The sequence below is a fragment of the Heptranchias perlo genome, chromosome 30 (assembly GCF_035084215.1).
Source record: "Heptranchias perlo isolate sHepPer1 chromosome 30, sHepPer1.hap1, whole genome shotgun sequence".
NCBI classification, from domain to species: Eukaryota; Metazoa; Chordata; class Chondrichthyes; order Hexanchiformes; family Hexanchidae; genus Heptranchias; species Heptranchias perlo.
The window spans coordinates 15,501,302-15,573,390 of NC_090354.1; the positions used below are offsets into that span (position 1 = coordinate 15,501,302).

At 40.6% G+C, this 72,089-nt stretch overlaps 2 protein-coding genes across 3 annotated transcripts in view; one reads left to right on the forward strand and one right to left on the reverse strand.

The window, feature by feature from the left end:
- The first annotated feature begins 17,957 nt into the window (after window positions 1-17,957).
- On the forward strand, window positions 17,958-54,665 carry nags (N-acetylglutamate synthase). Of its 2 annotated transcripts, XR_010958013.1 has the most exons (8): window positions 17,958-18,415; window positions 23,100-23,374; window positions 24,956-25,169; window positions 35,530-35,710; window positions 48,006-48,177; window positions 49,190-49,372; window positions 50,791-50,872; window positions 51,828-51,910. XR_010958013.1 is itself a non-coding variant. In XM_067968961.1 (7 exons), the coding sequence occupies exons 1-7, from the start codon at window positions 18,050-18,052 to the stop codon at window positions 52,003-52,005; spliced, it is 1,569 nt and encodes a 522-aa protein (XP_067825062.1). In that variant the 5' UTR covers window positions 17,958-18,049; the 3' UTR covers window positions 52,006-54,665. The 2 variants fall into 2 exon arrangements, 1 of the variants encoding a protein (XP_067825062.1); XM_067968961.1 differs by lacking the exon at window positions 50,791-50,872 and having other exon boundaries at window positions 51,828-54,665.
- A 10,942-nt stretch (window positions 54,666-65,607) lies between these two features.
- The window catches only part of tmem101 (transmembrane protein 101), a 13,582-nt gene continuing 7,100 nt past the window's right edge, over window positions 65,608-72,089 (reverse strand). Inside the window, exon 4 of the mRNA XM_067968962.1 lies at window positions 65,608-72,061. Within this exon, the coding sequence (XP_067825063.1) occupies window positions 71,753-72,061 (309 nt within the window). The 3' untranslated portion in view covers window positions 65,608-71,752. The remainder of the gene's footprint in view (window positions 72,062-72,089) is intronic.

A 72,089-nucleotide genomic window follows, 5' to 3' on the forward strand; every position in this document is an offset into this window, starting at 1 on the left:
AGGAGGCAGAAGAAGATGACAGTGATGATTCAGATACACCATCACTCGATCTTACACTCGCAGCCACCAGCTCAGATACTGACACGGCACATATTTTAGAGGCTAGGAGAGAAGAGGGATCTACATGTGGCGAGACACTGGGCACAAGTGCACAGGAGCCGGGGCAAGGGAACGGATACTGCAGGTGCCAGCTTGCCGGAGGGCAAGGTCGAACACTAGTTCTGCTGCAGAAGAGTCAGATGATGACTTTGATGGGCCGGACTACAGAAGAAGGATGATGGGCGTACACAACCAAATGCTTGGGGCACTGGAAAGCCTGCCAGAAAGCCTGCGCACAATGTCAAGTAGCATGGAGGAGTCCAACTCCAACTTGGCACAGGGCTTTGTGCAGAGCTTGGAGCCCATCCTTTCCCACATGGAAGGGACGGTCTCCACCATTAGCACACCATAATGCAGCATCTGATGAGCGATGTTACAGCTTCCATTACAGCACAAACAGCTACCATCCAAGGTCTGACTGCCGCATTTGGAGCTCAGACTGTTGCTACGGTGGAAAGGGGCTTCCAGGGCGTCACAGCAGTTCAGCAATTTGTTCTCCAGCAGATCACCAGGATTGCTGAGGCGCCGCCCTGGGAGAGTGGCAGTGGCTCCATGGAAGAAGAACCTGCTGTCTGCTCACAGGATAACAGCATTCCTGCTCCCACCCCTGCCACTCCGCCAGTGACCTTGCTGTTGCCTGTCAGCCAGCCAGGCCAGACTGCTGCAGCCCAAGCCGAGATGTTGCAGTCTGAAGCCGGGCCCTCCCGGCCCAGTGCTGCTCGAGGTTGTCCTCCAAGGCCATCTGCACGCTCCTCAATTGAAGGTCAGCAGCCTTCCACCACCCATGCTCCAGCCACTGGGGATGCACCACGTAGGAGCACTAGGATAGGTAAAGGCACACGCACAACAGGCACTAGGGCAATGCACAAGGGTGAATAGTATCAGTTTGTTTGAACCATTTAATGTGTAAATCTATAAGAGTGGTTTTGAATTTGCATTTGGTGGTAGTTTTCATTTCTGTGATGGGCTTAGGGAGGAAGCAATATGTAATCATAAGGAGGACAGTTTGATGGTCATGTGGGAGAGGAAAGGTAAGGAGTGTGGGACTGTTGGTGAATGGTATCGCTCATTAATAATCTGATCACGCAGAGCCCTGGCAGACAGGCCATGTCTACTTTGTTGCCTCCCTGCCTCTTCCTCCACCTCCTTCCCCGTCTCCTCCTCCTCCATCTCTGCCTCCTCCTCTGCCTGTTGCTTGGGTTCTTGCCTGATCGGCACTGGCAAGGGCTGTTCCCTCATAAAGGCGAGGTTGTGCAACAGGCAGCATACAATGACAAATTGTGATACTCGCTCTGCTGAGTGCTGCAGGGCTCCTCCAGAGCAGAAGCGTTGCTTGAGGACACCTATGGTGTGCTCTATGATGGTCTGTGTGGCAGCATGGCTCTTGTTGTAGACCTGCTGTGCACGTGTGTGTAGGTGCCTGACCGGAGTCATAAGCCATTTCATGAGGGGATAGCCCTTGTCGCCCAGTAGCCAGCCTTTGACTTTCCATGCTGGTTGGACTGCCACAGAATGAAGAATCATGACTGCTGCCAGGGTAGCGGGCATTGACCTGCATGATGCGCTGCCCATGGTCGAACACCAGCTGAACATCGAGGGAGTGGAATCCCTTTCCGTTCATGAATACGGTCGAGTTCAGATGTGGAGCACGCATGGCAATATGCGTGCAGTCAATGGCACCCTGCACCATGGGGAAGCCTGCAATGCAAGCAAACCCTCATGCTCGCTCCCGCTGCTTGTCTCGGGCCAGAGGGAATGATGTGAATCTGTTTTGGAGTGAGTACGGAGCCTCAGTGACCTCCCTTATACTGCAGTGAACTGCAAACTGCGAGATGTTGCTTATATAGCCAGCAGCAGCCTGAAAGGGGCCAGAGCCGTAAATATTAAACGCCACGGTTACCTGAACAACCACAGGCAGTGCTGTCCTTGCCCTGCTCTGAGGCTGTAGTTGTGGCTGCAGCAGTTGACAACTTTCAGTCACGACCTCTTTAGTGAACCTCAGCCATCGAATGCGCTGGTCGTCGCTGAAGTTGAGGTATAAGAATTAGTCCCTGAAGACCCTCGTTGGATATGGCCTCCTGCTGAGTGCCCTGCGCTGTCGGCTCCTCTTCCTCCCTCTTCTGGCAGCTTGTCCTACTCTGCATGGCCTCTCTGCGTGCTCCCAGTCATGTTCAATTCACAGAGGAAGCCCTAGAAGGCCACCCATCTCTGGCAGCAACTTTGTTCAGCATGTTATTTTAAACGCCACTAACAGCACTGCAAGACCAGCCAGACCACTCCCTTATAGAATATTGCAACTTTGTTCAAGCATAGGAAATTTCCAGAAACACGTACAATTGTACCAGCAGCCAGAATAACTAATCCAGCAACTAACCTGTAACTCCTGCATGATCCCTTTAAAAAGCGCTACTGGGCTGCCCTCATGCCGTTTTAGTCCTGTTCAGCTGTACGAGGTTAAGGCAGGGCGTTGGCTGGAGCGTGGAGGTCCAAAATGTCGCCGGCTGCTTCAAATCAGCGCTGCTCACTAATTCACGTCATAATCTCCTAGTCTACATGCTGCCGGCGTTCTTTAAGTGCACGTGCACAAACGCCTTTACCAAGATGGCTACCTCAGCACTTCACATTGGAAGTGTGCGCACGCATCTCAGACGCCATTTTCGGGGCTTAGGTGTCTGCGTAGCGCCTACAAAACGGGCGCTACATGGCCCAATTTCGCCCCCCTATGTATTGTATCTGTACCCTGGGGGTTATAAGAATTAACCCAAGATAAATCAGCAGTCACATATGGAATTCTTTTCATTTTATCATAATTCGATACTGGGCTAAAATTATGTCAGACATTTTTCACTATGAAGAATATGGTAGATTGGAACCATATTCTTCTACTGTTTTATAACTCAATAGTATTTGCATTTTGAAACTCCAGCCTCATCTGCTTCCTGCCTCGCACCTCTTCAAACCCAAGTACCTGCCTTCAAGGCACTCAAGAGTTAATGTGTACTGAAATGTATTGAACCTAGTAATCTACTCAGAAACAAACGCATACAGTTTATAGACCTATCGTATGATGCCAATCTTCTGCAATTCCCTTGGTAGCACATCCCATTACCTCAAACTTGTAACGACACTCAATATAGCCACCACAGTGATAGTACAAACCTTATTTCAAATATTTTAACTATTATATGCTACATTATACAAAATGTAAAAAATAGCTGAGAGTAAGACTGCAATTGAATCCTGGGTTCTGCTGATAGTCATACACTTTTGCCTTATAATACATTTATTTCACTCGCATGCACTTATTGTTCTACATGTAATCCAAACAGCTGTTGTATTTCAAGTATGCGGTCTCCATGGAAACACTATACTGTAGGAAGGAAACCAAATTTTAATGCCATGATACAGGTCTGATGGATATGCAAACAAAGCTTTATTCAAGACTTGATATTGTACAGTTGACAGTTCTATGTAGGACCTAACCTTAAAGAAGTACAGGCTTCATGGAAAAGTTTTTGGGATTTTAATCTGAATTGCATATTTCACAGAACTGTAGGCTTTTTGGTGCAGCCACAACTAAGGTTTCAGAGCAATAAAGAACAACCCATTTACACTACTGCATTCTAGGTCACAGTTCACAACATCCAATGATGCTGCAATAATAGAATTCTACTTACTCAGAAAATGCTCAGATCTCACTCTGGCCATTTCTGATGTCAGCTGAAAACTTTAACTGTGTTATTATCTTGCTAATGCTTCAGGCGATCTATTTGATAATAACAATGAGGTGGTGTACTGTCCAAACTGGTTATGAAATAGACCCCATCTTCCCAGAAAGAGCAGCTTTAATCACACCTCACCACTGATTGCTGTCACTTCAAAGACGTCTAAGCTATTACTCACTGAATGACGCAAACTTATTACATGCACAAGCCTACATCAAGTTACAATGACGGTCGATCCTTAAAATCTTTATGGTTCAAACAGAGTTTTAATTTTGTGGTTGACTGAATTCATCACATTCTTCGAGGATTCCAAGAGGAATCTTTAGATTGAATTTATATTGACTACACATAGCTGAATTTATTTTATTTGGATGCTAAAAGTTTATGTTTGACTTCCATTTTATATGTTTTGGCCCTTTTACATTTTTTTTTGCCCCCCCTCACCACCGCCGCCTTTGCTCCAAACAAACCGCAGCAAAGATAGTTGTCGAGCTGCCACTCCCCAATTCTCTATCAGTGCTTCTTTTAAGGTGCTGCCAAGAATTGCAGGAAAGAAACCCAGGAATGTTCACCTACCTGTTTCCTCTTTCTGCAAAGAAGCACCTGCCTCTGCTTGGTGATTTTCCCAATAGCAAAACCAAGATTGGAACTCCATGAATCCATATCCTACCGTCAAAGCAACCGGACAGCCATTCAGATGCTACATAAAGAAAATGACCAGTGACCAGTGCATAAAAACAAACTTATTACCATTCAGTTCAAAGATTATTGGCCAATTTTGAAGACAGCCTACATTTCTATAAGCACTCCTCGGATAAAGAGAATGTCACAGCACTTGATAAGGCTTGGACACCAAGTAAGAGAAAAGCAAAAAATTAAATTGGCCAGAAATGGGGAATGAGCAAACAGTCTCACATCGGACGAGTAGAGAATGCCTGTGAGGATGTATGGCTGGAGAAGATTGCACATAGAAGGTCCATTAAGGGTGTGGAGGGATTTGAAAATGAGGTCAAAAATGTTGAAGTCCATTTCCTTGGGCAAAGAGAGCCAGTGGACCAAGAAGACAGGTGATGGAGGTACAAGACTTTGTGTGGGAAAGGAGAAACGCCAAGGAGTTCTGAATAAGTTGGGAGACTATCAATTTTCATTAGGATGTAGTCCATGCCGAATTCATAATATATATTTCTGCGATCTGAAATTTGTTGCATAATAGTGGGAGAGGTTTATGCTTTTTGTTTCAAAATTATTTTTAAGTGTTAGCAGATTTCTTGTGGTGCTGCTCATGGTAGGTTGGAGAATATGTTATTTTATAAAAACAAGAGCATTATACCATGTAGTGTACAGTGTGTTATTCTGCTAAAATGCAGATGTGTATAACTTACTGTGCTTATTTAAGGCCACAAGATGTAATTGCTGTGCCTTTCTGGGTCAATTAAAGGCTAATTAGTTAGGCAGATGCTAAGGTCAATTCGAAGTCAGACTAGCTTACTTCTCTTTACATTTTTTTTTGAAGTGTGACTCCTAGAGTCAATTAGAAGGTATTTCTGTTGGTGGGGTGTTTTCTGTATATATCACTTTTCTTTTTCTACGTGTGACAAAGAAATCTGCCCATCTCAGCCCCTCCCTCAGTTCATCTGCTGCTGAAACCCTCATCAATGCCTTTGTTATCTCGAGACTTGACTATTCCAATGCTCTCCTGGCCGGCCTCCCATCTTCCACCCTCCATAAACTTGAGCTCATCCAAAACTCTACTGCCCGTATCCTAACTCACACCAAGTCCAAAGGTTAACACACACAATAGAACAAAGCAAATATGAATACTTAACCATTATTGCTTGAACTCAGATTTAAGTTTGTACTTTGAGAATGGTACAATTTGGGCAGAGGAGTGAGATCAAAGTCTCTGCAGCTTGGGGATTGAAATGTGGCATATATATCACTTTTTACCCCTCCAAACACACACACTACAGTGGTTTTATTCGATTTTGGAACAATAGAAAGTCAAGCCATATTCAAGGCAGGTCTTGAAAAAAACATTTCACAGGCACCAGAGGGCAGGCAGGTTAGTGCATCACAATTTTGCCTTTATGGCCTTCTCCTTGCTGTTGGTGAAACAACTGTTACAGCTGGTTTCATTAACAGGGCCATACACCCAAGTATGGCTTTGAGCATAAATTAGGTATTAAGCCCTTCTTTAAGTGGTTCTGGAACATTCTATGCTGCTGTTAACCAGCAAAAATGTTAGGTCACACCCAGCAATATTTGCCTTGTGAGCAGTTAATTCCAGTCACAGATTAAAGACAACTTGCTTTTAAAACATCAGCCATAATTAGCCTCCTTCTGGTCTATTTATGGTATTCTAACATCTCTAGCTTCTTTAGAATATTTCTTTTCACTTCATAAATCAACAATGCTTTTCTTAGGCCACAATGTCTGCAAAATGACAGATCATGCAAAGAAAACCGAGGAACTTGTGCATTCAAACTCTTTAGTCTGAGTGCCATCTTGTGGCAATGTTTTGTTGGAGGAACATTCCTGTCTGACTAGATTACAGAGGCATAAATATTGAAAAATCAAAGGATGATATTTCACACTTACCCAGTTTCAATAATAATTACATATAAAAAATCTTATTTTTTTCTGTTATAAAGTTGGTTCTTTCATAGGAAGAAAATACCTCTCCTCCCCATAAAACATCAGAAGTTTCTGCTCAGACAATTTGCACAGTAACTAAGTTTGAGAGAATTTTACATGTTGTATTTTGGCAGCCCAGAGATGTTGCATGATGGCATTCCAATTGTGGCAGGATGAGGTATGGCATGGGGTGGCATCACTACCAATTTCCCAATCTCAGCCTTACCAGCAGACCCTGAAATTGGGTCATTGATATGGGAAGAGATAGAGGTGAAATTCAGGGGGTGGCAAGTTGAAGCCAAGAACTACCCACAGTAAGTGGAAGGGGGGTCGGTGGGAAGAGGAAAACATGACTCATAAATTGGCAAGTCATCCCAAGGTTCTCCTGTTTCGTCCTACTAGTCAACTTAAGAGCAGTATTGGGAGAGACCTAATGCAGGCTGCCTGCTTTCAACGTTGGTGTAGAAATGGAGGATGGTGCAGTAGAATCTAAGAGATGGGAGAGAAATGAGTACATCATAGGGAAAGAAGAGACTGTAAACGGATCCAAGCTGTACTGAGCAAAAAAATGGCTTGTTATATTTTCCTTTGAAGAGGTCTTTACCACCTCTGTTTTGATTTCTGCCACTTCACTTTTCCAAATCACTATCTTGTAAAAAGCTCATATATATATATATATATATATATATATACACACACTGTTTCCGTAGTTTACTCAAAAGGTACTGGTGCAGAAACCTACATTGTGTAACATGACCACAATGTAAAAGCAATCTTGACTCTGAGCACTGCCATTTAATCCAAACAGAAACAATATGAGACCAGTGAGAAATCTGTATATTTATCAAAGTTATAAAAGAACATAATAATTAATTGAAGGAATGAACTTTATTGTGTTCATAAACATGTCTCCCAACTATATGAGTGAAAGTAATTCAATTCTAGTCAATCTTTTACAACAAAATCCTGTATTTTCATTACTTTTTTAATATTTCGGTTACAGCCTATTTTTCCCTTCCAATTTGGACCCTCTGCACCATTCAACAGGCACTATTGGCCCCAGGGCCACCAGGCAGATTCAGCCAATGTTTCTAAAGTGACAACAGGAGGTGTACAAAAAATATGACTCACCAACAAATTTTGCTCTCTTTATAATTTTAATAAAATGATCAAGAAATGCTGTAACTCTGCATTGGGTCTCAGTTTTTATTAAAATGTAATGCCTGTTGAGCCTCAGTTTTTCAGTGACTGGCTCATTGATTTACCATTCATAAAGCAACTTTTAATAATCCAAAACTTGCAACAACTTTTGACTTTATTAAACATGATTAAATAACAAAATACATGCAGGCTGATCAATGCGAAACATTCAACTATTATTGAGCAAATGATTGAGTGGCTTTTCTTTGATGTTGTTGAATGGGTGGAGGGTAAATTCAAAACTAATCTGTGGAAACTATATTTCAGCAAGTTTATCTTTTAAGAGCTGGACTGGGGTGTTTAAGCCTCCAAAGACCCATTGAGCAAAGGTCGGGGGGGGTTTCAGTTGCTGAGGGACCTGACCAGGTGACAGGTTATAACTTCTCGAGACACTTTGGATATTTAAATACAAATGAATAATTCCAGCTATCTGTAACCCTGCAGGTTTTTAATGTTAATAATTCATTCCCTTCCCCCACCACATTTCTATGTAAACATTTCAAGCTCATTATGGAAGCACTGAGGGCTTTGAGTAAACTACGAAAACAACAGTTGCTGAAAATGGACATCTCTCCCGATTTTTTAAATTTTTTGTCCTGTGTACAGTTTGCACATTTTACAGTATTAGCTGCAACGGGATGCATTATAGAGATGTCATCCTTCATCGGGTTTACGCTACTTCTGCGAGCAATGGGGAAAAAGTCCAATCCGTTATAATACAACTTGCTACAATTCAGATGTTAATATCACATCTCCACAGTGAAACAGATTAAACATTGGATTATTTCCTTTTTGAATGACCTCATTTGATTTTTTTATGTGATTCAAAACTTGAGAAGCAATGCTATGTTGAAACAAATTATACCGTCACATTGATTTCCTAATTAAATATCATGGGTACTAGCATCCAAAAAGAAACTAATCTATTTTTAATCATTAACTTCTGCCCATAGGTGGTATTGGAGTGAAGATTAAATCGATGATTAGCATCGAGTGATGATTCAGTTTTGATATTGTGCAAACCTTACATGGACCGTTTGGGTATTGCTCTTCACTCTGATGATTGGGGGTGGGGTTGTAGCATAGAAGGGAGAGAAAAAAGGAAAGGGAGCGGGAAGTAGTGTTACCCCTGCCAAAGGTTAATCAAACTTTGTTACAAACTTATGACGAGCATTGCAGCTTATCTTAGGCCTCAGTTTTTAAAGACATAGCTGGCTGGGAACACTGGCTGATTTTTTCCCCTCCTTCCTTGACCCAGGGGAGCTGAGGCAAAGGGTAGCGCTTCCAATGCCATCCTGGTTGAGATGAGTTAACTCAGCACGTAGCAGGGATCAAACTTTTGACCTTTCTGGTCTGCCTGGCTCCATTTGTTTGCATATTGACGCTGATTGTCTCCTGTTTTGAGTTCACAGGAATTGAATTAAACCTTTACCTTCAACAGGATGGCCCTAGAGGTGGCCGCATGGTCAAATGTCACATGTTCAGCTGTCATGTGATTAAGCGATCGAACCTCCAGGAATATGTCCAGAGTTGGTTACCCTTATTGTAAGCCTTAAGGACATGGGGCTAGGAATTGGATTCCATGCCGTTTTTTGGGCGCTAAACAGGTGCCTAAGCCTCCAATGTCATGGGCAGAAAGTGCACGCTAATTATGAGCCTAAAGTGCGTTGCCCGTCATGTTGGCGTAGGCAAAAAAAAAGGCATCCAGGGCCCACACCTGAAACAGGCATTAGGCCCCTAGTATATTCAAATAAGGGGTCTAACGTCTGTTTGAGGCCCCCACTACAATATTGGGTTGCCCTGAACACAGCAGGCACTGGAAAAACCAGGTATACATGTGGCCTAACAGGCAGCCCTTAAAGGAGCCGCTGCAGGATGCAACCAACAAGGTAAGTGTTCAAAACACACTTACCTGAATGTACAGCCGGGAGAAGCAAGAGTGCTCACTGCCGCCACCCTCCCCGGTCACTGCTGCTACCCTCGCGATCCCGGCCGGTAGTCTCCTAGATCCTCACCGACCTCTACCCACCATTCCCAATTGCCGCCGACCGTTACCCACCCTTCCTGATCTTGGCCACTGCTACCCTCCCATCCAGTCATCCCCCCTCCCGATGGCCCCTCTCTCCCCATGGTCCCCCTTTCCTGGTCACCCTCCTTCTCAGTTGCCTCCCTTCCCGCTCCCCTTTAAGGACTTACCAGAAAGCTGCTGCTGGTGTCGTAGCGGCCCAATCTTCGAGTCCTCTTCTCCGCAAGCTGCCTCGAGACACCCAGTGAGTGTCTACAGCTTTCCAGCTCGATGACATTGCGGCCGAGGCCCAATATTACTTGCACCTCGGGCCCAGCCAGGCACGGGGGTTGATCCCTGCACCCATTTTTCCACGCGTTTGAATTTCTAGGCCATGGCTTCCTTTCACTGCCCTGTGCTGCATTTGTTCTGCTACTTAAAAGAAAAAGCACACATCTAAAGAAGCTTTTTCTGAAATTAATTTGGTAATTCTCTGGGTGCAGCTTGGAAATTACCTTCAGGAAGGAGGGAACAGTGTGCTCAATGAAAGATTTATGGATCATTTTAGCAAAGGAAGTTGGCAAGCTACAAGAAGTATAACAGGCAACCAATCCGAAATTGACTGTTTCACCCCCCCACCCCTCAGAAGCTGAAATTTCCAGCCTATGGCTCAGATAGCCAGTAGTTTAATGGGCCAATCTATTAGGGGGAGCCAGCAAAATGTTGACAAATTTCAGCAAATATTGCTGAAATTTGTCAGTGTGTCAGAAAACCATCCTTGCAACAATATTGAAATGCAGCTCTTCTACTGTCTTCCCAACTTGTTATGCAGACAATAATATCTTTTTAAGAAACCATTAACAGATTTTCAGTTAAACTTGATACATAGGTTTCTCTCTTAGGCAAGTTAATTATTGTACTCAATGTGATGACACCATCATAACATTCCACTGTGATCCAAACAGAGTCTTGCACTCAAATATACATCAGACTAAGTGCCTACAAAATTCCATTGGCTTAACTCTAAAAAGATTAAATGCTCACAAGCCATCTAGAATTTTATATGTTTAGCATTTTCTGGCACCCTAAGATGTCTAGTCAGCAGAGAGATTCGTTGGTCTCAGTCTCTCCAGCTTGGCCAGCAACGTCAGAAGATTCCATCTGTCTTGGCAAGAATTTATAGTGTTAATTATGTCTTAAGTTTATCTGTGCAAGCGTTTCTTTAATTCCTTATTTATAATCAGGCAGATTTTGCACTGAATCAAGCCCATGTTGCAAGAAGGCAATGGTGTTCTGATTAGTCATCGCATGGTGTGACAGTACACATGGTTATGAAATATGGTAAGCTGGAAATTAATCAAGTGTCATAAAAATAGACTGCGTGAAGAAGCAACACCACTTATAGTTAATGTTAAGATGATAGTTTCCAACCACATGTCACATAAATTATGAAGATTTTCTTTATTTTAAAACTAAGGTAAGACTTTTTAGAAATAGAAAAAAAAGCCTATAAACCCAACAAGTTTGTCCTTTCTGATAGATCAGCCTTGCCTACTCAAAATATGACTCAAAATTTTCCACACCCAATAAATATGTTTTACATCCTCTTGAATCTATTTTCACTGTCCACCACAATAGTCTTGCCTGCTAATATTTTCCATAAGTCTATTATCTATTTGGATAAAAAAATTCACCGGACATCCCTGCTCATTCCTATCTTCTTAGTTTGACCTGGCTTCCCACTTTGTCAGTAACCTTCTTAAATTTATGTTTTAAACGTGTGCAATTATTTAAGGGTGGATGTTCACGTAAATTTAGACTGAGGTTGGGATTCAATTATAGAGGCTGTGCCACTTTCACCCATTCCCTAGCAGTTAATCTTCAATTTATATTTTTTACTACTTCACTTCCATTCTTGAGACTGGCTCCTTACTTGTCCACAGCCAACAACAATCTGAACTTATGTCACGCCATGAACAAAATGCAATGGTCACCATTTTATAATAAGGCAGATCAGACCTTATCCAAAGTAAGGCCCATCTCAGTGGGTGCTATTTACATTCATTCTCACTTGCAAAATGATTTTAAAAAGTCTGTTTATATCATGTATGAACGTAGTTGATATACATGTAAATATATTCAAAATTCCTACATGTCCCATCATGTAATGAATCATAGCCATGACACCATGCATGTCATTTGCTATCTGTAATGAAGTTTTTCACTAGTATTAAGCAAAGTGGCATAAAGATTTTTTTTAAAGTTTGTTAAGAAACAGCACAGCTTGTCAGTGGAAGGGGATCAACTGTACCAGAAATTATGGAATGGATGAGATAAGGATTAGAGAATTATGCAAGTTATTCATTCCGCCAGACTCATGTAATTTCATCATCTGCATCCCACCAATTCCCACCAAGATCTCTCTATCTTGGCTCACTCTCTTTCCTTCTCTCAATCTACTCTCCTTTCCCAGTCTCAGTCTTGCTTTACTTATCCTTTTTCTTGTTCCCTTCTTCTAACAGTCTATTTTTCATTGTTTTGCAACCTTGCTTTCACTTTTTTGCTTTAGACTTCACGTTCTCTGTCTCTCTTTAACAGCTTTTTATTTTCCACCAACCATCCTGCTCACTTTTTCTTATTCTTTCGTTTTTCTGTGTCCGTTACTGCCTTTTTTTTTAAGCTTTTGTGAATCCCTAATTTTGTTTTTAAAAGCTTTATTCCAGAAATTCAACACAACCATGTACATGTTTGAACACAAGTTTTACTGAATAAGTATGAATGTAATAACAATCTTGGAAAATCTCTGTCTACAAATTTTGATTAATTAAAATTTCAGTGGAATAATTCCTTTAATGTCAGGTTGTTTTATCACAACATGAACTATGCATTTGCTTTAATGGTACATGTGTGAACAGGTCATGTAGTGAGTGGTAGGATGGATAAGATTCTCAACATAAAAAGCTGGAATCAGTGGTTAGAGGTAATGGCAAGAAAAAGGCTAAGCATTTTGGCTCAGGGAGGATGAGAAAGAAATAGGTGGAGGAATAACTAATCTATTCTCACACTCTTGCAAGCAGCATTTTAGAAATATTGGCAAAGGCCTAGTAGCAGTTTACCTGACCAGGAAATGGGGCATGGCATGAAAAAAGGGAAGAAAACTTCCTCTATAAAAATAGGGCAAAAAAAAGACACCAACTTGTCTATAAAGCAGAATCCCAGTCCGTGCTGTACATGTATATCAACAACACTAATAATACAGCCTGAGAGTCATTTGTGACCCAGATCCCCTTCATTTGCGACTGTCAGTAAACATGGTGTCCAAACATTTCTCGCCCTCGATTGATGACTGGCTGTGGACTGAGCTGCGATTTAATGCTGGTGTTTCTCCTTTTCTTGCTCTACACCAAAAGAAAGCGAGGGAAGGCTGTTCGAACGCAGCCTTATTCCAGCTTCCTTACAAGTGAAAGAACCCAAAAGTACAAAACTATTGTTTCATTTCCGCTTCCTGTCGGGAGGATCTTAGTAACTGAAATAACTCAAATCAGGAACTTTCTGTGTGGTGATTTGTAGCAGCGGATCCATGTTCCATCACTTTATGGTGCAAAAGGTTGTAGCATTGCTAAAACAAGGCCCTCATGCAACACATTGGTTGAGATTGTGTCTACGTTTCTTGTTATAATTAATGAACGGAGGAAAATATAACTCATACAGTACAAAAACATTAAGGGTCTGTAAATCCACAGAGTTCTGCCAGTCTCCCACCATAACTCTTGTGGGAGACTGGTAGAGTTATGGTGGGAGACCATGGGCCCGATATTAGGAGCGAGGCGGGTTGGCAACGGGAGGGTCGACTGGGCACGTGGGTAACACGCCCAGTGAAATTGGTGGGTTTGGCACGCAATCATAAGTAAATTGAAGCCACTTACCTTGGCTTCCAGGTTTCGCGCTGGAAAGCTGCGCAGCGGGCGGACTGCGCACCCACATCATAGGCTATCAGCTGGAGGAGCCCTATTCAAAGGGGCAGTCCTCCACTGACTGATGCTGCAGAAAATAGGCAAAATTACAGCAAGGAGCAGCCCAGGGGGGAAGGCTGCTCTCAGGTTTAATGATGCCTCACTCCAGGTCTTACTGGATGGGGTGAGGAGGAGGAGGAGGAAGAGGAGGAGGAGGAGGGAGATCTTCCACCCGGTAGACGGGAGGAAGTGGTCCTGCCTCTGCCACCACGAAGGCCTGGCTCGAGGTGCAGAGGAGGTCACCAGCACCACCAACATATCACGCACCTGCATACAGTGCAGGAGGCGCTTCAATGACCTAACCAGGTCAGCCGAAGTGAGTATTCTTACTTATTCCCCTACACTCCGTCTGCCACATCACTGCAAACGTGTCGTGAGCATGAAGGGGATGCACAAGGGTGTTTGAGGATTCGTCATGGTTTTTACTGATTTCTGATCAACTCACATTACATATTATATTGTCACCACTACTGCCACATCTTGGACTTTCTTGACTGGCTTGTGCAATAACGCCCTTTCATGAGGTTCTCCATGAACACCTTTGATGCCACCCATTGGGTCACCCTACAGTGAGTGTATGTGTAGTTGCATGACTACTTTGTGCAGGTGCCTGTTGCGCAGCACTGTGTTGTGTAGCTCCACGTGGCGGAAGTGGACGGCATGCCTGCGAGGCTGGTGATGTTACTCATCCTCCAATGGAGTGATGAATGCAACTATGGAACACCCCCCCGCCCCCACATCCTGATGGTATGAGTGTGAGGGGGTCCGCAAAGTAGGTAAATATGTTTGGACAGCAGAGTTTAGGGTATGATGTAATAATTTTGTCTGAGGTGACAGTGCCCTGCTGCAATGAATGAGGTATTCCTCCCAACTGTCAAGGAATCCTCTGCATCTCCCAATGGCTGCGGACTGAAACACGTCTGCAACAACAGGGAGTGTTTCCCACAGCATGGAAACACACTGAGGAGAGTCCAAAATCACATCCCTGCTAAACTCTCTTCCCAATGAGGTCTGTCAACAACCTCAAGGACCTCCCTAACTATCTAAACTGTCATCCCGCCGGCTTTAATTGCCGGTAGGAGTCCCGCATTCAGGGGCTGCACATGCACTGATTCGCGTCACTGGGGAACCCAGAAGTGGGCGGGTTGGAGCCGGGCTCCAGACCCACTCCAGGATTCCCCAAATTTAGGAACCCCCCCCACCACGAACGCACCCGCTCGGCCATCCAAAAATTGACCCCCATAACTCCCACTATAGTAGGAAACCACTGGAAAACGACAGGTTCCACCATCTCTAGCCTGCTCTGTAAGGGGCGGAACCGCCATATCACCTTTTCAAGGCAAATGTTGTCAGGGAGCCATAGCCAGGATGGGGACTCCCTACACTGCGAATTGCTACTTCCCCAGTTCATTCAGGACCTGCATAGTAGGTTGGTACATCCAGTGAAATGAGGTGTACCAACCTCTAGATGGACATGAATCCATACATCTCTTCCAATGGCTTCTCTGATGTGCACACAAGATCATCTCCAATGTATACCCTATGGCTCCAGTTTTGATCCCTCTCTACTCACAATTACATCCTACACCAACTACATGACTTCAGTGGAGAGTAAAATCAGGTGCAATATAAAATGGTGGGCACGTTAGGTTAAAATTACCCCCATTGAATCAGCTTCTACATGTATGTTGATAATATCCAGCCTCACTCCACTATCACCCCCAAATGAAGAGCTATTGCTATACTATCAGACTGGCCCATCCTACTTCAAGTCCTGGTTAATTTAAAATTTCCGACAACTCAATGTTGACAAGACTGTGCAACTCTTGCCAACACCTACACACCTCTGATGCCATCCATCAATCTCAGGCTGTATCTTCAAGCTGAACCTGGTGATATATAACCTTGCCATTCTGTTTGACTCTGAGTTGAATTTTAAAACAACAGTCAGCCCAAGCCTGTCTTCTTCCACCTCTTGAATATTTTCCCTCCTATGGCTCCATCACTTTGAAGATCAATTTCTCAAATGCTCGATTCATCAGTCACCACCTCCACCCTTCACAAATTTGTACCCCCATTCCAGAACTCTGAATTTCTAGTCCTCTTCCGCACACTCATCACCTTGTCCTCATAAAGTTCCATAGGGCCCCTACACCCCAGAAAATGAATTTGATCTCTGTCCTCAAAGTCCTCCCTTCCTTGCTCCACTCTATCTGGGAAATCTTCTCCAGCCCAACCTCCCAGTCCACACCCTTCATTCCTCTAACTCTGGATTATTGCTTATTTCCTGAACCTTTTATTCCACCATCACAGGCCAATCTTTAATCACTATGCTCCTTCCTTCTGGAATTCTCTTCCACAACCTCTTTTCTTTGTCATCATTTTCCTTCCTTTCAAAAACCCCTCTAACAAAACAACATTTTCAATCGTGCTATCAGTCTACTCCTAAAAAATCCTTCACTTCTTGCTTGGCGCCCATCTCTCCCCCTTGAAAGGCACGATGTCCACCTACATGAAAACCACTATATAGATGTAAGTTGTTGTTGAGGAACCCTCTAAAACTAGAGTTGCATTTTGAAATCATAAAATAGAGAAAAAGAAACACACAAAAACAGAGTACATAAAGACAAAGATCATACCTCTGAATGAAAGAAACTGCATTTATGTATGTGCAGGTACTATAGACAGCAACTTTAAATGTTTCCTTCACAGTGACCAGGTGTGGTACAACCCAACTTATGGAAAGTAAGCATGGAGTTTATGCAATAGCACAAGGTGCAATTTCCCAATGCACTGAGTTCCTGATGTCTCTGGCACTGAGGATAAGCACCTTCAGGGTCCCAGGGGGTGGGGGGGGGGGGAAGAAATTAGTGAGAATCATCACTGGAAGATTTTCATATAGAAAGAATTGCATTTATATAGCGCTTTTCAGGGCATCCCAAAGCAATTTTGAAATGTAGTTACTGTTGTAATGTAGGAAACGTGCACAGCAAGATCCCACAAACAGCAATGAGATAATGACCAGATAATCTGTTTTTTTTTTAAATGATGTTGGTTGAGGGATAAATATTGGTGACACCAGGGAAAACTCCTCTTCTTCAAAATAGTGCCATTCAATATATTCGCCCAAGCAATCTTTTACATCCACCCGAGATGGCAGACAGGGCCTCAATTTAACATCTCATCCGAAAGACAGCACATCCAACTGAGGTAGTGCTGCACTGGAGTATCAGCCTTGATTTTGTGCTCAAGTCCAGGGGACTTGAACCCACAACTCTCTAACTCAGAGACTAGAGTCTCTGCTACCACTGAGCCATGGCTGATGTGACTCTCATGCCAGGGGATGTCTCAGACTGCCATCCTTTTGGCCACAGTGTAAAACCCTGGGCAGAAAAAAAATCACAAAAAACTTTAAGAATACCAATTCCGCGTATACTTTTGATTAAAGATTTAAATGTAAGGAAAACATCTCGTAAATGCACCACATGAGCGAATGCGGTTGCTAAGATATTTAGTTTGCTCCATGATGACCTCATCTGTTCACCGTGGCCTAGGATTTGAATTACTTAGCATTTTAACTCTTCTAACTTCTTATTATTTGTAAAGCTGCTCCTTCTTGTGGTTTTCCCATTCAATGCATTCACCCAACCAATTTTCCTCAAAGGTTGCATTGAAATGAAGGAAATGACATAGACAGCAACATTATAAGTTTCATCTGTTTAATGGGGGGAGGATCTGTTTCATGTATTGCAATCCTTCTACAATCCACCAGTGTTTTCCGCCTATAATTTGCAATAGTGTGGCGAATTAGGCAACCATTTAGAGCCTTCCCGCCATTGTATACCGAGGGACTGCAATCAGGGAAAAAAAACCAGGGCGGAATGTAAAATTCAAATTGATGTAATGTACCTGTAATGAATCTGTAATCAATAATCTGTATTGAGTATAATGCAATGAGACACCCCAGAGTGTTGTGAACTGTAATTATGTACAATGTGTTCATTGAACTGTACTTGATGTAACCTGCAAATTGTATAATCTGTATTGTGCACGTTTGGAATGTGATGTGACAACTGCGTTGTATGTTTTGCTGCAAATTTTATGAATAAAGTATATTTTAAGAGAAAGAAATTAGGAAACTACCCCTGGGTCTGGGATAGGTGGCTTGGGGTGTCCTGCCCCCTAACGCCAGGTGTTTTTGAAGCCGCTGACTGGGCGTGCAGCTGCTGAAATCTGGGTGATTGACAGCGCGGTGTGCGCTCGTCAATTTCATCAGCCGCCTTTCGGACTCGTCAGTTTCAGCTGCAAGATCCGAGCTCCGCATCGATCAGGCACCCAATCAATCAGATCAGATCAGATCAGACAGACAGTCAATGGCTACAGCGAGTTCGGCATCTGCCGGCTCAAGGGCCGTGGCCAGAGCCGGCCAGTTCCTCTCTTCGAAACACGTTTTGATCGCCGCCGCCTCCTCCTCCTCCTGCACTCCGGTGCCGGGGCTCCGCCAGCTCAGCGCCGTGAAAGCCAGCGGGCACAGCAAACTGCGAAACGCTCCGCTGCAGGAGCTGGACCGGTCGGTGCCGCTGGTGAATCATCACCGGGCCACCCGCTCCCTTGTTTACAGGGATGTGAAAATGTTCCTGAACGAGATCGGCGGGGATCCCAGGGAAGCCCGGTACTGGCTCACCCAGTTCCAGAACGCCACCACCGGCGGCAGCAACAAACTCTTCGCCGTAGTGGAGGTAAGAGCGACAACCAACAGTGCGCAATAACAACATCGGTCGGGGCTGACGGAAACTTGTGAATAATCTCTGGGGCTCAATGTATTTATCGGAGTTTGTTTATTTAACTGTTTGGGGTTTGGTGTTCAGTTTGCAAAATGCAATTGGAGAGTTGTGACAATCTCATTTTGGCCTCTTTTTTTTCTAAATATGGAGCTCTAGTTTGCGTGTATCAAGCCCAAATTATTTTTAATCTCTTGTGGCCGAAATAAAGTGCTCTAAAATTGTGAAACTAGGCAAGGGAAAAGAGAAATTTGATTGTATTCGCTATATTTTATTTTTAAATCTTGAGTAACACTAATGGACCCGCAACCTAGTCAGCTTTGACCAAGAGATAGGATGGACGGGAACAAAAGTACAGTTGCGTACGTCGATAGAGATTCTAATTGTAGGCCCATTGCTTCACATCTAGAAAGCTGCCAGGCTGGAATCAGATAAGATCACGCAGCTGGAGCCCCTTCACCCAACCCGGATTAAAATGGCATACTCTTGTGGGGCAGCAAGAGTACTTCTCCTCTGTACTTTACTATTCGCCTGATAATTTTTTGCTAACACATTTGACAGGTTGTTGGTAGAATCATAGATCCAGCTCTACCATCAAAGTGCCACGCCTCTTTAAAAAAAATTGTAGGGCTTGCAAGACCAGGTCAGGAGACTGTACAGTGATGTAGTTAAGAGCAGAGTTATACCACCACTGTGTTTGTGAATGGAGCCTAGCACCATAAGTGTTTTAATATGTAATTCCAAACTAACAAAGAGAAAATGCATAACAAAAGCTGGTGTTGGAATGGGTACTAGAACTTAACTCCATTTTAGGAGGTGTTTGGCAGAGTTTCTGTAGCAGGCTACTCCTCAATGTAGGGATACCATCTTTCAAAGCTCACCTGCATGATACCTATGTAAACACAAGGAAGCAATTTTATTTCTTGGTTTCCCCCTCTCTCAATCCAGTAATTAATTTAGCACAGATACAATAGTTTAAGTTAATCAGTAACTGCATCTACAAGTAACTTATTTTAAATAGTTTTGATCATGTTGTATTTGACACCATTTTCCCTTTTTTTAAAAAACCTGACTGTTTTGAAACTGTCCTGTAAAACATGGCAACAGCTTTTGAAGGATTGAGTGGTAAAGTGAGTTAGTGGGCTGTCCTTTTATTTCTGGGAACTGGTTCAACCTCACTGCAGACTGGTGAAATGAAGGTGACTGCAAAGGTCCAGTGTGAAATTAATATGGGCAAGGGGTTACAGTACAAAATTGTCTCTAATTTAACAGCCAAATTGCAGTAACATCTGAAGAGACCATAGGATGGCTGATTTGCAACATGAAAATGTTAGGGATGTGCTTCAGAGTTTGGTATTAAGACACATTGTCGGGGCAGACTGGAAAGATCTGGGAATTATACTGACAGTGGCTGCAAAAAGTGGGAAGATGGGTTCAATTCACAGCAACAATATCCCTCATTTTGAGGAGAACAAAATTTGCCAGTATATACAGAAGTATACAGTTTTAAAAAAGTAAAATAATAATGGTATTAAGGGCATTGTATGTTGGTATGATGTGGAGATGCCGGTGATGGACTGGGGTGGACAAATGTAAGGAGTCGCACAACACCAGGTTATAGTCCAACAGCTTTATTTGAAATCACAAGCTTTCGGAGCTTTGCTCCTTCGTCGGGTGAGTGAAGAGTTGCATAAAGGCACAGCATATATAGTCAGAGAATGTTCTCTGACTATATTCATTGATTCCCCTCACCTTCTGCTTGACGGACTTTAGACCCACCTGAATAATGCACACAAGTTATGGCCATTCACATTCATAAAGTGAAGGAAGTAATTCACCTTTTGTTAGTATGGAAATAACCAAAATTTTACACCCATGTGCTCAAATTCCTAATATGTGCATCTAGTTGATGAAATGGAAGGGAGGGGGGCACCCGAATTCCCAATATGCATTCCCATTGGGTGAGGCTCTGCACTGGAAGCACAAACTCATAAAATTACTCCTATAGTGTACAACCAAGTTAAAACCTGGTAAAACTACACTAATTGTCACTTGATGCACCATGCAACCACACTAATTTAACCTACCTAAGAATGGAAGTAAATAAACTTTTAAAAAATCAACTTGCATACAATAATGTGTCTAAGTTTAAGGTTATGCATAGGATAATACATATTATGCAACATCCTACAAGGCAATTGTAAGATTAGGAAGGATTAAGATGATATTGGAAACAGTGAGGTTGAAGTTTATCAACATCATCTCAATACCAAGGTGATTTGCTCTCTTGGAGCTCACTCTAGAATATGTTATTCTGCATAACTTTTAACTTTCAACTTTCTGCACTTCTTGTCATCCTTTCTTACAATCATAGACAAAGTTAATGGTCTCTTACCACTTTGTTTTTTTTGCTGGTGTGGACCAGTAACAGATGACACCCACCTCCTGTGATAGAATCTTGTGATTTCACAAGCAATGACACTGCACCACGTGATGTGACAAGAAGGGAATACGTTGACCTCTACACATTGAATTTCTGGATTCTGCAAGGGATTCATAAAGCAGATATCATCCAAACTCCTCAGTATTACATTACAGTTTTGCTAAACAATGCCATGTTTTGTTGAAGACCATAAGCAGTTGCACAAACAAGATGTCCTCAGAAGTCATACACTGAATCTCACCTTGCAGAAGGGCTTGCTGACTTTAAACTAGGTCATAAGCTTGTTGAACAGGCATTTGTGCTGCAATAACTGATGGACTTGTATTGAGAATAGACAATAAATTCCAAACTGACTTCTTCAACTATGAGAAAGTGTTTAATCAAATCCGGCACAGATTTTTAAAAGAAAGTTATAGCATTACTATATCCAATGAACATCTTATCAACACCAATCATAAAAATAAGTGATCAAGCCAAGACTGTAGTAATGGTCAATGGTGAACTAACAGGTTGGTGTGCCAGAGTTCTCTTGTCACCTGATACTTTCAGTTTGTTCCGGATTGCTTTGTGTGAAATAACAGCAGAGCCCCTAAGCTTCAATGGTCGGCTGCTGATAAACTTAAAATATGGTGACGTAGTGCTTACAGTTGAATCAGACGAAGAATGCCAAAACCTGTTGAAGCCCACCTAGTCAGGAAGCTGTTTGAGTGTGGAAATGAGTATTGAATTAACTAAATATATGTTTGCCTCCATTCTGCAACAGCTTAGCAAGATCAAATTGGAAAACATTACTAAGTAGCGTGTTCAAAGGAGCCTAATTAATTAATCACAACAGACAACTTGATTTAAAGGATATACAGACTAGAACTGCACAGGCCTTGAATGCTGATGGAAACTGAAGTATATGTAGGCATTCGGCAAAGGCAGACTACATGTCGATGAGAAACTCTCAAAGTATGTTCCTCCTTGTCATCCATGCAAGACACAGTCGCCTATTTTTGGATGCTGACTGAAGGTGGTGCAGAGCTTTTGAGTTCAAGGTGCAGAAAAAACTGCCAAACATCTGGGAAGACTGTGTGCAATGCTAATGTAGCTATAGCATTAATCTACAGAGAAATCTGGGCAGTAACATCCATTGACAACAAAGGCAATGGCCAGACTACAATCTTCAATTAGATGGAGGAAAGCTACCCAAGCACGTGTTTAAAAAGTACAGTTGTGGGTCCATAATGGCATGTCAGTTCATGGGTGCAGTCGCAACAAGCAGCTGTTCAGGGCATTGGTTTGACACTTGACTAAATATCCAAAAGATCCATAATATCGAGAGATGGAGAGAAGATTTGCCAGCATGGTTGGAGTTTATGTCCAAGAAGAAGAAGAAGAAGAAACAATTACAAGCTGTCCATATTAAATCATTATATATAGATTCTTAAAACACACAAAACTAATCAAAAGTGGTACTATGCTGGAAATGTCATTCCAGGAATTAGTTTGAAAATTGTTGTGTTTTACTGAATTTATATTTTAACATAAATGCTGACAGGAGGGGTAGGAGAAGCAAGAACATTGAGACTACCAAATACAACTGGATGCTACAATTGGCGAGTGAAGGTATTAGAAAGATGAACTTTGATGGCCCAAATGGCCTTTTTGTCATCCCTGATTTTTCTTATTTTCTTGTGCTTTATAACACAAACTAGAAGTTAAACCTCCAATTTTAGTCAGCTCTCTGACTCTTATTCTAGCATAAAACACTAGAATGTTCTTCCAATGCATCCCCTCTTGTGCTTCTACTAATTAAAACGAGCATGAGAGAGCAGGAAAAGCGCATCCTTTAAAAAAGGATGACATTGCATTGTGACTCTTCCATTGCTTTCAGTAAGTGGGCAACATGGTGATATGATAGAATCTCTGCAACAAATTAGAGTTCTGTGTCTCAGTCTGTTTTAAAATTTAGTTGAACTAAAATAACCAGGAAATATTTTTTTAAATGACTGATATGGATTTTTCAGGCCATGAGCAGGTTGCACAAGGACAATCTGAACCTGACCCATCCATGGATTTAAAAAAAACTACCAACAGCCAGTGGCAAGAGGAAGCTAAATATGTAATATGTTGATTGTCTGAAAATAGAAACATTGCAGTCACTACCCATGAACTAATTTGTGGTATTAGCTAATCTATCCTTCTGTCTGCCAGGTGGATGAAGAGATCTTTTGCTCGAAAGAGATGGTATCCAGTCTGGCATTCGGCCTGGCATTCCTGCAACGTATGGACATGAAACCTGTGGTTGTGATGGGAATATCGTGTCAGGATGCTGAAGAGACATCAGATTCATTCACTGAAACCAAATCCTTATTACTCAGGAACTGCAGGTCTCTAACTGACGCACTGCACAAGAATTCAGCTGTCACTATGCCATTTTTTAATGGAGGATCCTTGCTGCGAGCAGAGGCGTCGTCTTCTCACAATAGGTACAGCTATTTTTAAGCATAACAGGCAGTTATTAAATACTAAAGTAGGACTAAGCATCAAGAAACAAGTTGATCGTCAGTGTTCTACAGTAAAGAAGAAATAATTCTGTTATCAAATCATTTTTAGAGCGTTAGCACTTCACACATGTTCTTGGTTCACTTGGTTCTTGGTGCTTAACATATAACACTAACTTGAAAAATGCTAAACTTCAAGAGACATAGATTTCATTTCCCATGCTCTAATATTTATCATACTGGAAGAGGAGGCACTGGAAGGAATCATTGGCCTTTTCACTGTACTGCTGACACACATGAACATGTGTGTTGCTGAGTGCCTCTCAATGATTGAATGATGCTCCATTCGTAGCAGTAAGCAGCGACAGGTACTGAGCTGTTACAACTAAGCTCCAAAATATTGGATTCCTCTTTTAAACAGGAGAATCCCTGTTTTTCTCTGTTAAGTAACAATTCAGCAATAGAATTGTATTCTTAGAAATTTCAGCTTTGAATCATGCAAATTTATCTGATTTTGTTAGGGCATTCATTATGGAGAAAAACGGGCATTCTCCATTTTTTAAATTTAAAAAATGAATTTAGTCCCCACTATTTCATAATGCTTCAACCTCTGAAATGGAATAGATATGGCTCCTCTATTCGAGTCCAGCTGTCCAGAAATTAATTTATTGAATCAATTTTCAACCTACCATAAGTTCTAGAATGAATTTGGAAAAAAAAGAGGCATATCCTTATACAGTCTATAAGGATTTTTAATTCATAGTCAATGGGTGGAACATCTAGCCCAAAAGGACTATTGTAGGACCTAATCATGGAGTATTTCTTTAATGTTCTTACTTAAGTATTAGGAACAGGAGTAGGCCATTCAGTCCCTCGAGCCTGTTCTGCCATTCAATTGAATCATGGCTGAGCTGTATCTTAACTTCATTTACCCACCTTGGTTCCATATCCCTTGGTACCCTTGCCTAACAAAAACCTATCTATCTCTGTTTTCACATTTTCAATTGAATTAGCCCCAACAGCTTTTTGAGAGGAGAGTTCCAGATTTCCACTACCCTTTGTGTGAAGTAGTCCTTCTGGACTTCACCCCTGAACGGCATAGGTCGAATTTTAAGGTTATGCCCCCTTGTTCTGGATTTACCCCACCAGAGGAAATGGTTTCCCTCTATCTACCCTATCAAATTTTTAAATCATTTTAAACATCTTAATTAATCTTCATTTAATTTTAATAATTTACAAGCACGTTACATTGATGTGCTTGTTTTTTTTTAAATGGATTTTCTGAGACCTCGTCACATGTGAGGAGTGAAATAAAATGTACCCTGTAAGTTTGTGGCTTTGGCAGATCATTTTAAAGTCTATTTGCCCTTTGAGCAAGAAAACTCTTTAGTTCACATATCAGTTATATTTTTCCTGTCAGAACAAGTGTGATCCTCAAATGTCTGTGCTATTGTGGTCTTTTTATGAAATAAGAGATCAGAGTGAATATTCTTGATGCTTTGACTGCCAAATTATGCACAAAGGACAGTAGTGGCAATTGGATTGATTGTGATTTCTATTGTATAGTTTTGGGAGTGTAGTTTCAGTGGAGGAAGATCTGTTAAATTGGAGCCTGGAGTCGGGTCACATTCCTATCATCTGCTCTGTGGGAGAGACGTCCGATGGACAATTAGTGCTTTTAAATTCCTTGGGTGTCACAGCGTCTATTGCCAAGATAATGCAGCCCCTGAAAGTGATGTTTCTGAACAATTCAGGAGGTATTCAGGACAGTGACAAAAAGGTTAGTAAAATAATTTATCTTTGCTCAATCTATAAATTTGTTATGTCAGGATATCGTATAAAGGACAGTTAATTAGGATGCTGTTTCACACAGTAGAGTGTGAAAACTTATCAATTGGTCCTAAGGAGTGCTGTCAATTTTTTTTTTAAACTATTTAGAAAATGGCAAGGACTTGATCAGACGTGGTATCTCTTCTACCCTTTGGCCTTGTCCCATTTCTCTGAGTCCACCTGATATCAACTTGACCCCCTCTCTCTACCAGTTCTCTAAATTGGTAATCGTTCTGTCACCCCTAGGTCGCTGCAGAAATCCTTTTCAGTCCTTAGTGCCTGCCTAGCTGTAATAATGTTCCTCCCACACTCAGGTGTTCAATGGAGTGCTGCATAGGCATTATTTCCAGACCTTGAGAAGGCATGCTACAGTATTTCCCACCTCCCCCCACCCGACCCCAAACCCAACATTGGGAAATCTTACTGGGGGAAGCAGGAGCCAACATTACAGGTAAGAAGGGAAGGACGAACTGAAAGCACAAGTGAAGGTAATGGGTGTTGGAGAGGTTTCTGTGATGCATGGAATGCAGGCACACATCATGTGGGTAGGAGATTCAAATCCAATAGTGAGTATCTGGGTGTCTGATCAGGATTTGGTTTTTAAATACCAGAAATTGCCCTTGAAAGTAGCTGGTGACTTTGGTGCATACTTGAACCAAAAATTAAACAGGTATTCATCCATGACAAACATTACATAATATAAATAATTGTACCACGGAAACTTGGGTCTTTTGTTCTCTAAACTCTAATCTTCCTAGCTTGCGCATGAGTGTTAGAAGATAATGAATGAATGTTCTAGCATGATTTATGCTGATATAGTGGAAATGGAGTTGATTTAAAGTATTTGGCTGAGGGGTCTGAATGCAGAATGGATTTGAACATGACCCTTTCAACTCCAGGTCCTGGCTTTCAATCAGCTTTCCACAGGGTTGACCTCACATCAGTTTCAGATAATAATCTGGGACTATAATAACTTGATATTTGTTTGTAATAGGAATCATTGTAACATTACATTCCACATTTAAGAACAGAAATTCCTAACAATTCTTCATGTCCTAATTGTGAAAGAACAGCCCTGTGGATTTCTATCTCTGCTGTGGCCCTGTTTTCATTAATGCAGAAGGAAAGTGTGGGTGGGCTACTTTCAATATAGAGTATTCCTTCAAATCAACATTAAGGCACTGAAATTATACCATGAGATGTTAAAATATGAACGTTTGATGCTTTATCTGAATTTCCTTTCTCCACTATTTTAGTAGAAAAGTTAAGCCATTTATTTTAAATTAAAACAGGAATGGGAATATTAGACAAATGCCATCAAACTTTTGTATGCTAGCATCCACAGTGTCATATCAGCTTCTAAGTAATATTAAAAACTATTACTTCTTGGGAGATATCTCTTTTTTGTATTTTTCAGCCATCTATTTGGGGTCTTTCTGCAAGGGATCCAGACAACAGCATTTAGCTATAGAACCAGGTCACCAACATAACAAAGCATGGAATGAGAAAAACCCTTCCATAGCTTTGATTAAAGTGTCTCCATACAGAATTAAAAGGATGGCAAACAGGCTAATTTATGTAAATACATAAAAGTTACAACACAGAACGAGGCCATTTAGCCCAACCAGTCAATGTCTGTGTTTACCTTCCATGTGAACAAATAGTTCTAATCCCAGTTACCCAACTTGTCCCCATATCCCTTCACCTATCCAATATAATCTTGTATGTTGACATAGTGGTTGAGTCAGAAACTACCCTGGAAATGAATTCCACATCCTCACAACTTTCTGCATAAAGAAGTTTCTCCTGTCCTCTGTTCTAAATTTCTACAATTTAATCTTGTATCTGTGGCCACTCATTCTTTACCCCTCAACTACTGGAAATGGTCTGCTTCTCTCTACCCTGTCCCATCATTTCATAATTTTAAACACAGTCATATTGCCCCATAATCTATGATGTTCTAACAAAAAAGACCCAATTTTTCGAGTCTTTCTTCGTATTTGTATTCCCACATACCAGGCAGCATCCTAGTGAATCTGTGTCATACCCCCTCTAAAGCCTTAATATCCTTCCTAAAGCGTGGACTCCAGTGCTGCACACAGTACTCTAACTGAGGCCTTATTAAAGATTTATATAGGCTCACCATTATCTCGGTTTTTATATTCTATACCTCTTGAGATAGAACCTAGAGTTGCATAATTTTTTTATAGCCTTATCAACCTGAGGTGCTGCCTTTACTGTCTTGTGAACATGTACCCCCAAGTCCTTCTGCTCTTCCACAGTACTGAACCTACTTCATTCGGTATGAGTGGATCACCTCATACTTACTGACCATTAATTCTATCTGCCACGTTTTAGTCCATTTCACCTTCTTATCAATATCCCTTTGCAGCTTCCTTTAGAAGACCAAAGAATCAACTATACTTCCTATTTTGGTATTATCTGCAAATTTCAACATCACTCCTTCCAGGCCTGTATCCAAATCATTGATGTATACAGTAAATAGAAATGGCTACAGAATTGAACCCTTTGGGGCCCCAGTACTCAATCCCAACTACTCTGAAATACTGCCCTTAAACTCAGACTCTGTTTTATGCCTTCTGGCCAATTTTTAATTCAGTTTTCTGTCCTCCCTCAAATTCCATATTGCTTAATATTCTCCAGTAATATCTACAACAGCATCAGTGAAGCAACCAGATCGAACTAAGATATGATTTTCAGCCAGTGGCAGCACAAAGCTGCCTGTGCACACAGGAGTTGTGGTAGTGCAGTAAGCTGTAAGCTATTGGAATAGGCATTTGTGGAAACACTGCTTAGATGAGGATCTTGTATGTATTGAAAGTACTCCCTAACACTTTCTTTCTGCTTTAGTTAACAATGGTGCATAGATTTATTTTGTTTAAAGATTTGGGTAGCACACTTCAGCGACTTGGGTTTCAATCAGCTCTGATGAAAGTTTTCTCTCTCTGTATGGCTGTAAAGGCCCCACATGCCAATTTCTGGTTGAGGTGAGCCTACACCACAAATTACCCATCCTTTAGCACAATTTGGCACTAAATTTGCAAACTCATTCAGAGACCATAAATATGGCTGGTGTGGGAAATGAAGCTGGCACATTGTTCAGGAAGAGTAGAGGGAGCTTTACTCTGCACCTGGCCATACTATATCTGACCTTGGAGTGCATGATGCTGACATCAGGTGCAACAAGTCAGAAAGGTGTTGCATTCCCCAATTTCATCAGCACCAATATCCCTCATTTTGACAAGCACAAAAATTCACTAAAAACATAAATTTAATAATTCAGTTTTGCCTGGTTTCAGTACCAATTCGAACAGATATCTTGTTTCGTTCCACACCCAGCATATCATGTGCCACTAGGAGTAAGTCCAGGTCACTAATAAGGAGAATGGCATCAGCCATCCCTTCCAGCATCATATATATGCCTCCCCTGGCATTGCCAGTTTCAGAGACTCTTCTGCAGCTGGCCTGCATTAGACAAGACCACCTCATTGTAATTGTTTTTCAGTTTCGTCGTTGTCAAAGCGCTACTTCAAGTGCCAATGGGCGTTTTCAGCGTCGAACAATCTCTCTTGGTGCCAGCTGTGGAGAGAGCCTTCAGGTACGTGGGAGGAGTCGATTTTGGCACCGGCCCATTAAGAAGATGTACTCCACTTCTTCCCTGGTGAATGAGCCTCTATTGTCAACAATAGAGGTTGGCAGAAGTGGACTTACCCCTTTATGGAATACCAAGTACAATTATTTTAATATGTGCTCTGGTTTTGAGCCCTACGCAGCAGAGGATGGCCTTTGAAGTCAGCCCCTCAAACATTTTTTTGACCAATTCAGTGTCATGCTGGCCAAGGTTTTAATAGTACAGATCCCCGAAGTCTTTTATTTTAAAAACTTATTTGTGTATTTATTTCCAAATCCATGAGATCCGAAAAGACAGTACATTGGAGCACCAAATCTCAGTTGTACCATTGAGGTGAGGCACCAAGTCAAAGTCTCCCTGCCAAAAGGGAGGGAAAATTAGAAGGATAGTAGTTAGTACAGAACAGGATTGGCAGATGTCCAATGAGGTTGCCTCCTTGTTGTCTTGCCCACATTTGCATGGCCTGGGAAGAAAGAAAATTTACCTTCGTGCTACACAAATTAAATCCACAGATCAAATTCAATTTCATTCAGCGCTTTTAAAATACTTTACTGGTGTCTGTGTAAGTTATTGCAGCAATCTCCCGGACACTGAAAATATCATACATTCCACCATAAGAGGGATAATAGAAATAGAAGGTTCGAGCTGACAAATGCATATTTGAACAGAAAATTATTATATAGAATGGAAGATGATTGAAAGCAAGTAACAAATCAGCTATATATTTCAAAGCAAAATACTATGGATGCTGGAAATCTGACATAAAAACAGAAAATGCTGGAAATACTGAGCAAATCCAGCAGCATCGTTAACATTTTAGGTCGATGACCTTTCGTTAGAACTGGAAGGAGTTGAAGATTTAACAGTTTTTAACCAAGTACAGAGCCAGGCAAAAGGGGAGGGGAGGAAAGAACAAAAGGGTGGAGGACAGGAGTGATTAAATGACAAAAGGGATGATGGTGCAAGGCAAGGAGGTTGGTGATGGGAGAAGTAAAGAAAGAAAAGATGGGTCGAGAGGAGCTGTAAATGGCAACAGCAGAACCATTACCAGCACCTGCAGTCTGGAAAAAATGGGAGCAGTGGTTATGATCTGAAGTTATTGAAATCAGTGTTGAGGCCGGAAGGTTGTGAAGTGCCTAATCGAAAGATGAGGTGCTTTTCCTCCCGCTTCCGATGAGCTTCATTGGAACAGTGTAGAATTAAAATGGCAAGCGACCAGGAGATAAGGGTCACACTTGCAGACTGAGCAGAAGTGATCAGCAAAGCTATATCTACTATAAGCCCACCGATTCCCACAGCTACCTTGATTACACTTCCTCCCACCCCGCTTCCTGTAAGGATTCTATTCCTTCCAGTTTCTCCATCTCATCTGTTCTGACGATGCCACCTTCCACACCTGTGCTTCAGATATATCTTTTTTCCCTCAACCAAGGATTCCCCTCCGCTGTAGTTGGCAGGGCCCTTGACCGTGTCCGACCCACTTCCTGCACTTCTGCCTTCACACCTTCCATCCCACCAGCCTCCACATTCAATGTATCCTCCTCCGCCATTTCCGCCACCTCCAGCGAGATGCTACCACCAAACATATTTACGCCTCCCCTCCCCTTTCAGCATTCTGAAGGGACCATTCCCTCGCAACACCCTGGTCCATTCTTCCATCATCCCCAACAACTGCTCTCCTTCCCACGGCACCTTCCTGTGCGAGCGCAGGAGATATAACACCTGCCCTTTCACCACCTCCCTTCCCACTGTACTGGGCCTCAAACACTCCTTCCAGGTGAAACAGCAAATTACTTGCACTTCTTTCAATTTAGTATACTGTATGCACCGCTCACGATGCGGTCTCCTCAACGTTGGGAAGACCAAACGCAGATTGGGTGATCGCTTTGCTGAACACCAGCACTCGGTCTGCAAGTGTGACCCTGACCTTCCAGTCACTTGCCATTTTAATTCTCCATCCCACTCCCACTTTGACCTCTCTGTTCTCGTCCTCTTACACTGTTGCAATGAAGCTCAATGGAAGCTGGAGGAACAGCACCTCATCTTTTGATTAGGCACTTTACAACCTTCTGGACTCAACATTGATTTCAATAAATTTAACTTCAATTTCAATATAGAAAAAAAAAGACAGTGAAAGAAGTCTTGATTTCAACACAGTGAGGGGCCAAGGAGAAAGTAAAGCGTGTATCTTCCAAATGTGGATCTCGAGGAACAAGAGGAGAAAGTTTAGAGGAGTAATGACTTTCGTAGACAAAAATGAATATGTTGGCGAATGAGAGAGGGAGTTAAAGTGAACGAAGTGTCACTATTGCATCTCGCAAAGGCAGTGGTTTAATCCAGGGTCCAGGTGAAATAAAGTTACTTTGTTACTCAAAACTCCACTTAAATGCAACTAATAATGACTATAATTTTTGTCTTAATTTACTCAAGTCAGTTCCCTGCACTTATGGGTATAGGGAATTGACTAAGCTAATTAAGAGACTGCAAATCCCATAATATAACTTTGCAGTATTATAGTTCATTTGAAAAGCACAGTAAGATCTTGTAGTTGTCTGATTGGCAGAGAAGATGAGATGGACATGATTGATGAGATCCTACCATGAGTGAAAGGATTTTCTTTTAGTTTTGTCTCCCACTGCACTAAGACAAGAACTGTGCTGCAGAGTCTTATTGTGCTCAGAACGCACTGTACGATGCAGCTGCAGCTGTCTCGCACATTTGTAATTCTCAAACTATTTTAATTACTTCTGTAGGATCTGAGCTCAAGATCCCAATATTTGAACTAAACAGTTGTCGTAAAATCCTAGGCAATGTAACTAAATCTCACAGAGCATTGTTTTAAAAAAAAAAATCGACCAGGTACAGATGCCCCCACAAACTGATTTAAATTCTGTATAGTGGTGGTGGGCAGTATGGAGTCATATTGCATTGGTGCCTCAATGTGCTGCACTAAGGGGTGGGTTTGGGGCTGTGAGCTCAACAGAGGGAAATAATCAGCCATGCTGTTGAAGGAAAGTTTATGAATGGGGCTGAGCAATTCCTGCATGAGGGAACGAGAGCAAGCCACCTTACCCAATTCTTACACACCATCTGCTATCTGGCTTCAGCACACTGGCAGCAGTCTGGCAACAGGTTCCCTGCCTGCCCCTTCAGTAGAGGAGTGGTGAATGGGCACCTAAAATAAGGGGGTTGCTATCTACTAATAAATAGAAAACAAAAGACATCATGAGTAACTCCTATAAACTTAAGTCTATCTGTTTCCCTTTTTCGCAGATGGTCTTGGAAGAATGCATTCTTCCAACTGAATTGGTGGCCCCCAGGGCTGCACTGAATATAACTGGTACCAGCAAATAACAGTCTCGAGTTTACTCGCCCTCCTTTTTTTAAAAAAAAAAGTTCCTGTTGCCGTAACACGATAAATAGATGTGCAACAAGCTACAACCATTAGTGTAATCATTGATGTCTACATTTCATATAAGTTGGTTGAGTATAACTATTCAGTTAGTTTTTGTTTTAAAATAGAGGATACTTGATGGTAACTGGAAGAAATTGCTGTTTGTTACACGAGTGAGTTTTGTGGAGCCTACCTCAAGTGGAACAAACACTATGGTTAGGGTTTTCTGCTTGTGCTCTTACCAGCCAGCGATTGCCCTCCATACATTTAAATGGACAGGAAAATCGTGGTCTGAAACCCCATCACTTTATTACCAACAAGTGTTCTTCACATGTACCTTTTTAAATGGTCTTTTAGTTTTTTGTGTGTTTATTTGTGTGACTTTGTTTTGGCATTCTTTTGTGAGTATAAATTGATGGATATATGATCTGCACTGTCTGAGGAGTGAGTTGATTATTGCTTATGGTGGTAGAGTAAGGTAGGACGTGTAGAATGTGACAGTTGTTTTCATTGTGGAGTTCACAAGCAAATGAAGTGGATGTAATGGCTGTGCACTGCTGGCTGAGGGAGCATTGTGTATGTAATGCGCACGATTGAGGTATCCTTGTGGACACGTTGGATTTTTGAACAGACAGAATGTAGTGGTTGTTATATAATGGATAGTGTATTTCTCAATTTGCTGCCTTGATAGACAAGATATCAATGTGATATCCTTGATTTTGTAGTTGTGTGTCAGTCAGCTTTATTACTGTGTCACATACCACGTGCACGTTGGTCGGCCTCCTGTTGCGCATCATTAACAAAGTTTTCCTAAACTATACATTATATAACACAAAGAAAAGCATATCACTGGTGTGAGTTTACAATGTTACTTTTCTCAAGTATTACCACAAGTTAAAGCGAGCATCCGATTATGGAAAATTGTAACTGATGCATTAAAAATGCCAGTCCTTACACATTAAGCACCATGATAAACAGCAGTGACACTTGGATAGAAATAGTTAAACTTCTCATACATTTACAAAAATTAGTAGAATGCAAAATGAGTGAGGAGCTTCAAAATTCTATATAGTCTGTGGAATCGAATTTGTACACTGAGGCCAGAGACATTGAAAGGTGTCACCAGACCATTCAGTACGTTACTTTTCAAAGCTGTGGATTTCTCCAAACAACTTTTAATAATGAACCACTACATAGTAAATTTCAGAGCACAGTCTATCCAATAAAAAGGATGTGGAGATGCCGGTGATGGACTGGGGTTGACAATTGTAAACAATTTTACAACACCAAGTTATAGTCCAGCAATTTTATTTTAAATTCACAAGCTTTCGGAGGCTTCCTCCTTCGTCAGGTGAACGATGTGAAAATGAAATCCTCGAAATGAAATCGCATTTATAATTCACAGAACAATGCTTGGTGAGTACAGACAGTTTTTTCAACTGCCCGTTGCCAAGGCAATCAGTGTGCAGACAGACAGGTGTTACCTGCCAGGTCTCACAGAATATACAAATCACCAAAAAAAAAAAAAAAAAGAGATAGAGAGGTAGAAACATAGAAAAGACAGCAACTGACCCGTTATATTAAAAACAGATAACATTTGTTCGCTGGTGGGGTAACGTGTAGCGTGACATGAACCCAAGATCCCGGTTGAGGCCGTCCTCATGGGTGCTGAACTTGGCTATCAATTTCTGCTCGACGATTTTGCGTTGTCGTGTGTCTCGAAGGCCGCCTTGGAGTACGCTAACGGGTCAGTTGCTGTCTTTTCTATGTTTCTACCTCTCTATCTCTTTTTTTTGTTTGTTTTTTTTTGGTGATTTGTATATTCTGTGAGACCTGGCAGGTAACACCTGTCTGTCTGCACACTGATTGCCTTGGCAACGGGCAGTTGAAAAAACTGTCTGTACTCACCAAGCATTGTTCTGTGAATTATAAATGCGATTTCATTTCGAGGATTTCATTTTCACATCGTTCACCTGACGAAGGAGGAAGCCTCCGAAAGCTTGTGAATTTAAAATAAAATTGCTGGACTATAACTTGGTGTTGTAAAATTGTTTACAATAAAAAGGGGTATAGGACACGTCTCCAAAACAGAAATTTTCTCTATCGACGTTTTCAACGGTGATTCTACTCGAGTGCCTGCATTGGATGATCTATCCAAGTATTATATATGTTAAGGAAGCATATCCCTGTAGACTTCAAACTGACATATGGTTTGTGGAGTCCACCGTGAATCATTTTAAAGTTCCGAGGTTGCCAAGGACCCCACCAGAACCTCCTTACTGTGCGACTGTGTCTCCAAAACGGATGTTTATTTTGTAACTTTACCTTTTATAACTAAAAACTTTTTCTATAAATGATTGTTAAACAAATACAGGATACCTACCATGTGGTGCATAGCTTCCCATCAGGTAAAAGCTGCATAAAGGAAACCTATCCCAAATTTGAGCTTCAGCATTGGGTTTTCAGTAGTTGTGGACACTAAATATTTTTAAATGGCTCCTGCCCAACCAAATTATCAGTCTTGGACATTCTTACTAATTGTTAGATATGTTTAGAAAGCATGAATTTCAAAAGTGCTTTTGGATATTACTGGTTGCCCTGGAAGTGACTTTCATATTTTACCCTTAATGGTTGGTCCCCTTTCTTTGTGGTTTTGATCCTTACTGTACAGAGTATCTACCATGAAGACAGGGAGTAACTGTTTAGTCTGTGAGGACACACTACACTAAACTTCCAATCTAAATGGATGAGATACACAAATGTGCTGCCTGTAAAATTAAACTTTTATTTATTTTTCTGAAACTCTTCACCTTGTATATAAATTACCGCCAAGTCTCCTTACAGTAGTATATAGCTTACGAGGTATGGAATTACTCCTGAAAAAAGAAAACATTAAGAGGAATGATTCCAAAATCCGGTGCTCCCAGCAAGAAGCACCAGAACATGGAATCACCTCGACGTTTACCAAAGTGATTTGGCACCTATGGCTTTTTTTTTTAAATGGGGAAATACCAGATTCCAAAGGCTCAAATTGAGTGTCTCATTGTAATAGTACAGACATTTCACAGATAAAATATGGCACACTTACTCCAGAATAACATTCCCTCATTTATCCAAAGCATAAAGAGGAATTCACTTGCAGTTTTCAAGCTAAGTTCTGAATGAATTAAGAGTCACGCATATACTGTGTAATATTCCTGTCTATGGTTCTCCACTACTGTAATTCCTAGGTGATTGATATGCATGTTCTTTTGCATGGTGCAGGTTGTGGGACAGATCAATCTTCCGTCTGATCTAGATCTTCTGTCAAATGCAAACTGGATTAGTCGTAAAGAGGAACAGAAATCAAAGGTGATAATGGATCTCCTCAACCATATGCCATCAGAATCATCTGCTGTCATCACTTCTGCCAATACCATTCTCACAGAGCTCTTCAGTCACCGAGGTATCATTATAGACATTTATATATTATAAATAGGGAATATTCAAAGCTAATCAGTCAGTCAGTGGAATGACAAATGCTGAGTATTTTTTGATTAATTACATGCAACTATTAGATTCAACCCTTGTATAGACCACAATATTTATTGCATATTGTGCGATTACCTATAATTACATAGAATCTACTGCACAGAAACAGGTCTGTCAGTCTAACTGGTCTATGCCAGTGTTTATACTCCACATGAGCTTCCTCCCATTCTAATTGAGTAGAATGGGCCTATACTCTCTGGAGTTTAGAAGAATGAGAGGTCATTTCATGAGGCATATAAGATTCTAAGAGGGCTTGATAGGGTGGATTCTGAGAGGATGTTTCCCCTGGCTGGAGAGTCTAGAACTAGGGGACATAGTCTCAGGATAAGGGGTTGGACATTTAGGACTGAGATGAGGAGGAATTTCTTCACTCAAAGGGTGTGAATATTTGGAATTCTCTACCTCAGAGGGCTGTGGGTGCTCAATCGTTGAGTATATTCAACACTGAGATCAATTTATATTTGGACACTAAGGGAATAAAGAGAAATGGGGATAGGGTGGGAAAATCCAGTTGAGGTAGATAATCAGCCACGATCTTATTGGATGGTGGAGCAGGCTCGAGGGGCCGTATGCCTACTACTGCTCCTATTTCCTATGTTTCTGTTAAATACCTCAAAATGATGTCTGCCCGAAGTGTATATACGGATAGCAGACATAATAACAGCTATAGCTGACGACTGCATCACAGCAAGGAACTATCTGAATGGAGGATCCGGTGTCATTGTAATATGCCAAAGCTCACTGTGCAGGAAACTACCAATTTAGAAAAGAATAGGAGAAAAGATGAGGTTATTAATAAGTGTGGTTAAACAATGCCAAGTTTGCCATAAAAGCGTGTATGCTGTAGGAGGATTCAGTCTTCAGGCCCTACGAGAGTAAATTAAAGTTTGATGCATTATGATTTCAACACCGTGAGATGCAGGGAGAAGGATAGCATATTTGGAGCTTAGGAGAAACATGAGAGAAAAGTTCAAAGGAGCAACAGGGTGTTGTTGATAAATAGAGACAAGTTGGGTTGCAATGGAGGTAGAGAGACAGAGTAAGGTACAAGTTTAGAAGGATATCCTCGGATACCACAATTTTCTTTCCTGTATCCTGTCCTGATGAGTGAGATGCTTTAAGAGCCTTCCCAGATCGGGGAGCAATTTACAAGTCTATGGTCTTGGTCACTATAGATCTGGTCACCTTTGGGCTCGCTGACCTACATTGGTCCAGCCAATGCCTTGAATTTAAAATTCTCATCCATGTTCAAATTCCTCCAGGGCCTCGACCCTCCCTATCTCTAACCTCCTCCAGCCCTTAGAGAATGCTGTATTCCTCCAATTCTGGCCCCTTTTACATTCCCAATTTTCTTTACCCCACCACTGGCGGCCATGCCTTCAGTTGTCTAGACTCTAAGCTCTGGAATTCCCTCCCTAATCCTCTCCTCCTCACTTTCCTCCTTTTAAGATGCTCCTTGAAAACTACCTCTTTGACCAAGCTTATGGTCACCTGTCCTAATATCTCCTTATCTGACTCGGTGTCAAATTTTATCTAATAATGCTCCTGCAAAGTGTCTTGGGACGTTTTACTAGGTTAATGGTGCTATATAAATGCAAATTGTTGTTGTTGAGGGGAAAAGAAGTGTATGGTGCAAAAGAGCATCCAAGAGTTCTTGGAGGCAGCTTTAGCAATGGAGATACATGAGATCAATTTGAGATAGTATGGCCAAACATAGATGATGAAGAAATAAGAGTGGCATCATCAAAGGAAACAAGAGGGGAAACTGCTGTTGAACTTCTGAGAAACACAAAGAAATTGTGACTTTTGATGAATTGAAAGAAACAAGATTTTCATTGCTCCATCAAAAACCATAGATAAGTTCAAGATGTAGTGATTCAACCACTGTATTGTGAAAGAACAAGAGGTTGTGTGCACTGATGGTGTTCAATTTGAAGAATATTGATGAATATAGATGGAATTATAGAATTATGAAAGTGAATAGGATGAGATGATGAGTGGAGGTGGTCATTGATATGGAAGATAAGCAGTGGGAGAGTTGATGAAGTCATTGTTATGGAAAGGGAATGCAGTGGGACAGAGCAATCCCTGATATATGTAAAATTTAAGTGTGTGTAAATGTAAGGGCTAATGGAATGTTGGCCTTTAGCTCAAGGAGGTGGAATACAAAAGTGAGGAAGTGATGCTTCCGTTGCACAGAGCCTTGGCCAGACTCCATCTGGAGTACTGTGTTCAGTTTTGGGCACCGCACCTCAGGAAAGACATATTGGCCTTGGAGGGGTTACAGTGCAGTTCATCAGAATGATACCAGAGTTTAAAGGGTTTAATTACGATGACAGTTTGCATAAACTTGGTTTCTGTTCCCTTGAGTTTAGACTGTTTAGGGTGATCTAATCAAGATCTTTAAAATGTTAGTGATTCAATAGGGTAGATACAGAGAAGTTATTTTTTCTGGTGGGAGAATCCAAAACAGGGGGCGTAATCTTAAAATTAGAACTAGGCCATTCAGGAGTGAAAGAAGAAAGCACTTTTTCATACAAAGAGTAGTGGAAATTTGGAATTCTCTCCCCTAGAAGGTTGTGGATGCCAGGTCAATTGAAATTTTCAAGACTGAGATTGATCTATATTTGTTAGATAAGGATATCAAAGGCTATGGAACAAATGCAGATATATTGAGTTGAGGTACAGATCAGCGATTATCTAATTGAATGGTGGATCAGACTTGAGTGGCTGAATGGCCTACTCCTGTTCCTATGAGCTATCAGCAACAGCATAGACAGAGCAATTTGAGGAAACCACATAACTATGTACATAACTTTGGATAGAAGATGTATGATGGTAACTTCCTTAGAAGTATACAGGGAATATCTGGTCAAAAGCCTTGGAGATTTCTAAGATGACAACAAAAATGTGCATGAACAGAATTCCAGAGCCAAGGCACAGCTTGAAGACAAGTGGGATACCATTAAGACCAGAAGCTTTGCTGGATTACAAAATTTGGAAGATCCAATGGACAGGCAGACATTGAGCAACAGAGTAAGGTTCTTTGCTAAGATCCTCAGGAATGGAGTTGAAGAGAAACGTGAGAAAAAGACCAACTTTTCCTCTAGGGTGCTTGCAACTGAACTTTCAGAAGTGATGAAAGGTGGTAAAAATAATTTACAGAAGTTTGAAGAGACAAGCTTTGGCAAAGGACCAAAAGAAGGGACTTCTGAAGGAGCAGGAAGACAGCAAATGATGCTTCAATAAAGTTATATTTATCAGCTCCGATAGTGGATTTACAGGACTTATGAGCAGAGACAAGGTTGGCTCAAGGTGCTTCAGGCAGATCAAAGTGCCTTGTGCAATAGACATGATTAAATCAAGATGCAATACCAGATATAACAGTTGGGTAAGAGCAAAGTATGAAGTCCTTCATGGCAGTTACAATAACGCTTGAGTAGAAGAAATGAAGTTAGGATATCACAACATCATCACAGTCCATGTAGCTAATCATCAGTGTGTATTGCTCAATAGTAAGTAATTGATACTAAAAGGGTAATTTTACAAACTCACAATCCCAAGGTGCAGCTCCACACTGGGAGCATGAATCATAAAACTATTCCTTAAATAATACAAAGATTGTTAATTGTACAAAACAATTCCCATCCCCATGCATCCTACACCTTGCAAGGTTTCGGAGGGAATAGTTGTTGCACTTTCTGCCCTAACTTTGTTTGCACTTTTTAGTTCTGAGATCCTTCACCAGTTCCACTTTGTTTGTTTAAGGCCATTTTTGTTGACTACTCATTTAATTACTAAACCATTTTGGGTATCCTGCCAAGTTCATTTTGTGTCAGAGAGTTTCCAGGCTTGGGATTCAGTGGTTCTGAGTGTACCATCACCTCCTCCAGCACATCCAACTACCTTTTCTGAAAACTTGGCTTTCCAGATTCTTAAGGATGTTTACTGCACCATTTTCTGATCAGATTGTAGATGGAGAACCTCCACGTTTGTCTATGTAGGGGTAATGTGTTAATTTTCAGTATGTTGATACTTAACTGTCAACGTGTTATTAAATGATTAGTATAATTTTATGTTGTTGAAAATGTCTGCATCTTTATGTTGAATAACTTGGTCGAGAAAGTCAAGCAGAATTAATGCTCAAACACAGTAGAAAATCCACCACAAGTCCTTTTTAGCACAGCTGAAATTGTTCTGGCAAGGGAGAAATTTGTATTTAAAATTTTTAGTTTTAATTCTGCTTCACCAAGGAAACAGGTTGTGCAATACATTTTACCGAAAGTAAATATACACCCATATGAGTAATAATTGACAGCCAGAAAGATGTGTCTTTATGCCATGCTGTAGGAACTCCTGAATTGTCTTTCTTGTTGTGCTCTCTTTTCTGCATTTTATTGTTTGTTCTTTAGTGCTCCAATCCACCAATGTTGAACTTCTCCATAGAAAATACTGATGCAGAACTCTTTGCACTGAAGTGCTTTTGTGGCAAATTAACTATTGCTTAAAGTAAAACATTACTATCGGGGCAGTCTTTTTGATATATAGTACTCTTTCTCACCATCTCCTATGTCCATGAAATATGTGCCACACACCAATGGGCCCATTGCTAATGTGAATTGAACTGCTTCTTTCCAGCTTTGAGAGTAGTGGCAGCTCTCCAGGCAGGTTACAGGTGAGGGGGAAAGCAGTGGTCCTAGTAATAAGAAACCTTTAGCACTTCTTCCCTAACTTTATTCAGGAGTGCCTTACATTGAAATGAGCCCCTCCTCTTACTTACATACATACATACAAAAATACATACCACACATACAGAGCAATGTTCCCCATTGAAAATAGTCACAGGTTTTCCTGAAACTCATTCCAGACTGTACCCCTTATCTCTTATTTTTGAAGAAAATTCTTCATAATCTGTTGAAGGATTGTGATATTAGCCGAAATGGACACTTGCCCAAATCATCATAAGCATTTTCAACTAATCAGGAATCTTGCATGAGCTTTTTGCAAAAATAAGCTTTTTTTTTAAGAAAACTTGTCCTACCATCTGTTATGGGGTTTGCCCTTGATAATTCCTGTGGAATGCATCCAAGCATTTGTTCATTTTCTTTGTATGGTCCACGTCTCGCATCTATAAAGCAAGACTAGAATGACTTAAGCCTTAAACATAAATATCTTGGTTGATATGGAGGTGTTTCTGTTTTCTCCAGATATTATGGAGATACTTCAACCTGCCTTAACATTTTGGGTGTTTGTTTCTTTGCTGATGCTGCTGTCCTGTCTTGCGGGTCCGAAAATAGATTAGTTGCACTACGCATCATGTATCTGCAGCTCTAAATCTGGATGATGTGGTGTGCATTTAAACAGCACGAGGGCAAAGGGAATCCGTCTGTGTGGGCCGTTAGCATATTTTTAGCTATTAAATATTCAAAAATAACAATTTACTCAAACTCCTCATTTCCACATTACAATTTCCCGCAAATGGTAACTTACGTCGTCCAATGATAGATTGAATTATGCTGATTTAACACGTTAACAGCCAGAAATTAAATATATGATCCCTTTGTAAATGAGTTTGGCCTCATTTCTGCAGACAGTAACAAAAGGAAAATAGTATGCAAGTTAAACGGACAAGTTAAACCCTGATATCAGCTGAATGAAGAATGAATCCTACACATAATGAGAACAGATGAGATCGAAACAATTGAAGTGTCTGATTCTGGTAAGTGCTTACAACAGATATCTATCTATTATTACCTCTATACAGATATCAAACACAAATAATGCATGTTCACATGTTATCAAGTAGTCACTTCACTTAACATTTCATATATATTCCTAATGCATGTTGTGTTCTTGTATTTTATGTCTGTAAATTTATATTTGTTTACTGTTGTTGACCTTCCAACAGTATTTAAGTCATTATTCCTCTATTTGTATATTCTCAGATGAATCTTACTCATTCAAAACCACATATGCTTTTTCTGGGAATGAATCCACAGTGGCTTCTATGGAATAGTAAGGCATGAAATCCAATCCTTCTGGGAATCCAATAGCCAATTACCCAGAAGGCAATTGGAGAAGTTGCCTCCAGGCAAGAACCTCCATTGGGCTACCTGTGAAACAGTGCAGATCATCAGGAGGGCCATGGTGAAAAACAATTGGACCATCAACTAGCCCACCTCACACCCACGAACAACTTGAGAAAGGTAATACACCAAGAATACAAAGCCTGAATATTATGTAATCACTCTGTAGGCTCTTTTATAACAGTGACATTATCAGGTTGTGTTGCATTCCACAACAAGTCTAGGCCTAAATGACTGAGCAAGTTGCTCAATAGTATGTCTGTTCTCTGCACTGGCCTGCAAGCAGCACCCTTCTCCATTCATTTAATTAGAACGTCACCATGGAGTCTTCCGTTCCACACAGAACCAGATTTTGTTACACTCACAGTAAGTTTAACATTTTATTTTTGTACTATTACTTAAAGTACTTCTCAATTGACTCGGGAATCAGAAGTACAATATCAAAATTTGCAGACGACACCAAATTGGGGGGTATAGCTACTGAGGAAGACTGCAACAAAATACAAGATGTTGTTAACAAACTTGCAGAATGGGCGTATAAATGGCTAATTAATTTCAATATAGACAAGTGCGAGGCGGTGCATTTTGGTAAGAGGAATAAGGAGGCCACTTACTCCTTGGAAAATAGTCTAAATGGAGCAGAGGAAGAAAGGGATGTAGATACAGACTCTCAAATCATTAAAAGTAGCAATGCAGGTTAACAAAGCCATAAAAAAATGCAAGCAATGCACTGGGGTTCATTTCTAGAGGAATAGAATTCAAAAGTGGAGAAGTTATGTCAAACTTATATACAACCTTGGTTAGACCGCAATTGGAGTACTGTGCACAGTTCTGGTCTCCAAATTACAAAAAGGATATAGAGGCAATGGAGAAGGTGCAAAAAAAGATTTACAAGGATGATGCCACAACTGAAAGGTTATAACGATCAGGAAAGACGGAACAGGCTGGGCCTCTTTTCTCTACAAAAGAGAAGGCTGAGAGATGACCTGATAGAGGTCTTTAAAATTATGAAGGGGTTAGATAGGGTAGATGTAGAGATGATGTTTCCACTTGTGGGAAATTCCAAAACTAGGGGCCATAAATATAAGATAGTCTCTAATAAATCCAATAAAGAATTGAGGAGAAACTTCTTTACTCAAGAGAGTGAACTTGCTACCACATAGAGTAGTTGAGGCAAATAGCATAGATGCATTTAAGGGGAACTAGATAAGTACATGAGGGAGAAAGGAATGGAAGGATATGTTGATAGGATTAGATGAAGTAAGGTGGGAGGAGGCTCGTGTGGAGCATAAACACCAGCATAGACATGTAGGGCTGAATGGCCTGTTTCTGTGCTGTAAATACTATGTAAAATCTCTTACTATATGTTAAATAATGTAGCTATGTGCTTTTTTTATTGAAAATGTTAAATAAAATATTCCTTGTCGTGTCTGCTTCTAGTCCCTTTTGTCCTTGTTGCAGGAATTTCTGAATTTTTTAAAAAATGGATTGCCCCAAATTATATCCTATGCTTTTGGTTTCTGGAACGTTCTTTTATGTTAAGCAGTATTCTGTCCTCTCTTGCCTAGATTTTTATTACACATTGAGGATGGCTTATCAGGTGCCAACTGTTTTATTTTTCAATGTCATATGCAATCAAAAATCAAAACTTGATCTATTTTGACTCCTTTTCAAAGTTATTTTCAGTTCATTTTCTGCAACATACTGGTTGAGGTTAGGGGCTATGGTAGGCTTAATCTAGGTACATCTTTATTCAGCATTGAGCTCAAAGACAAATTTCAAGGTTAGCTCAGCTCCTCTTGAAGTTGGTAGCCCACTATGTTTTTCCATCTAACATAGACATTTGGAGCTGCATGTTATATTGGTGATGACTCTCTGGCCTGTGTGCTGCTTTGGCCCGTTGGTGTTAGTTGGTTTTACATGGTTTGGCCCATGGCCGTTGTATTTTTATGGTTTGGCCCATTGCTGCTTGTTTTACAGCTGAATGGGTATGAAATAAAATAGATGGTTAACTAGTTACTTTATTTATTTAAGAGAAAAGGCCTACCGTTGGAAGGTGGGGGCTAATATAATGTTACTGAAGGAGAGTCCTCCAAACAACATGGAGCAATCTTTGCACACTGTCTGGGTCTTTTGCGTTTTGCTTCCCATTCTTCCTCTATACGCCAAGGGATATTGGTCCACAAACATTCCCCACTTTTTAAATTGAAGTATGAGGCAAATGATCCAAAATGTTCAATCTCCGCCTGCAAAGCTGGTTAACTGATATTTGAATTGATGGCCATAATTAAGACTTGTACAATGTTGAGTAAAACTTACAAAATGCTTGGTCAATTACCTTACGTTCTGTTTAAGTCTATGCAGTGGAAAGATATACAACCGTGATAGCACTACAACGCTATTGCTTACACACATATGCCAGTAAATAACCTAGCAGGCTCTTATGATGCTCATTCCGCCGGATTTGCCCAAAAGATCGGGTCCAAGTATCTCCGACTTGAATGGTCAGTTTTTTTTAAAGTTGTATATTTCTTGTGTAATTTCCAGAGAATAAACATACGTGCAATCTCAGGATCATGCTGATTCTTCCCTAGGAGAATGTTAGGGTGGTGATATTGACAGTGGTTGTGGTGGTGAGGTAAGAGAATGATTTCTTAGAGTTGGTGACTCCGAATGGAAAAGATCAAAAATGCACATTTAAATCACTCGTTTGTCTCTTTTATAGTTGTGGAGAAAGCTTCTACCAACTGTAGAATGGGTATTAGATACACAAAATGCTCACATTGACTTCTTTGCTTTGTGAACAACAATATGATTGCACTATTCCACCTATGTTACCTGCAGAGTGACCAGACTTCAATAGAATGCAGGTAATTAAGGAAGTATTTAATGTGTTGTACAAGGCACTGTACCAGTTCAAACTATGAATATCCGACATTGATAGTTAATCGGCAGGTTTTTTTTCCACATATGTGGATAGGAATCAATTAGATTCCCCATGCCTGTCTAGGAGCTACAACAAGCTTGTATGAGGTGATCACAATTGTGTGGGACAGGCTGGATGGACCAATTGTCCATCCCACCCAGGATGCGTGTTTCACAAGTTTTACCACGTATGTAATATAGCATAAGGCACCCACCATCACCACTTTGCAAGACACTTGGCAATCTTTATTTTTAAAAAGGACAAATATCTGCCCTGATGCTGTGCTTTATTCAAACCCCAAATAGTTTTAAAATTGAGATTAACCGTTCCAATTAAAATTCTGACTTTTCCTGATCAATGTGTGCAATGTATTCCCTTAATAATGTACAATACTTAATATCATTCACAATATGGATATGTTTGGGGACGCTCCTCCTGATGCAGGAAAAGCATTTAAAATGAAAGCAGATTCTCAAGAGTCTTAACTGAAGATAGAGTTCAGTGTATATAAATAGGTCTTTTGTTTAGAACCTAAACCAGATCATGGGTGTCCAGCAACAGAATGGATTCTAAGCCTATCTGTAGCAGGAGTATCCAAGCTTTTAGTCTCTGGGCAGTACAAGATTGTATCATGGGATAAATTTTAACCCCACAAACGGTTGGGTTGGGGGCAGGTGGTAAGGTACCCAACCCCAACCTGCCTACTTCCGGTTTTAACCATTACATGGGCTTTACATAAGAACATAAAAAATAGGAGCAGGAGTAGGCCAATCGGCCCCTCGAGCCTGCTCCGCCATTCAATAAGATCATGGCTGATCTGATCCTAACCTCAAATCTAAATTCATGTCCAATTTCCTGCCCGCTCCCCATAACTCCTAATTCCCTTTATTTCTAGGAAACTGTCTATTTCTGTTTTAAATTTATTTAATGATGTAGCTTCCACAGCTTCCTGGGGCAGCAAATTCCACAGACCTACTACCCTCTGAGTGAAGAAGTTTCTCCTCATCTCAGTTTTGAAAGAGCAGCCCCTTATTCTAAGATTATGCCCCCTGGTTCTAGTTTCACCCATCCTTGGGAACATCCTTACCGCATCCACCCGATCAAGCCCCTTTGAGGGCCTATTGCCAGGGCTTGGGAACCTATGTGGCCCATGGGTTGCAATCTGTACACCCTTGATCTAGAGGAACATGCCATGGTTCCCATTATCATCATTATTTATTGTCCATGTAATCATAAGTTAGCTGCCAGTGTACATGGGCCAGCCAGAACATTCATGGTCTCCAAGCTGCAAGTGCAGAGCATAACATTTCACCACACTCAGATTAACGTATGAACAATGACGGACAGGAAAAAACTCTCTGGTCCATCCAGCCTGTCCCATACAATTATGATACCTTGTGCATCACAATATATATGCACTCCACCCCACCTGAAATAATCTGATCTCCTGGGAGAGGCGAAAAAGATTAAAAACCTGGTAAATTCCTCTCCGACCCCACCCAAGTGATCGCAACTAGATCACTCTGGCCCTGATCGTTCTATGCAGTACCTAGCTTTTGTAAAAGGTGATCTCCGCCCCAGCCAGAAAGAGGTCCAGCTCTCGCTTAAAGAAATTCAGCGAATCGATATCCACCACACGAGCCGGCAGCCTATTCCAGAGGACCACTATTCTCTGGGAAAAGAACCACCTCCTCACATCTAACCTGGATCTAGCCTTGTACAACTTAAAATTGTGACCCCCCTGGTCCTCCCTAACCTATTTAATTCGAACAAACTGTCAACTCGAACACAACCTGGGCCCTTGGTCATCTCAAACCTCAATCAGATCACCCCTAAGTCTACGCTTCTAAATGTAGAGTCCCAGCTCTTTTAGCCTCTCTTGATAACTAAGTCGCTTACACTGTAGATCTCCGTCCTTTTAGTTTCCCTTAGTGTTATAAACGGTATCACAATGTGGTAACCTGCTAGGACAGAAATTAATTATACCCAGACAGAAGCCATTGCCCTTGACCAGTGTTTTTTCCATCAAAACCATCTTCAGGCGCCTAGCAGTGAAGACCACTCAAAATCTACATACAGAGCCAGTAACAATCCCATCTGTGTTTACTTGAGAGGATTTATTCATTCTCCCTGTACTTTCTGGAAAGAGCTTCTATTGGTCTTTATCTGTAAATGGTTGAGAGGGGGCCAGTTAAAAATCTTGCACTGTGCTTTCTACACTACAGTATGAATCCACTGCTGGATCCTCACAAAATAGGCCAGAATGTTGCGGGTGAGCTGGTGGCCCCTTTGGTTTTGGACTATATTACTGAGTGAGGTTAGATCCATGAAAAGATAGCTATCGATCCTTATCCTTTTACACTCCAAAGAGATTGCTTTGAAATATGGATTTTACTCTGTGGTTGCCTTCTAAATGCTGGAAAGTGATTCATTGCAGTCATGTGGTGCCAGGTAGTGCTGCAAACATTGTCTACATATGCCCCAATTGTGCCAGATTAATTTTCTCCCTTCCTAAAACACTGGGGTGACATTAGCAATATAGCCTTAACTGTAGTTGTTACCTGGGACTAAATGCTAATTGAGCAACCCACAGGAGACAGACACATGTGATTCTAGGAAGCCTTCAGCAACACTGCTGCATTAATCCAAAAGGGGGTCCCATAGATTTTCTATGGGAATATATAATCTATTAATGTTAATTCAGCTCCCATACAGTGGTATTCAAAAACTTCCATAAGTTCTTCAGCATTCACTATCTACAGAAATGTGCTGAAAATCAATAGGGAATAAGTGTTAAGTTTATCAAGATTCTGTCTCGAATGGCTCAGCAAGGATATCCAAGTAGATGAAGAAAATCCCAGGTTCAATCTGCAGTTTGTGCCGAAAGCTGATTTTAGCTGGGTAGGGGTTCTAGTTCCCCTAGTTAGGGAGGGGAAAATTGGCCAGGGTTTGTGTTTGATTGCTGTCCAGCTACCTCTGGAAATGTGCATAGGTTGATGCAGTGCGAGGACAGAATTGGGCTTGGCTTATGAATAGTGGCCACTTCGATGAGTGAGTGTGTGCCTGGTACCTCTGGAAGTGTACCCGAGCAAGGAATACAATGCCTTCGGAAGAGGAGGTGAGAAAAAGATGATGGAAATTTCACTGCTCTGACATCCCAGAGATGATTGTGAATATTCTTTTTGAATTTATTACAGGAGCTGGGACACTATTCAAAAATGCCGAACCTATCCGCAGATACACAAGCCTCGAAGAAATAGACACAGCCCGTCTGATATCACTAATAAATAAATCTTTTGGGAAAGATCTGCATGAGGACTACATTTCAGTAATGAAACCCAAGCTACATTCTATTTATTTGTCTGAAGGGTAAGAGCTTTCCTTTCAGTTTTATCACTGCTGGGGCATTGTGACCGATTGTTTTCACTTTGCAGTGCTTTCTCTGATTTCAGTAGTTAAATAATTGCAGATGGTTGCACCTGGCTTCAGTTGACTTAAAAAAAATCTGGAAAGCGAAACAAGCTCATAGAATAGGTAGATTGGAGGTACACTAAGAAACGTCAGTGAAATTCACATTACAATCCATCCCAAACAGAAGGAATGAGGTCTTCTTACTTGATGGCTGTGGGAGTTCTTCATTCACCTCCTGAAGACAGTGAATCTTACTGGGCTATGACATAAGCTCAGACAATGAGCTATTCAAGTACGGGCGGTATTGCAGCCGAGACCAATCCCATCCTCACCTGATATTTGTGTATGCATATTTTCCAACAGGTGATCAGGAATGGGAACCCTAATTGCTCCCCCCACACACCCAATCTCCCTAGCTCAGGGCCACTCAGACCAATTTGTGATGGTCCTTTTGTCAACTTAACTGACATTGAGTAACTCAGCACAGAGCAAAGACTGACCTTGGGGGATGCAATACATTTGGTTCTTCCTATTTGACAGCTAGGAGGAATGATTTAACTTGCAGCTGACTATGCTAATGGATATCTCTTCCCTCCAGATCCTCGTAACTGGTGGCTATGTGGTAGTGAGATACTTAGACTGGTTGAAAAATTGAATGAAAAATTAATTATCCCATATAAAGCAAAACAATACACCATTGCTAAGGAGGAATTTATGGTAAAGCAGACCAGGTTAACCCCAAGAAACTGATCAGTGAAGCAGGACTATGGTCCTCTCTGTAGCTGGAAAATAATTGCTCAATATGTTTAGACATAATTAGACACATTTTCTGTGTAACGTGTTTTTGATTTATATAGGCAAAATAGAGACTGCATTCATGTAGCGTGCAACATGATTTGCTTCAATAATTAATAACACAGGAATGGGTTTGGGGTAGGTCTCAGCAACTATTTTCTGTCTGCTGCCACAGGTACAGTGCTGCTGCAATTATCACCACAGAATCTGTCCTGAATGGGATGCCGTACCTTGACAAATTTGTCGTCAGTACAAACAAACGCGGCCAAGGTACCAGCCTGATGTTATGGGAATGTATTCGGCAGGACTTCGGCTCGCTCTTCTGGAGGTCGAGGGCAACAAACAGGATCAATCCTTGGTATATTACTTTCTAAATTTACCATTCTTCTATCAACTGTACCCTTTTTTTTCTTTTAAAATAATGAGTTGTCACATACAAAGTTTATAAGTCAGGATGAAGTTGCACGGTATTCATAGGGACATTCAAAGAACCATTAGACGGTTGCATAACACCACGCATAGACAGGGATTGTGTCGGTTTATGGCACACAACTGCACTTGTAGAATAGGATTATAATGCTCAAATTCTGATATACTGTTCAATATAAGATAACCATGCATAGACATATGGTCTAGATTTCATTAGCTTATGACAATGTTTGATTAATTCATTGCACTATACATTTACACAGCAGAGGAAAAAAATAACAAAATATCCATCTTCACCAGATTCAACACGATTAATTTTACTCATCCTTAAAAATTCCTTTGAAATAAGAATGGTGAGACAAGTCTAAACCTGGACCTCTGCCCCAGACCATAGTTTCTAGTCTGACTTTACTGCAACATTTGTCTCCCCCTGACTAACTCCTGAATGCTGTTTCTCCAACAAACCTAACAGGCTTTGAAGCAATGTGGAACTTTTTCTCTAATGAAGTTAAAAGTTCACAAATGCAAAAAGGTGTGTCTGCACCATTTCTTTGCCTTACCATTGATGGCCAGGCCTTCAGCTGCCTAGGCACCATGCTCTGGAATTCCCTCTCTAAACCCCTCCATACTATCTTCCTCTTCTCCTTCGTCAAGAACCTCATTAAAACCCACCTCTTGTATAGGATTGCCAACTCTAGTTGAGTGTATTCCTGGAGGTTTCATTATATGACCACCTGCCTCGAACCAACCCACCCCCACATTCCCACCATTGGTCTATCGGCCAGGCATGCAATCATTTTGATATTAAAATGCGGCTGTGCTGTACCCCCTGGACCCCCTCCCACTGTGCTGTGCGCCCCCTAGCTATGCACTGCTTTCTGACCTCCTGCTGTTCTGTGCTGTTCCTTGGCTCAAATGAGATCATGCTAAACCATCATATCCACATTCCCATCACAGACTACCCATGAGCAATACTATAGGTGATCAGCATGTTGCTAAATACAAATGAAAGTTATTAAATTAGAATTAGATTAAATACCAAATACTACATAGAACTAAAGGAACCAAGCTGGAAATAGGCTTAGCGCACACCGGACAGTACACTTAGCCAACGAGCTGTGGCGGGTACTATTTACGCAATTCTGTTGCCAGTTCTCCCATTCACCGTTCTGTCTTTTCCACCCCTCACTCTTCCTGTTTCCCTTGGCCTTTGTTGCTACCTTCCTCATTTTCCCCTGCTTCTGCTAATGTCTTTCTTCTATTTTTTTTCTGCCACTGCTTCTCTTGTTCCCCCTGCCTCTGTCTGCTTTTCTTAATCTTTGTTATGTTTACTTGCGTAACGTATAGACACGTCAGCAAACCGAAGCAGAGACTGAGTGGCACAGACAGAACTGGATAACCAGAATGGCATAGAAACTAATTTATAGAGGTAAGCCTGCTTGTATGCAACAGCCACCTGAATGAGATTTTGGCAAGTCGATGCCACGTACAAGCGGGCTTGACTGTTAATCAACCAAATTGTGACAAAATATGCAAAATAAAATTCTTGTACCTCCAGCCAGTTACAGAAAGGGCATGACAGATTCAGGGCATACGTTCTCTCTTGGGTTCTTGATCTAGAACCAGTGTTTGTCAAATTAAATCTGGAGGAGTAGATTTTTATTTTTTCCCCAATTTTATCTCCTATTGTGCTGAGCTACAGTCCTTCACTGCTAACAGCCCAATCTTTTGCATGACCCTTGGCAGTGAATGTGTCAGTCAGCTATTTGATCATGGGCAGCTTCACAGTGCTGTCCTCAGCTGACAGCCGCATGTGCACTTTCCACCAGGAGTCACTGTTAGTGGCTAAGAGCAAGATGTTTGGTTGAATTTCATACCACCACCACCTCAATGCAATGTCGACAATTTGTGGCCAATGGTTGCAACTCCTATTGGCACCATGGCTGAGTCAGCTCAGGAGAGGTTGTGTATTCAACATGGGACTTTCCTGGTCTGCATGTCTCGGTACCAGATTTTAAAGTCATTTGTTCACATAGTTTCTTTCTTGATCAGGACTGCCATTATATAGTGTAATTAAAATATCACACTTTCCAAAATCCAGTCTTGGACTTTATTGTCCAATTAGTATTAGTGCACCTGTCTTTGTAGAACACCACCCTGACTGATGTAACAGTGATTAAATGCAGCACTCCAGAAAGTAATGTTGTGAATAACTGATTCTTTCTCATTGTTTTACCTCGTCCTTTTTCCTATTTCTGACTTTTCCTTGTTTTCATTCATTTGTTTCTCATTTTGAGTAGTTTTTCTGAAGAGTTGATGTGCATTTTGTAGCTACCGTAGTCACTTCAGTGCACAACCAATATACATGCCTTTCTCTTGTGCAGGTATTTCAAGCAGTGCGATGGAAGCTTTACAAATGGACAGTGGATAGTGTTTTGGTACGGTCTGTCTAATAGGCGTGACTCTTACGAACTGGTGGACCATGCAGAAAGTTTACCTGATTCTTTTATCACCCCAAAAGAGCCTGTAAATCAGCAGACCTCTTCTGCTGCAGAACACTAAATCTTATCACTTACTGTAACTAGTTTTTCCTTTTCATCCATGTCAAAAAAAATTGCTACTCGATAACATTAGACATGCCTCAGTTACCTTTGTTTCTTTGGCATAGCCAGTTGCTGTGAACCTCCTCTTCTTTTCAAGAAGCCTAATGGGATTGGTTACCTTCAAATTCCATTATGGTAAAAGAGGGAACAATTCTATTTACATTAACTGTAGCGAATAAAACCAAAGTGAATGAGAGCTGCAGTAATGTAATAGTTTTAAAGTCAACTACATTTCTGTCTTTTACAGGATATTGGTCTTTGGTAGAAAATGATGGCTAAGGGATTAGTGAGTTTGATTTTAATTAAAACTGAGGTCAATTATAATGAGAACGGTGAGCACAGGCAAATTCGCCACCAGGCTCATCAAAAAAGATGAGTATTCAATTCTCATTCGGATTGTCGAGGAGGACAACTGAGGACCTCTGATGAGAAGGAGTTCAGTTGATTCTGAGGAAGATTGAACACAAAGTGCAGTCTATTGGAGGTCAAAATGTTGCTGCATGAACCTGAATTGAGGAAAATTGAATCAGTCTTGGGAGGTTTATAGCCATGAAAGAGATACAAAAGGCTATACCTAAACCTTCTACTTAGAAGTCTCCTAAAAGAGATGGACTTTTAGTGGAGTTCTGTAAAGCTCACTGTGACCAGTTGCTCTTGCAAGTCTGAATTCCTTGCATAAAATCTGAGAACAGAAGAATGGTGGATTGATGGCTTTGACTTTGTATCACCCTCCTCTGTAAAGAAAGTAAGGATCCAGAGCAGTGTGGGAGTCACAGAATTATATCGCTTCTAAATGCAGATCATAAAGAAAGAGCTAAAAGCTTAGCTACTAGAGCTATACATCTTTTGTTTGAGAGAGTCAAGATTATCTTCCACTGTGCTGTTTGGCCTGATGGAGTTATTATAGGATTGTTGAGTGTAAAGACTCTGTTAGCAGTTCCTGGAGGCCAGGGGATGGAAGGGCAGACTGGCATCTAAGCATGGGACCCCAATTTCTAAAATGATCTTGGAATGAGATCTTCCCGGAGGGCCTACAGTAGAGATCCCAGGCTGAGACTGGTGCAATTATAAATTGGTTGAATACTGCACTGTTTGATTGGAAATCTATACAATTTAAAGTGGTAAGTCTACTAGAGTCAGATTATTACCGGTAGGTGTGAAGTGATTAAAGGCACCCTGCCTCACACATTTCTCTTTTGGCCTTGGCTAAGGTGGGGTGGGGGGGAGGTGTTACCTCTAAGACACATCAGGGTAGTTGACTGGCAGATCCCAGATGATCCAATTTTGTTTAACTTTTGAAAGACACAACTGACATTTTTTTGAGAAGTTGGCAGTATGTGGTTTTGCTGCTCCTTCTAATTGCCAAGTGGCTGGTGGTAGACGCTGGCATGATCCTGCCGGCTCCAGGGTAGGGGAACAGGTGTTGTTCACCAAAAAGATGGCAGCCTGTGAGATCTCTGGCATGATCAAGGGAAGTGTTCTCCTTCCAATGGAACAGCTTATTATCTCAGGTTTTTTTTAAAAACTGAATACATTGCATTGATAATTATCTGATATTTATATATGGAAAGGGGTCTGACACAAAGCATTATTACAGCACTTAACGGAGAGAAATGTCCTCAATCCAAAATGCATTATATCCTTAAACAGTTTGTGCTATTCTATATAATAAGTACAGGTGGGAGATTTTTATTCCATTTTGGCAATTTATTTTTTTGGTGGTGATAGATGGCAGGCTATCATGATCCCATCATGGAACTGTGGTGATACCATTTTTATACACCGTATTTTATAATCCCTAAGTAAATTTATTTCAAGGTACTGAGAAGCATGTCTGCCTTCAAACAGACAAGCTATTGCCTACCTAACATGTAGAATGTTAGGAAAAATAAGATAGGGCTGGAATTAAGGCAACTTTCAATCTTTAGATCCAGTGTTCACTTTTTTTTTTCTTTTTCCCATCAGTATTTTAAGTATCAAATTCCTTTCCCCTTCTCAAGGTCTTAAATTGATGCTTGTGTAATTGTGAAACAAATTGTTTTAATCACAGGAATGAAAATATCAAACACTTCAGTCCAGGTGTCATTGCTATCTTCTGGCGATGACATTTCAAAGAATTAATAAATTACTTTTGAATCCTGTACTGTTGAGCTTTCAAACCCTACTTTTTAATCCAGCCCTCATAGCTGTAGACAAGGATGATTCTCAAAAAAAAAAGCAAATTCTGGTTTTGTGTCAATTCTCTTCATTTTTGGGAGACTTTTCTCCACCACAAAGACCACTTCACTGGAAATCTTTACTGTGGGAGAGGGGAACAACATTTTATTCATTGATGAAAATGTTATAATAGTAACATAGTACTGGTGTGATGGGAGTGACTCAACTCTTATCACTGCACTGATCATAGAAGGGTAATTTTGCAAGGCTTCGCTCCTGGTGCAGTCTAGTTCTACTGAGGCAGTATGCCCAATTGATGGCACATCTAATTTTATGGTGATTCATTCCATTAATACAGCAAGAAGTCTGACTATGCACAAACCATGTCATTCCTACCTGTTTTGTTTGGTTTTGAAAGTAACAAATAAATATGAGATGCTACTTCAATAACACGAAACCTCAGGTTATGGCATCAGGTGCAGTTTTTAGAAACTTAAGTATTTCCTGTCTACGTGCAGAGTGTTTTCTCTGCTGTATCTCACTAATATCCATTTATAATCTCACTAATATCCATTTATAAAGTACATTTGGCAACTGCAGCATTCTTAGAGTTTGATTTCCAATTATTCAGTTGCTTTATAACCTACTGGAGTGGATTCTTACAGGCCACTGTTGGTAGGTGACGTGTTATTGGACGAAGAAATCTGATGCAATGAAACTGCTGGCCGGTTTCTCTAGACTGGTTTACACCCTCAGTTCTTTGCCCTTGGATGAATCTGCCATTGTGCTGGGTTTTTTTTGGAAGAGTCACAATGTAATGATTTTATTATACATAATGTTATTGTGTCATTCTACATCGCCTGTAATTGCTGTGACTGAGATTTGTGGCCAGTAAAATTGCTGAGAAATACGTCCCTGGTCGGAACAATCTCGGACACAACCAATTTTGTCCTGTATCATCAGATACTAAAGTCAACATAAAAAGGTCATAAGTCGTGGCATGAACCTGCCATAAAAAAACATTTCCAGAGGTAAAAGATAACTTCACTTAAATATTTACAGGGATTAGAATCTCATGCCAAATGTAAGATCACCTGAAAAAAATTAAATTAGCAAAGCTTTCTACTAGTACAAATATCTGATCTTCCAGAGCAATGTGACTTGCCCATCCATAAAATGCATATTTTCTTATGGAATAATTGTGTATAATCCTGTTCAAAATCTGTACTTATTTTAACTGGATTAACATCATTCATTCAGATGGCTGTTTTTTTACCTTAGCTCAGTCGCAAGTTTATTTTGTTAAGCCCTGTTTAAATATATGGTGTAATGATCAGCCCTGTTGAGATTATAACCAGGCTTTTCAGTCTAAATTAAAATTTCCCTTAAAGTACTTTTTGTCCTACAACAAAAGTCAACATATTCAAATTTATAGTGCAATTAGACAATTTTTTTTTTAAGTTATAGAGATCTGCCAGAGGCAATTTGCTCCCAGAACTTCAGCAGTGCTACTCTAACTGGCTGTTTGGAGGTATTCAAGAGTGACCCAAGTCATCACCTGATGGCTCAGCGAATTTAACCCCACAGCCCACCTTGAACAGTGCTGAGTTAGTTAATCTTAGCCAGATAGGGACAGGGCTACAATTGACTTCAGTGCTTTGAGTTAGGGAAGGGAGAAATAGGCCAGGGCTCCTGCTGCTGATCACCATCCAGCAACTCCTGCTGTTATGCATGTATGTGGACAACAGCCTTTGACGGTGATAATCCGTGTGGTTGATTAGCCTGCTGTCACATGAGTAACAGCCACACAGATACGCCTTCTGATTATATAGCTCTTACTATGTTTCTCACCATGTACAGTTTGCTATTCTACTGATTTGTATTATATGGCTTTGATATTGCAATGTTATTCATTATAACTAAGGATGCTAGTTTTCTTCCTGATTTTTAAAAAAATTCCCAATGTTCCTTTCCTAACTAGAATTATAAAAACCTCATTTAATTCAGCAAGTGCCTCAATTTATAGTGAATACCAGGTATTATTACCAAAGTATAGAGTGTACATATCTTGGTTTGAACAGGTTTATTTAAAATATGTCTGATAATCTTGCCTCATGTTAATTGGCCCTGCTGTGAAAAAAAAACTTAAAACTACAAAATGTGCAAAAAAATTCAAGATCTATTGTGTGGGTGATTTATTTCATATGCCGTACTTGTTGCCATTGGGTAGTTTTGTGTGAGTGATTATATATACACACACACATTCACCAAGAATTAATGCCTACACACCCATTTTTTTCTTCACTTCTCTCTTTTAAAAAGTTCCCTCAACTTCTGTTTTAACTTACCTCTTTGCCCCATCACTGTTAGGAAGACTGCTCCTATTGGGAGGTACCATGGACAAATGCAGCTCTGCAATGTGGGTGTTTGACCGTTAGGAGCCTGCCGCCATTGAGAGTCCTTTGGCAAGTTTCCCCATCAGCAGGAGAGAATCTCAATATAACTGCACTGTCAGTTCAGGACTAGATGGACGTCGTGCAGTTTTGTCTGGGGCACAGGGTTATGGCCACCAATCAGCCACATAGCGCAACATATGGGATCCATCTGCCTCCTCTTACATATGACATTGGCAGTCCTTGGTCTTTGCTTTTTTTTTTTCCCCCCTCAACATTATGAACCATGTGCAGGATTTTAAAAATCACCTTTCTGAGATGTACCCAGCATTGCCCACAACAACTTCTTCCTCTTCTCACTCATGCTCTTCTGTAATATTCAGATCATCTCCTCACATCTCGATTCTCCTCATTTTCATCTCACGACCTTTGTCCCCCATCTGTGATTGAAATCCAAATTTCACCTTTTCATAACTCTTCCTCCAAATTTCCCCAACTCTTTCTACTCTAATTTCAGATCCAAAGGAGATGTATGTATTTATGTTTGCTCGGTCATTCCTGCTGCTCACTTTAGGTCCCTTAAATCACTTGACTTTAACGACTTCAACTTACTAATTTCATCTGCTGCCTCTAATATTCTCCTAACCTTGATAACTCTTTGGAACTTTTCAACTTGCTTTCAAACAAAATCAAATCTGTTCGCTTCATCTCTCTTTGAGATTTCGGTGTTCACCACTTGCAACCGTTTAGTTTCTCGTCTTCCATTGATGGGACTTGTCAATCAGCCTATCTGTATCCCTGATTGGTCCAGTGGTTCAGCTGATCTAGACTTCTCAGTCATCTTCAATTCTAAATGTTACACTCTTTCACCACCTCTGCTTCTTCCAGAATACCATGCAACAAACTGCACCTGTAAAATAGACCAGTCTTGTTTGACACGCTGGTCCTGGCCTGGAGGAACCAGAACCATTGCTTCATAGGCTGTGTGTGTGCCTGTAATGCCTTAAGCTAATTTCGACCTGTAATGCAAGGTTAGCTCATTTAAATTAATTTTCAGCACTTCTGGCACATAGTGCATGATGTGCTGCGAGCATGAAGAATCAGGGGCTGTTGATTTACATTAAAGGGGAATTGATGGCAAGTTTACAAAATGACAGAGGCAAGGTACAACAGCACCATGCCAAGATGCTGATTTGGAGGTGCTACAGGCAAGAATGGATCTTCTTGGAACAGAGCATCACCAGAGCAGCCTGAATGAGTTAATGCTCTCATGTTTCCCGAACCTGGGGAAGAAATTTTCTGGGCTACACATAATTGCCACGGTAAGTGTGCAATAACTTAACAATTTTGTCTGTCTTAGTATAAAGACATTTTTAGAAGTGGATACACCATAGATCACACACAAGATTTTTCAGGGGATCTGGGGACATGCCCCCACAAAAATATATTTTTGATACTATATTGAGCAATCCTTTCATTTTTCCTGGAAAGCATAAACAAGTGGACATGGTGCAGAGCATGGACAGCACGTTATTACGATTGGTGTGTAGACTGTCACGTGACTAGCCTTACAAAACAACCATTCCCAGTACTTCCTAAATCCTCCAGTCTTTAATAACAGCACTGGAGATATTCCCAGTTGTTGTCATTATAGTCTTGGCGTGTGCAATTCTTGGCTTACCACAATAAAACGTCAATACTCCACAGCATAATACTAAATCTCATTGTTTTCTGACAATATTCTGAGACCAAGTGTGCCCATCGTGACTATGTTGTACAACAGTCTCAAAACTCAACCCAAATTCATGATTGCTCTAAAACCTTTTAGGAATATTATTTGATCAACTTGCAATGTTGCCAGACTGCGCACACTAAGTAAATTTAGGCTATTTAATGTCCAAGGACATGGTCTGATTGTCAACATTTTAAAGGTTTCCTGATTTTTGTAGTCTTATTAACGCGGGTCTTTTTGCAACTCCAATTTTGACAGCAGGGAGTGGCACATAAACTGCTTGTGGGCAGCTTGTGAAGTTCCATTAAAATTAACATTTATTAATACAGCACTTAAAGCTTGAAGACAAGCCTGAATACTAAGTATTATATAATTTGAATTCATATAGGTTATCACATTATGCATTAGGTTTAAAAAATGGACTTTCACCTCAGGAACCTGGATTCAAATCTAGCCCAGACTGGTCAGCTGAAAGTTTCCTCTATCTGCTGGCTGTGAAAGATTCGGACATTTTCAATGCAGTTCCCAATAAGCATGGGTCCACAGCAGAAAAACTGTTACGGTTTGGCACTAAAATCACAATCTCACTCAAGCCTCAGAATGGCTGATTTAGCAAATGAAGAAATTTCATTGAAAAAAGAAAAAATTAATGATGAGAAAAGGCCATTTTGCCTATGGATGTTCATCCTCTAATGCTCTCTTAGCATGCAAATGTATTTTGAACATCGCCAATGCTTTTGCCTCTACTATCCTTCCCTGCAGAATTCAAACATTTATCATGCTAACTAAAGAAGTTCTTCCTGGTATATCTATATAATTAGAAACCTTGGTCTAGTGTCCATCCATTGTATTGCATCTTTCAAAGGAATCACAATTGAAAGTTCAGTGTTACACCTCAGGCCATCAAACCTCAAAGCATTAGACATGTGAAATGAGCATTTATCTATTAAATTACCAATCAAATATCCAAATGAGCAAATGTGAATGAATAAAAAGTAGCAAAAAAGTACCAATGAGGAAACAGCAGAAAATTAAGCAATCAAATCTCTCCATTTCTTTTTGCAGAGATACCAATCACAGTCCAGCAAATACATCAAACCCAGCCATTAAATCTAAATAATTTCTTCATACGGTTCATCCACTTTTTCCTTCTTCAGTGATAGCTTAACTCAATTTAAAGCACACTAACCTTTGCATCAGAACATTGTGGATTCAAAACCCACCAATCCAGGCTGACACTTGGAGTGCAGTCCAAGGGAGTGTTGCATTGTTGGACGTGCTGTGCTTCAAATGAGATGTTAAACTGGTTCAAGTGGACATTAAAGATGCTATTTCACTATTTGAAGAGCAGGAAGGTCGAGCAGGAAGGTCTCCTAGAGTCTTGGCCAACATTCCATGCTGTTCACTAACAATAGTGACTGCACTTAAAATCAATTAATTTCTGATAAGGTACAAAATAAATGCAAATTATTTATTTTCTTTCATCCTTCAAGTGAGTATCCAGAGCTGAGAAATAACAGTTATAATGTAATAAACATTAACAAATAGATAATTCTAAAGGAAAAACCAGTAAACTCACCCATGTCATCGATATTTAATGTTAGAACTGTATGCAAAAAGTTTCTCCCAACTAGGCTGTCCTTCTGCCTGGAGCCTGTGGCTTGAATTGAAATTTTCACCTGGCCCTTGAATTGCAGCTGTTATAGACAGATTCTGTGTGGTTGTGTGAGAAATGCATCATGGAAGTTGTTGTTTTCACTCAGCTGCTGTGGAACTACAATACCCAGAATATAACAAGACATTCCATGTTACATGGCAACCAACAAAAAGAAAATAAAATACAAATACTGGAAATACAGGTCCACCAACAACTGTAAAGAGAAAAAAAAGTTAACATTTTTGGTATAGACCCTTTGTCAAAACTGGAAATTGGAGTATCAACGAGCCCAATAATAGGACTGAACCAAAGAAAGGAATGGGAAGAGAATGACATGTAGGAATGCTGACTTCTGTCACAGAGAAGAATTAATGGGTTAAATGGTCAGTAAAAATCACAGAATTTTACAGTACAGAAGGGAAACTATTCTGTCCACCACACCAGTGCCAGCTCTCTGAAATGGCTATCCAATTAGTCCCATTCCCCTGCCCTTTCCCAATATTTAAAAAAATATTTATCCAGCTCCCTTTTAAAAGCTATTATGGATTCTGCTTCCAGCACTGTTTCTGGTAGGGCATTCCATGCCTATCCACCTCTTTGTAAAAAAAAATTCTCCTAAACTCTCCCTTTGTTCTTTTGATGACGATCTTAAATATATTTCCTCTAGTTACTGACTCACCAGGATAAAGCAGCCCGCTTGATTGGCACCCCATCCACCAACCTAAACATTCACTCCCTTCACCATCGGTGCACCATGGCTGCAGTGTGTACCATCCACAGGATGCACTACAGCAACTCGCCAAGGCTTCTTCGACAGCACCTCCCAAACCCGCAACGTCTACCACCTAGAAGGACAAGACAGCAGGTACATGGGAACAACACCACCTGCACGTTCCCCTCTGTCACACACCATCCCGACTTGGAAATATATCGCCGTTCCTTCATCGTCGCTGGGTCAAAATCCTGGAACTCCCTTCCTAACAGCACTGTGGGAGAACCTTCGCCACACGGACTGCAGCGGTTCAAGGCGGCAGCTCACCACCACCTTCTCAAGGGCAATTAGGGATGGGCAATAAGTGCCGTCCTCGCCAGCGACACTCACATCCCATGAACGAATAAAAAAACCCTTACTAATTTTGAACATTGCTATCAGATCACCTCTTATCCTTCTTTGTTCTAATAAAAAGACCTTGGCCTGCATTTTCCTAAAGAAAACACCCAGATGGTGTAGAGGCAGTCTGGCAAATAAAATGGAGCAGAGGGGCCTTCCGCCTCTAAAAATAGCTGCAGTAATTTCCCTCCCGGGACCCCCCTGTATTCTATATCTGCATGCCAAAAGCACGTCCTGCAAGAATTTAACGAAGTGGGGAAAATGACCAAGTGGCCCTGAGATTACCCTTTGTTTACACCCACTTACTGCCCCTGAAAATCACTCCTTGCAGTGCTCTAGTGTTTGGAATGGACTCAGTTGGACTAATGGTATGCATGAGAGAAGATGGAATAGTTCCAATTAAGTCCTGAAAGCTCTGATCTAGAATGCTCTCCAGGCTATCCATGGAAGCAGTCACTGTTGCCATTGCTGGAGCAACAAAGTGCTCAGGGCCTTTTCCTGACATCTTACGGCTGCAATGATATCCTGGACTGCGAGTCACCAGCATATTCATTGCATCATGCTATACCTCTTGAATCATATTGCAGATGCATGTTGTAGACTCCTCCAACTTTTCCACCATCTGCACCATATGAGAAGAGACCTGCACATGAGATCTACGTTCTAGAATAATAGATCTTTTAAAGACTGAGTCCCTGATCTTGGGTCTCTAAGCCAAGGGCAGCCATTTTTGCTCCCTCTGGGGAGAGATGGCTATTTCCTCATCATGCCACCACCCCCCTCCCTCCCCCTCCACACACCTCCTTCTGCTCATTGGAGCTCTGTGATTCACCCCATATCACTCTCACCAATGCCCTTTTCTTGAGTAAGTGTATCTGGGCTGGTGCTTGAGTAAATAAGTTGCCATGACTGAATGGGTGAAACAGGTGGAGGAAGGATCCCTCTAGAGGTGTTAGGATGCTTGTTTCTGTAAGCATTCAGCACCTGTGAGAGCACAAAGGACATTTGTCTTAGGAAGGTGATCTCTGACTTATGAATCAGAAATGTGACTGAGCAATTGCAGGAGGCCTTTCAAGTCATCAGAATGTCTGTAGACAGCAAAATCTCAGCTGTGTAAATGCTTCATCCCGTTACCAACCTGAACCTGTCAGCTCTCCTCCAGTTCCTCCAATTCGCACAGGCTTCCCAATATGACTGCTGGGAGTTGCAGAGCTGCTTCTTCATGTCTACTGAGGGGCCTGATGCAAGCCATTCCTCCACTCATGGCAGTTCTTTTTGCCTCTGGTTGTGTGCATATTTTTTCTTTGCAAAGAACAGAAAATTTAGAAATGGAACACTAATTCACAATGGGGTACAATTTCCATGGAAGGGTTCTCCCAAACTCCTGCCGTAACTGGCAGAAACCCCAGAGAAATAGTATAAACAACTGTTTACACTGATCTTGAGCCAAAGTTACGACAGGGGATCCTGAAACCCCCCACCCCCCGTGGAAATTCTACCCCACTGTTCTTTCACCCAAAAGTCACCTGACATTCTCTTGTGAACATGCTATTAGGTGCAGGCAGTGGTGCAGTTTATATTATCAGTCAAACATTGCAGGCAATATGTAAGACAGTGGAAGGGTAGGAGATGTACCTGTCAGGGGAATGGTGGAGATCTCTTGCGGTCACTAACCTCATTCCATAGAACCATTGAACCATAGAAAAGATACAGCACAGAAGGGGGCCATTCAGCCCATCATGTCCGCGCCAGCTAGAACAACCAGGTGCCCATTCTAATCCCACCTTCCAGCACCCGGTCCATAGCCCTGCAGCTTACAGCACTTTGGGTGCAGGTCCAGGTACTTTTTAAAAGAGTTGAGGGTCCCTGCCTCTACCGCCAATTCGGGCAGCGAATTCCATACACCCACCACCCTCTGGGTAAAAAAGTTTTTTCTCATGTCCCCTCTAATCCTTCCACCAATCAGCTTAAATCTACATCCTCTAGTTCTTGAACTCTCCACTAGGGGAAACAGGTACTTCCTGTCTACTCTAGCTAGGCCCCTCATAATTTTGTACACCTCAATCAAATCTCCCCTCAGCCTCCTCTGCTCTAAGGAAAACCCCAGCCTATCTAATCTCTCCTCGTAGCTGCAATTTTCAAGCCCTGGCAACATTCTTGTAAATCTTCTCTGCACTCTCTCCAGAGCAATTACGTCCTTCCTGTAATGTGGTGACCAGAACTGCGCACAATACTCCAGCTGTGGCCTTACCAGCGTTTTATACAGTTCCATCATTACATCCCTGCTTTTGTATTCTATATCTCAGCTAATAACGGAGAGCATTCCGTATGCCTTCTTCACAACCTTATCTACCTGTACTGCCACCTTCAGGAACCTGTGCATATGCACTCCAAAGTCTCTCACTATATTCCCGTTTACTGCGTATTCCCGTTTACTGTTTGCCCTCCCTAAGTGCATTACCTCACACTTCTCTGGGTTGAACTCCATTTGCCACTTTTCATCTCATCTTAAACACTATGTGATCCTGGATAGTATGGAGGTGAGTTATGCTTCCAATAAATGAGACGAATGACCTGTTTTTGGTAGCGGTTGAGGGGTGGAATGTTAGCCTGAATTGTTCTATATATCAAAGCATCCTATTAGCTTTAATATTTGCTTTCCCATATTACTGAACAGTAAATCCATAAACTATGCAAGAAATATGAATCAAAAGGATATTAGATGGGTAGGAATACACCTTTTTGCACTTAGAAGTGACAGGTGCAGTAGCATCATGTGTTGTCAGGAACGAGCCCAATCTTTATTAGGTACGGAAACCAAGACTCCCATCGCATACCCTGTAAGCTCCCAGGCTGCTATCCAGAATTGGTGAATTCAGAAGCATTGCTGGAGTTTATGTAGCAATGTGCCTTTCTGACCACAGCCTCTCAAACAGTCATTGCCAGCAGAAGGGTTACATTTGGGAAGAAGCAATGGGGTGTAGTGCTCTCAAATGCTTATCCTGAGCTGGTTCTCTCTCATTCTGCTGCAGGTGGTAGTTGTGAGGGTTTCCTTCCATACCAGTCTCCAGTCCTGCTCTGCTATCTGGCAATCTAGGTCTTGTTCTCAGGTAACCTTCAAACATTGTGTTATCTTCTGCCCTGGAAGTGAGTGTGGAGCAAAGGGTGTCCAGGAAAGTCAAATCATATAGGAGCTTTTGTGATGTAGCCAGCTCCTAGAGCAGATGTTGAGTCTGTATGTGGTGGTAGCAAGATGAAATGTGTCTGCTATTAAAAGATTATCTGGTAATATCTTTTTCATGCCACATTGGACAGATGTCATAAATCAAATGCTTACACCATAATGAACTTTTGCAAAGCAATAGTAACCAGACCAACAATGCTCTATCTCCCATGATTCTTTTCCTCCAAACCAGTCCATCAGCAATTACCATGAAATCTTGGCTTTCATTTTTAAAAAAAACTGCTTCTAAAATGTAAAAGAAACCAGTTTCAAATGTCCATAGGCTAGGGGAGCTTTGACAAAGATTTGGGACAGTAGCTGTCTGGACAAACTGAATGTGGTCCAGTCAAAACATGCATTAAGTTTACTGCATTCAGTTTGGCCTGACATGCCACATCCTATCCTTTATAAAAGCAGAAATTATTGTACAAACATTGCTTTCACATTTGATGTTTATGGATTTTCTTTTTTTAAAATAAACTTTTCAGGAATTGTTTTGTTGAGTAATCCACAGGCCAAAAGGTGCTGGACTTTAAGGATTTTAAAGTCAGAAGATACAGGGGAAAAAGAGGTTTAAGTGGAACTGTGGCGGGGGGGGGGGGGCAGGGGGAAAAAGAGAAGTAAGGGAGGTACCAGGTTGAAAATGATTTAACAGGTTAAAATACAAAAGTGCTACAAAATAGAAAAAGCACAAGATCGTTTTTCCACAATATGTTTATTGTAATATATTTATGATGGAGGAAAAAACCCTCACCAACATATCAAAATGTAAACTGGGTCAGCGAGGAAAAAATCTCAATGGCTACCACTTTGAATACATTATAAAGCAGAGGAAATGCAAAAGGTTTGCAGGCAGACATTTACTCATTTGGACAATTAATGATTAATGGCAATGCTGTCCTTACATAACTCATTAGCCTACAACAGCTGGGATTACTACGGGTTGAAGCACTGCTTATGTATCATAACTCTAACAGCAATCATCACTGTTCCATAACCAAAGTGAAATAATTTTCCATGTGGTATACTGGCAAACATCAAAACAAACCTGGTAACAATTAGAAGTTTGAGGGGAAAACAAAAATCTGTAAACTTGAGAAATTATGAAAAAAGTAGTTTTGAAACTTTGTTATATTCTTGAAGTTTCGTTCCACTTTCAACCCTATCAAAAGCTTCATCTAGAATATGGGAAATATTTGTTATGGTTCTGGACTTAATTAAAATGTTTTAATTTGAAAATCAACAAAAAAGATGGAGCACACACACATTATTGGTACTGAATGAAAAGTTATTTTGAGCCTTTTAATAAAAGTATCAATTTAGTTACATAAAATTTATACATTATGCTTCTTCAAATGTGTAAACATTTTTCAGTCATACATTGCCAATAGTGCAGTTCATATATTGAAAAATTCTGAGCTGGCTACACAAACAAAGATAATCCTGGCAGACATTAAATAGTAAAATATTTCAAGTATGCAACAGGCAGTGTCCTTACATTTGGACCTTCCATACAAGCAAGTTTCAGTGGTGTGGTTTGCTGCACAACAGACATGTGGGATTAGATTTTCTTAACAATGGGTAGAAAATCCAATCTCACTGAGGATCAGATCTACTTTATCAAGACCCCTTAGCTTTAAGTTAAGCCATACTGGTACAATATAGAGTAGCTGCCATGTATTACAATCACTCGAGTACAAGCACATGACAAATCAGATCACCATCCAGAGTTTCATTAGAAGCATTTTTCTAAAACTCTCAGATGCACTGTTCCCTCTGTTGCCAATATGATGAATTTTTAGTCCAAATCACATTTCACATTGCTTTGACCAACATTTAAAATTTCATAACCATAATAGCATTTCAATGTATTATTGGGTTATTCATATGACCTTATTTGGTCAGTGTGCTTAGTTTACATTGAACACAAAACTAATTTGGTCTTAATTTTCTATTTTCATTAACCGCATTAGCTGATAAAGCTCTTACCATGAGTGTACAGTTCTTCAGATACAGTTGTTTTAGTTTCAAGTCTGCATATGGAATCTACATATGGAACCTACATATGGAACTTTCATGACATGCAAGTTTTAAAGTACCAGTGTTGCACTAAGATGACAAAAACATGTTACATTTTGTGATCCTGCACTCCTATAAAACAGCTGAAAAGAATTTACATGAAATCACTGCACTTCGTAGTGTATACACTGCAGCACAATTAAATTACACCAATATATTCAATTATGTTTTCAATCCATCTCAAATTTGGAGGAAGTCCTTGACAATTAATTGGGGGTTAGGGAAGCATCAGGAAAAGGAGAAATATTCTTGACATCTAATTATGAAATATATGATGTTAGCATTGATGTCTGGCAAGGTCATGTAAACAGTGTATGCAAGTCTGCACAGAAAAGACGTCATAGTTATTGGCTCTAGTTCCAATTGGCAAATACATTAATAAAGGATTACGTTTATCCAAAAAAAAGAAAATGCACCCATTTGATCTATGATCACTGAATAAGACAAGCCCTACTGTTCTTAGTCACATTATTTTTGACATAAAATACATTGAGTTTTCACATCTATTAATGATGAACTTTGGATCAGATTCAAACTATTGGGTTTTCCTCACACCCCAATGTAGTTTGCATAGAACCACCCAGTTTGTGGAATTGAATCAAAACACACATTTGAAAGAACGTGTCAACAGGACACCATAGATATAGAAATCTGATATCGATTTTTTTTTTAATTGAAAGTTGTGAATTTACCTTTAATGATAGTTTATCAATGAAATCAACAAGCTAGCAAGGAATGCTATATTTGCACCTGTGACCCCCACCCTGGTGAGTTTGCAGTTTTGGCTGTTGGGGAGGGGAGGTGGGGGAGCAAATTGGAAAAATACATCAACATGAACCACATTTCAGAAGACTACTGGCAGAAGCCCAGAAGCAGGGCACATCCCTTCCCTCCTAAGCAGTGCATGGCATATGTCAAGCAAGAGGAAAGAATGAAGAGAGAATAAAGTAAAGTTAAACTATTCCCATATTTTCTGAGGAGTGTGTAGATTGGAACATACTGTTCAGTGCCCAACTGCTGTAATTTGTGTGTATACACACACACACACACACAAAAGAACACCTGCAAATGGAAGACATAGTGCCTAAATGCAAGGATTCCAAGTTGCGACAGGACAATTAGAACACAAAGGTAATCGTTGAAAGTTTTAAATTGGCTTCACATTCCCTATTTCAGCACACGTAGAAGCTGCAGTTCCTATGTACTGGAACCTTTGCCAGCAATGGAAAACACATTCTGGAATTTGACTTACATTGCGAGAATAGAGGACTTCATTGCAACTAAGTGGCTTTTAAAGCTTTAAACTATTTTTGTCTTACAATCATCCTTATTCAGTTGACTGCCAGAAAAATCAATGGGTTTGAAAAATTGAATGATACATTGCTGCACCAGAATTACACCACAATGTAGACTTGTTTCATAAACAAAAATCCGAGGGGAGTACTTTCAGTATGAAGTATTCTCTACCTATATAATTGTATTTTATTTTTTAAAAAACACATTTCTACCTGGTTGGAGATGTATTCAATGCTGTTACTTTGCTTCCATTTGTTCTCACATCAAGAGGCATTGTTAGTGACGGAGATTACATATCATTGAAGAAACTTGGTTCAAGATGACACAAAATGGCAGTTCCCCATAGAGGAAAAGTGAATGACAAAAATATTCCCCACTAACATGTATAATTTTTTTTTTTAAGTTAGCAAAAAGATCTTGTGCTGAAGAGTATTGCAAAAGGCTTTCCTTTAAGTGAATACATTGGTAGCATTTATTTTCTATTTCAATCAACTTTGTTTTAAAAAAGTATTGGACCTAAATCCAAATTATACATGTAGAATAAATAGAATACATATCAGACAGCACGGAATGAAATGGTAAAAACTCCTAAATATTCTGGAATTACAACTGTGCTCACACTTTTGAAAGAATATATTTAGATTGAAATGCAATCACCACATAAAGTAAAACCACTTCATTCTAAGTGAAGAGAAGTTGCACTAAAGCAATTTAAAATTACAAGTTTATTAATGGTGACTTGTTCTAATTAGCCCAAGAGTCACTTTTTGGTTGACTGCTAATCTATTTGTCTTTATAAATATATATCAAATTGAAAATACAATTATGTCTGAAAAACTACCCATGAAATACACCTGAGATTGGTCAGCAGGTATTTAAAGAGCTTTAAACAGAAGACAGTTCAAGTTTGCTTCAGTTAGCATCATTTAAACAGTTACCCCAGGGACAAGGATGGCCATTTAATCATTCATACAGTGCCCCATTTTTTAAAATGTGAATTTTACTCTCAATGAAAAGATTAATGCTGGGAATATTGAATACTTTTTGCATCCAATGTTAGCATAAGGCACTCAAGTCAAATACACAATGGTTACTCATGAAATAAAGCCCACTCAATTTTTGCCTCGACATTATGCCTTAATCCCAAACCTCTGCAGAGCATCACAAACTGTACCAGTAAGAATTTGTCCCATTTCCCACACCAGCTATCAAGACCTAAGTCAGATGCCCAACACAGTGCCATGTTACTAGGGGCAATTTTGTGTTCTCTGACATTCACTAGGAATTGGTTTGAGATTGCTCAATTTCATTTCATCTGCTGACATTTATAGTGGCAGAGAAAAGGCAATGGGGCAGAGTTCAATCTATTTTAACACCAGTCCTATACAGCAACAGTGTATGGAGTCTCTTTCCCTCCTTCCACTGATTTCTAGACCCACTCACATTGTTAAATGTAGATATGGAAAAAAATTACAAACAGGAATAGTGCACCCAAGTAGGTAAGTCATTATTAATGGGTCCCAGAACAAATTCAAGATCAAGTGTAATCACTCAAGCTGAACCCTTTGTATATACAGCACCATCATTGCATTGGAAACACAGTACAGGTCCCCGCTATGTAAACACTAATGTAGCCTTGCACAATACAGATCATCCAACAAGAAACAAATAGCAGCGAGTGAACTAGATCCAGTTGATCCAGATTCACACCACCCATCTAATATAAACATGTTATTCATGGAAAATAACTTAACAATGATAACCTGGACAAAGATAGGGAATATTTGTTTTGTATTCTTCACTGATTTCAGCACAACCAGCACAGTGTAAATCACAGAAACTAGAGAGATTTTAAATCACACTGAAATATGGTTAAGATTTCAGATGTATAGAAATTTTAGAAACATGAGCTACAAGGCTCCAGTAGTGTTATCAGGTACAATATAGGTCCTATTTTTCAGGCAAATTATCCAGATGCCACCATTCACAGGAATAACAGGTGCTCCAATATTACACAAGCAAAATTACCTCGGCATACATGGTATTTTTGCTGCAAATTATTTCACTTTTGCTTTTGCCTCCCAAAAATCCCTCACTTAAGATTCCTCTATTCTTGCGTACATGTTCATTAACAAGTACAAAAGCAAAAAGATAATAACCTCAATTTCAGCCCCTCTCAAACAGGTTAATTATAAAGAGGCAAGACTAGGATTAAACATGTAGGACAGAGAGTCTTTAGCTATGTGTCTTTTGTTAAATACCCATTTGTTTAAAAATGAATTGCATTTCTAGATACTTACATGCATTAAATAACAAAAATAAATTGCACAGTAGTGTCATCACAATGGAACAAACCACAAAGCAACCTAACTGATTTTCTCTTTCACAAAAAAAAGTATTAATAGGACAGACTATGACATGTAATCCATACCTCCACCGTAGCTCACCTCCATCATTCTGATCAGGCACACTCGTTGAACTATTTATAATATGGCTGGTCACAAGATGTTCTCTATTTCCTCACTAAGACAGTTCGCTTTTTATCCCTGGTTTCAATTTGTTTGGTCTGTTTTCAGATTGATCAACTGTTTTTGAGGGGCTTTTAAGTCTTAGTACAGATTTTATTTTTGTTCGGGGTGGGGAGAGAGAGAGAGAGAGAGAGAAAAATCTGAAATCTCAATGTCACTGATGCGTTGACATACTCCAAGAGGAATCCCATTGGAGCACATCAAAGCTTTCACTGTTTCACTAAAAATTGGAGACAAAGGGCTTCAAGGATGCATCCTGGAAAGCAATTTTTAGATTACAAAATAGGCAGTTTTATTATTTTAAAAACTATAATCTGATATACAGACAGAGGTAACTATTTATTAAAGCGAGAGATGTCAAGAAAAATTTACCCAAAAAAAACCACAGGGCAGATGGAAATTTGGGGGTGGGGACAAAAATCACAGGAATCGGTTAAAAGATTAGGTAAATCACTTACTTCACAAAAGAAAAAAAAACGTTTAAAACATTACGATCACTAAATGATAGGTGCTACGTTAATAGCAACACTTGCTCTGGCCAACAGTATCCACCCGAACTGCAGAGCTAATTCATCAGCTGATCTTCTGGTACAGCTTCCCCTGCACACCCTGCTACAGAACTAAATGGGACATTTTGGAAGACTGATCCTTTTGGGTCGGATGCTTTGTTTTGTTTTGATTTGACTTAGATTGAACTACTACAACACTGTAGGGCCTGCTGACGGGTGTATTGCCTTTAGTGCTGACCTGTGTAGCTGGGGGTGTCCGTGACATTAGAGTCAAAACTAAAACACATCATGCAAAAGAAACGCTGTTCTGAAATGTCCCATCTGTAACAGGTCCAGTGGCTCAGCGCACAGCAGATACTTGAAGCAGCCAGCCAGAAGATCTGCTGATACCTCAGCTGTGCAGCTCCAGCTCATCTTGCTGGCATGAGTAATCGAGGCAAACAAATAAGGAAATAGAAGATGGAAAGAATATAGGAGTTTTAAAGCTGCAAGCAAGTCAATTTTCAGGTGATAATGGAAATTTTTCAAATTATGTTGCTAGGAGAATAAAAGGAACACATCATAAGAGGTTACATAAATCAAGGACATCACATTGTAACAAATTACAGACCGTACTTATCGTTCAAGATGCAGCACACAGAATTTGCCTAAATTGGACTTTGGTGAAAAAGTAGATCAATGAACAAGAAAGTGGGCCGATTTTCCAAATATATACTCCTGGTTTGAAAGGTCATCTGTTGAGAGCATGCCCGCGATTTCTCGATATGCATTCCTGGCGAGTAAGGCTCTGCATCAGGAGCGTACTTTCAGAAAGTCGGCCCACAGATATTTAGCATATTCACGAGTATCTAAGCAATTGTTCATACCCAGTTCAGTTTATCTTTAGAACGGTCTGAGAATATGATCGATATTGAAAATATATTTAATAACCTATACATTTTTTAAAATGTCAAATAAATAGCAGTACAAGGCAGTGGTTTCATTTGTGCCATGCATTGAAGAACTCTGCACTTAAAAAATACTAGCCATCTGTCGCCAAAATTATAGCAGCACCAAAAATGCCAACATTCTGCCCAAGTAGTTTCATTTGATTCCAGAACTCAATCCGGCGGGAATTGTGCCAATAGCCAACATTTCCATCAATAAAGAGAACTACAATGGGCATAAGAACCGAGAGTATCTGGGCTGCAGTCCGTACACAATACCCAGAGAGGAAAGACAAGGCCAGCACGGCATACAGTACAAACAGCAACTGTAGTGTAACTTCACCTCCTATGATGTGGTTCAGATAGGCCAGGCGGTCCTCTTTGCTGTGCTGCAGGGAGTAGGCCTGTAAATTAAAGACAGTGCAATTAGAA

Coding starts and splice junctions, on each gene's coding strand:
- nags (XM_067968961.1), top strand. CDS start 18,050: ATGGCTACAGCGAGTTCGGCATCTGCCGGCTCAAGGGCCGTGGCCAGA. Junction 25,170..35,529: donor TTCAGGACAGTGACAAAAAG/GTTAGTAAAATA, acceptor TGCATGGTGCAG/GTTGTGGGACAGATCAATCT. Junction 49,373..51,827: donor ACAAACAGGATCAATCCTTG/GTATATTACTTT, acceptor TCTCTTGTGCAG/GTATTTCAAGCAGTGCGATG.